Source organism: Leucoraja erinacea, chromosome 6, assembly GCF_028641065.1.
Source record: "Leucoraja erinacea ecotype New England chromosome 6, Leri_hhj_1, whole genome shotgun sequence".
Classification (NCBI taxonomy): domain Eukaryota; kingdom Metazoa; phylum Chordata; class Chondrichthyes; order Rajiformes; family Rajidae; genus Leucoraja; species Leucoraja erinaceus.
The window spans coordinates 6,899,686-6,970,887 of record NC_073382.1 but is presented as its reverse complement, the minus strand read 5'-3'; the positions used below and the strand labels follow the sequence as shown (position 1 = coordinate 6,970,887).

The 71,202-nt window shown below is 45.0% G+C and overlaps 1 protein-coding gene across 1 annotated transcript; it reads left to right on the top strand.

Annotated features, from left to right (window-relative positions):
- Window positions 1-28,022: 28,022 nt before the first annotated feature.
- cnga3a (cyclic nucleotide gated channel subunit alpha 3a) lies at window positions 28,023-62,940 on the top strand. Its single transcript, XM_055636519.1, has 6 exons — window positions 28,023-28,146; window positions 32,161-32,277; window positions 34,482-34,664; window positions 52,125-52,229; window positions 56,394-56,500; window positions 60,338-62,940. The coding sequence occupies exons 1-6, from the start codon at window positions 28,046-28,048 to the stop codon at window positions 61,741-61,743; spliced, it is 2,019 nt and encodes a 672-aa protein (XP_055492494.1). The 5' UTR covers window positions 28,023-28,045; the 3' UTR covers window positions 61,744-62,940.
- Window positions 62,941-71,202: the final 8,262 nt, after the last annotated feature.

The following is a 71,202-nucleotide window of genomic DNA, read 5'->3' as shown; positions in this document are numbered from 1 at the left end:
AGCCTGCACCACCATTCAAATGATCATGGCTGATCATCCAACTCGGTATCCTGTACCTGCCTTCTCTCCATACCCTCTGATCCCCTTAGCCACAAGGGCCACATTTAACTCCGTCTTAAATATAGCCAATGAACTGGCCTCGACTACCCTCTGTGGCAGAGAGTTCCAGAGATTCACCACTCTCTGTGTGAAAAAAGTTCTTCTCATCTCGGTTTTAAAGGATTTCCCCCTTATCCTTAAGCTGTGACCCCTTGTCCTGGACTTCCCCAACATTGGGAGCAATCTTCCTTCATCTAGCCTGTCCAACCCCTTAAGAATTGTGTAAGTTTCTATAAGATCCCCTCTCAATCTCCTAATGAGGTTGGATTTCAGTTCCATATGTGTGAGGCCAAATCTTGTGTTACCTAGAGTAGAGGAGATTAAGGAGTGACCTACTTGGCAGCTTAAATTGACTGAAGCAGTTGCCAGGGTAGATAGTGGCAAACTATTCTCTTCAGTGCTGTCCTGCGCAAAAGGCATCATCTTAAGTTTAGAGGCTAGACGCAGGCCGAGTAGATATCAAAAATGCATTATTTTTCACAAAGTCAATTACATATTTGGAATGGAAGACTTTAGACTGAAGAAGGGTCTCAACCCGACACATCACACGTTCCTTCTCTCCAGAGATGCTGTCTGAGTTACACCAGCATTTTGTGTATATCTTCGGTTTAAACTAGCGTCTGCAGTTCCTTCCTACATATTTGGAATCCTCTCTCACTCCCACACACACTCCTCCCCAAAACCTGTTTAGGCTGGAGGTCAATTAAATATTTTGCAACTACAATTTTGGGTTTTCGTTGGCATAGTATTACAAAATCATTGAAGGTAGTTGGATTTAAAATACAGATAGCTCGTGATCTGATTAATAAGCAGAACCAGTTTGATGAGTCGAATGGCTTCTTCCATCTCTGTCGCATTGAAGGAAATAAATTATCAATTAAAATCATTGCTAAATAAAATTAATAACAGATTTCAGAGTATGCATAGATTTATGAAAGGACAAATAAAGAAATTGGAATTACAAATTCACTTCACGTTTTGAAGTTAAATATACTACTTTGAAAGATGCAAATCTTTTTCTTTGCAATTGGAACGGAATGCCTGCTGAGGATAAGAGATATTCAGAATATGTGTTATTTTTTCACTGATTTGGGCACAACCTTTTCTCCGCTACATTATTGCTAAAAGGCAGTCCGACACGCAGATACGGGCTATTTTTACTTAATTCTGATAAAGTTGGATTCGCAACCTTTTCCTAACTGTTATTGTCCATTAGACATGTCCAATATGTTCAATTTTCCTCATCCATTCAGAACTGATGAGATTGATTTGCTGGTCTGGTTCTCATTCAGATGATAGGTCATCAATCCGAAATGATAACTGTTCCTCTCTCCACATATACTGTCTGACCTGCTGGCTATTTTCAGCATTCACTGTTTTCACCGGTCTGACGTATATTCTGTAATTGAAATAATTCCAACAATATGTGTTGCTTAGTTTTCCATATTTTCTTGTCATCAATTGATTTTATCCCTCTCTCTTAGCACTGAGGCAAAACATCTCTGTAATTCCCTTCCACCCTATTTGATCCCTTTGACTAACTAGTAATGTTACCATGGACTCCAAATAATAATAAATAAATACATAGTGGAGATAGTACAGAGGAGATTCACTAGAATGTTGCCTGGGTTTCAGCAACTAAGTTACAGAGAAAGGTTGAACAAGTTAGGTCTTTATTCTTTGGAGTGCAGAAGGTTAAGGGGGGACTTGATAGAGATCTTTAAAATGATGAGAGGGATAGACAGAGTTGACGTGGATAAGCTTTCCCACTGAGAGTAGGGAAGATTCAAACAAGGGGACATGACTTGAGAATTAAGGGACAGAAGTTTAGGGGTAACATGAGGGGGAACTTCTTTACTCAGAGAGTGGTAGCTGTGTGGAATGAGCTTCCAGTGGAAGTGGTGGCGGCAGGTTCGATTTTATCATTTAAAAATAAATTGGATAGTTATAGAGAACGGCCGGGAACATCGGGCCCCTTAACGGCGACTGTGGAGGCCTCAATATGCCCGACTCTGGGTGGACAAGAGGATGGGGACTGGACTTTGTGCCTTCCCCCACAGTGGGAACCACTGTGGGGGGATGTTTTTATGTTTTAATGTTAAACTTCTTGAATGCTATGTTGTATTTTTATTAGTGTGCTGCAAGGACATCTGAATTTCCCCTGAATAAGGGGATTAATAAAGTATTTATTATTATTGTTATTATTATTATTATTATTATTATTATATGGACGGGAAGGGAATGGAAGGTTATGGTCTGAGTGCAGGTAGATGGGACTAGGGGAGAATACATGTTTGGCACGGACTAGAAGGGCCGAGATGGCCTGTTTCCGTGCTGTAATTGTTATATGGTTATATTTATATGGTTATAACTTTAGGCTGTGCACGCCATACGCAAGAAGAAGAAGAAGTGGTGTGCCACAGTCATCATTGTTCCAGTCGCTAGTTGAATATTGTACAGGGATCTCAACAGATGCATTGTGATGAGCTCATCAGGTATCTGTGCATGTGAGCAACATTTATTTTTGCGTAATTCACACTTTTGAAAACACTGCATTGCAAGCAAAATAATAATTGGTGCTTTAACAAATTCACAAAGAGAAATTTCAGATCCTTATTATTTGCATGAACTTTTGAGATTGTTGCAGTGACCTACGTTTAGACAGGACACAGGACAGAAAAGCAGTCCATTTCTGCAACACACTGCTCTTTGAAACTACCTACAGGATTATTTTCCATTTTGCTGCTGGAAGAACATAACTAAATTGCAACATTTATTTTCACCAATTTTAATGCAAAATATAAATGAAGAATGGCTTAATGTCCATTTAAAGAAAAATGACATGAATAGATAGATGAAAATAAACGGTCCCATTTAAGCCAGCGGCACCTTGTGGTTGAATTGAATTAATAACGGAGTCAATTCTACATTGCTATTTCGGCCCCATGGCAGAAGTGTCCACGTCGTGGGGCTGGGAACTGGAAGTATCCTGAGCTAATTTTGCTACCTTCATCATCTAATGCAACAAGTGATGGCTCCCACTGATGGTCGCCGGAAACTTGCGTCCTTTTCAAGACGGACGATGACAGCGATGTCAACATTTGAAACATGGAAGATGGACACGAAAGGAGATTGCTATTTCAATCCATGCATTTTCAAATGCTGTGCATATTAAAATATGCATTCTGTTATTTGAACAGAAATTGATGTTCTAAGATATTTCTAAACAGCAGAATTCACATTGCAAAGCAGCAAAATAATATGTTACGTACTACTGGAGACAGCAGGCTTATGGCACTTTCTACCAAAACTCCAAAACAACAAATTCGGGGCATGGAATATTTTTAAGACATTTGGTTATCATCTTATATATTTATTGGAAACATTGAACAGATACTGTCACTATTGCGTGTTCATATCCAAAGTATATATTCATGATCTATAAATATGTGATTCAATTATACTTTATATCATTTATATATTTTATGTAAATATTCTTAAGGGTTGGACAGGCTAGATGCAGAAAGATTGTTCCCGATGTTGGGGAAGTCCAGGACAAGGGGTCACAGCTTAAGGATAAGGGGGAAATCCTTTAAAACCGAGATGAGAAGAACTTTTTTCACACAGAGAGTGGTGAATCTCTGGAACTCTCTGCCACAGAGGGTAGTTGAGGCCAGTTCATTGGCTATATTTAAGAGGGAGTTCGATGTGGCCCTTGTGGCTAAGGGGATCAGGGGGTATGGAGAGAAGGCAGGTACGGGATACTGAGTTGGATGATCAGCCATGTTCATATTGAATGGCGGTGCAGGCTCGAAGGGCCGAATGGCCTACTCCTGCACCTAATTTCTATGTTTCTATGTTTCTATGTCATATAAGAATAAGTAGGCCATTAAGGACTGAGATGAGGAAAAACATTTTCACCCAGAGAGTTGTGAATCTGTGGAATTTGCTGCCACAGAAGGCAGTGGAAGCCAATTAACTGGATGTTTTCAAGAGAGAGTTAGATATAGCTCTTAAGGCTAAAGGAATCAAGGGTTATGGGGAAAAAGCAGGAACGGGGTACTGATTTTAGATGATCAGCCATGATCATATTGAATGGTGGTGCTGGCTCAAAGGGCCGAATGGCCTACTCCTGCACATATTTTTCTATGTTTCTATTGTCACATGCACTTCTTTCACCATATAACAGAGATACACTGTATAAAGCTTAGAAAGACTGCACATTGGAATTTATGATAGGTTGGAATCTTCTGCCATAGACATGTCTGAATTGGCAAAGCTGAGGACATGCACTTATTCCAGTAGCAATGACAATAAACAACATGCTGGAATATTCAGCTACTCAGGCAGCATCTGTGGGGAAATAATTAGCTTTAATATATTCGTTCAAAAACTTCTGACCTTTCTTCAAAACTGATGACACGTTCTGATGAAAGCTTGTTGTTTACAAACAGTAACTTCTAGTTATTCTCTTCACAAGTGAGGCCTGACCTGCTGAATATATCCATCAGTTCCTTTTTATTTTAGATGTCCAAGAACTACAGTATTCTGTAATATCTGTAGCTTTTTTCGTAAAACAATTAGATTTTTCAATTTGGGAGGTTGAATGCAAGGGGAAAGAGTACAATTAATGGCAAGACCCATTATAGCGTTGAGTGCTGAAGGATTTTGGTGTCCAAGTCCATTGCTTCCTGAAAGTGGAAACACGTGGGGCATATCATATGATTGCCTTCATAGGTCAGGGCATTGAGTATAAGAGTCAAGAATTCATGTTGCAGCTTAATAGGACTTTGGTTAGGCTACATTTGGTGTACTATGCAGTTCAGGTTAGAGGAAAGATGTGGACTATCTACCTCATTGGTGACCCTAGGACTATCTTTTGATCGAACTTTACTGGCTTTACCTTGCACTAAACGTTATTCCCTTGTCATGTATCTATACACTGAAAATGACTCGATTGCACTCATGTATTGTCTTTCCGCTGACTGGTTTGCATGCAAGAAAAACTTTTCACTGTACCTCGGTACACGTGACAATTAACTAAACTGATAAACTGGAGACTTTGGAGAGGATGCAGACGAGGTTTACCAGAATGTTGCCAGGTTTAGAGGGTATTAGCTATAAGGAGAAATTGGATAAACCTGGATTGTTTTATCAAACATCAGAGACTGAGGGGGAGACTGATAGAAATATAAAATTATGAGAGGCATAGAGACCGTATCACAATCTTTGTCCCAGGGCACAAATGTCAAAGACTAGAAACATAGAAACATAGAAAATAGGAGCAGTAGTAGGCCATTCGGCCCTTCGAGCCATCACCACCAATGTGATCATGGCTGATCATCCACAATCAGCACCCCGTTCCTGTTTTCTCCCCATACCCCTTAATACCGCTAGCCCTAAGAGCTATATCTAACTCTCTTTTCCATCCTATCTTCTCCATTTCTCCTACCTTCTCCATCTCAAATTGCAGATTAAAACTTATCATATTATGGTCACTACCTCCTAATGGTTCCTTTATCCTGTTCCCTTATCAAATCCAGTCCATTACATAACACTAAATCCAGAATTGCCTCCTCCCTGGTAGGCTGCACTAAGAATCCATCTCAGAGGCACTCTACAAACTCTCTTTCTTGGGGTCCAGTACCAACCTGATTTTCCCAGTCCACCTGCATGTTGAGATCTCCCATAACCACTGTAGCATTACCTTTGTTAGGTGCTAATTTTAACTCCTGATGCAACTTGCACCCTATCTCCAGGCTACTGTTTGAGGGTCTGTAGATAACTCCCATTAGGATTAACTAGGATTTCTCAGTAAGAATATCCTTCCTCACATTAAGAGACTACACACAATACTCCAGGTATAGTCTCACTAGGGCCCTGTACAACTGCTTCCCCTCTTCTTCCCCTCCCCCTGCTCCCCCTTCCTCCAATAGAATAATCTTCTTCTCTCTCTAGAAGGTACAGCTTTAAGGTGAGAGGAGCAATGTTTAAGTGAGATGTGTGGGCCATTTCTTTACACAGAGAGAGGTGGGTGCCAGGAATGTGCTGCCAGGGATGGTAGCGGAGCCAGATATGATAGGGGCATTTAAGAGGCTTTATCAATCAATCAATCAATCAATCAATCAATCAATCAATCAATCAATCAATCAATCAACCTTTATTGTCATCTTGCAAGCAACAGTTGTACAGTGCAAAATGAAAAGACGTTTCCCAGGGAATAGCGGAGCATCGCACATGAAATTTAAAACGTTTCACACATAATAACACTAAAAACAATCCAGTCTCTGATGGAACAGTATAAATAAATAGTTAAAAGCAGGTAAAACACAACGTTAAAATACAATAAACCAATCATAAAAATGTCCGGGGCAGCTGATTTGAGTGGCCAGTGCCAGTTATTAAAGTGTCCGTGCCAGCCGCAGAATCAAGTGACTGTGAGTACAGAGTGACTGTTTAGCAGCCTCACAGCCTGTGGTAGGAAGCTGTTTAGCAGTCTTGTAGTCCGGGCTTTGATTCTTCGATATCTCTTGCCTGATGGCAGGAGATCCAGGTGTATGTGGAGGGGGTGCAGTTTGTACTTAGCAATTCTCTGAGCTTTTTTCAGACAGCGGCTCTGGAACAGTTCTTGTACCGAGGGTAGATAGGCACATGGATATACAAGGCATGGGGGGGGGTATGAATCATGAGCAGTTTCAGTTTAAAATTTCAGTTTAGTTTATTGTCATGTGTACTGAGGTACAGTGAAAAGGACAGGCAGAAGGAAAAACTTTAACGACATCATGTTTGGAACAGACTCTGTGGGCCAAAGGACCTGTTTCTGTGCTATATTCTATTTTCAATGTTAACAATTCAAAGGAGCACAAAAGCAGGTGCAGAAGACATCAAATATAAATTGATCTGAAACCTGTTCCAACACGTTTCCATTAATCATGTACTTGCAACATATGTATAGACATTTCAATGTTATTTTGTCTTTCTTCACTGAGGTAAATCGACACTTGCAAGACCATTTTTGAAGTTCTTCTGAAATACAGTGACATCTTTGAAACCAAAATGATCATTTGAAATCTCAGTCTGAAGGAAACCTTATTCTCAATGCCAGCCTCGCTGATTGTTTGGTTGATACATTGACAAGTTACTGAACATTCGCTTGATGTGTGATGCAATTCGCGGGCTGGTCTATTGCCATTCTTTCTTTTTATTCCAACATAATGATGGCATGTTGGTGATGGGAAACACTATCAAATTCACCAAGCAAATGGCTTTCCTTGGGAATTTGGTTGCCAGGAGGCCCTTCTGTGGGTGACTGTGTCATTGCTGAACTTAATCATCCCTATCTATGTATCTTCTAGGGTTCGACAAAATACTGGTGTATCTCAGTGGAAGATGCAGCATCTCCGGATAGAGGGAATGGGTGACGTTTTTGGTCCATACCCTTCTTCTGGGGTTTATCTATAGCTAGAGTGGGATATAGCTCATTGTGATTTAATGGGAACCTGAGGGGCAACTTTTCTACACAAACGGTGGTAGGTAAATGGAACGAGCTGCTGGAAGAGGTAGTTGAGGCAGGTACCATCTCAACGTTCAAAAATCATTTGGACAGGTACATGTATAGGATAGGTTTAGAGGGATTTGGACCAAATGCAGGCTGGTGGGACTACTGTGGAGACCCAGGATCGATCCTAACTGTGGGTGCTGTCTGTATGGAGCTTGTACATTCTCCCCGTTTTCACTGGGTGCTCCAGTTTTCTCCCTCAACCCAGAGACGTAGAGGTGTGTAGGTTAATTGGCCTCTGTAAATTGTCACTGATGTGTAGGATAGAACTAGTATATAGGTGATCGCTGGCCGGCATGAACTCGGTGAGCCGAAGGGCCCGTTTCCACGCTGTGCGTTTGTAGATATTAGGCCTGTGTCAGAACGGTCCTTCCATTAGGTTGGGTACAGTCCAATTCACCTCCACTCCATTGTGGTAATTGGACTTTGTCTATGGAACTGACACACCTCAATGCTGAGAGCTCTATTCCTCCCCTCTATTCTCTATTGTACTTGAGTTTACTCAAAGTACACTCCAAAGACGTACAGGTCTGTAGGTTATTTAGCATGGAATAAATATAAATTGTCCCCAGTGTGTGTATTGCGTGTAATCTGTCCCGGGTTAAATAAAGCAGCCATGTCGCCGTCGCGGGGCTGGCCGAGTCCGGAGCGGGTGGAGCGGTGGAGGAGTGCTGCTGCTGCTGCTGCTGCTGCTGCTACCGGAGAGTCGGAGGCTCCAACGGCGGGTCTGTGGACGGCGGCGCCGGGAGCCCGCGGCTCCCTGGAGGGAGACCGCTTTTCAGGCGACTTCCCCCGCCCGAGTTGCGGGGTTGAAGAGCTCCTGGAGCAGGGCCTTTACAGCGCCACCCCGCGAGGCTTGGAATGGCCTCGGGACTCTGCGAGCGCATGCCGGGGGCTCTAACAGCAAGACCCGGTGTGCGACCTCGCACCACCCGGCGTGGCTTTAATGGCCGCGGGACAATTGCCATTGCCAGCCGGGGGCTTTGACTTTGACTCTGACATCGTGGGGGGGGAGAGTGCAGTGGAGAGATAAGTGTTTTTGGCCTTCCATCACAATGATGTGATGGATGTTTATGTAAATTTTGTTGTGTTGTTGTGTCTTGGGTCTATTTGTTGTAATGTATGGCTACAGAAACGGCATTTCGTTTGGACCTCAAGGGGTCCAAATGACAATTAAATGTATCTTGTATCTTGTATCTTGTATCTTGTATCTTGTATGATCACATTGAATGGCGGTGCTGGCTCGAAGGGCCGAATGGCCCACTCCTGCACCTATTGTCTATTGTGTGATGGGAGACGATGGTTACAGAAACATAGAAACATAGAAAATAGGTGCAGGAGTAGGCCATTCGGCCCCTCGAGCCTGCACCACCATTCAATATGATCATGGCTGATCATCCAACTCAGTATCCTGTACCTGCCTTCTCTCCATACCCCCTGATCCCTTTAGCCACAAGGGCCACATCTAACTCCCTCTTAAATGTAGCCAATGAACTGGCCTCAACTACCTTCTGTGGCAGAGAGTTCGGTCAGTGCGGACCCGGTGGGCCGAAGGGCCTGTTTCTGTGCTGTCTCACTAAACTATACTAAACTAAACCTGACAATATGAGAACTAGACCTAAACATCCGACTTTGTTGCTGCAACTGTTGATCTACAATACCGAGAACTGTAACCTGCTCTTTGTATCTTTCCCTTTGCTCCAGCTAGTTTACTTTAAATCCGTTTGTATTTATGTGTATAGTTTTGCTTGAATTGATTGTTTAGCATGCAAAACAAAACTTCTCCCTTGTCCTCGTCACACGTGACAATAATAAATCTAAGCCTGTGAGGGAGGTTTAGCACCCGGGCATTGCCGGGGAGGGAATGTGGAAGAGACGAGAATGAGATTAGCACGGTGTCGGGGAACAAGGGATTTTGCAACGAGATGAGGATGTAATCTGTCCCGGGTTAATTAAGCATCAAGTGGCGCTGCACACACCCCAGCACTGGTTCTGTGTGTCCTCCTATGATCTCACGATGCCCCCCCTTTGCTAATGCATATTAAACACATAATCTACTTGATGCTCGGGGTTGCAGCGTGTGTGTGGCGGTCCAGAGATGGGCCGGCGGATTCTACCTTCACTCCCGTTACCTCCCTGAGTCTTGAACATGCTTCGGCTGTTCCAAACCCTCGACGACCCGACACCGCTCAGAAAGCAAGTGCCAATGAAGGTGTGTGATTGATACTGAGTGCATCCCGCCCCGGGACGATGCGCCTTTCACCAGAGACTGGGGGGGATGGATAAGGATTTACACTTGGGCAGAACGCGGTCGGTCAGGGAAAAGGTTCTCCCGGGATCGGAGTGAGAATCGCAGCAACAGCATCAACAACAACAAAGCAGACTGCGAGAATTACTACAACAACAACAACAACAACCCCGGCCGGTAAACGGGGACCAGACACAAAATGCTGGAGTAACTCAGCGGCTCGGGCAGCATCTCTGGAGAAAAGGAATAGGCAAGGCTTCGGGTCGAGACCCTTCTGCAAACTGTGTGAATCAGGGGCAAGGAGCGCTGGACACCAGGACTAAAGGCAACGGGGACCTGGGCTTAGGGGACCTCGGCTTGGCCAAGGTAAGTGTTGGGGAGTAAATGCCAAGGGTATGAGACCGGAGTAAAAAGTTTCCAACTCTGAACATGTTCATTAAATGTGTTTATTTGCAACAAGTGTACGCGTTCACCCTGGGTGAGAAGGGCTTTGTCCAGGAAGAATGGCAATGTATAATACAGTCGACATTCCCATCCACGACTTCCCCCGAAGGGATTCCACTCCAGGGGGTCACATGAGTGGCCGGGGTGGGGGGTAAAATGTGTTATTTGTGTAAACATTATTGAATATACTGAATATAGCCGCCGAGAATGTCGGATGGAGTTTTGTAAGGATATATTTCTCGAATAAAGTATATTTCGAAATAAAATATACTTTTTTTTTTTACTTTATACTTTATATATATATATTTTTTATTTAATTTAATTTTGAAATTTAAAAAATCAGTTGAGCGGGGAGGAGGGACCGCGACGATTTGCGCACAGCAAGATCCCATCAGCGGTTAGATGTTGACCCGGGACACGACCCTCTTGGCTGAGGGGAGTGAGGGGTGATCTTGCATTCACCTCCGACAATGCAGCTCTCTCCATCAGTGCTACACTGGCAATATTGTGCGGCATGGTGGCGCAGCGGTAGAGTTGCTGCCTTTTACAGCGCCAGAGACACGGGTTCGATCTTGACTATGGGTGCTGTCTGTATGGAGTTTGGGACCTGCGCGGGTTTTCTCCGGGATCTCCGGTTTCCCAAAGATATACGGGTTTGCAGGTTAATTGGCCTTGTATAAATGCAAATTGTCCCGAGTCTTCTTCTTTCGTTCCATCTTCTATGTTTCAAATGTTGACATCGCTGTCATTGTCAGTCCTGAAAAGGACGCAAGCTTCCAGCGACAATCAGTGGGAGCCATCACTTGTTGCAATAGATGATGGTGGTAGCAGAATTAGCTCAGGATACGTCCAGTTTGCAGCCCCGCGACGTGGACGCTTCTGCTGTGGGGCCACTATCCCCAGTGTGTGTAGGATAGTATTACTCTGCGTGGATCGGTGGGCCGAAGGGCCTGTTTCCGTGCTGAATCTCTAAACTAAACTATACTTAAATCCTCCTGCATTTTACGTTCAAGGCTGCAGAAGGAGCATCTGTACTTGCAACCTGCTATTCACCGTGTCACTGCTGACAGCAAAGAGCAAAAAAAATATTAAAAAGGCCAGAAATATATCATTTAAAATTGTCAGGATCACATGGGCCAGAGGGTCGGACATCCCTCCCTCCCGCTGGCTGCTGGAAACATTAAACCTCCAAGTTTTAGCGGGGCTTCGGAGATTCGTTGATCATCCTTGCTTTGAATTGAATTGAATTGAATTGATCCCTTAACTGGATAGCAGTGGATTTGAGGCGACTTTCCTTCAGGAGGGTTTTATACACTAATCCCCAATGCACGTGTAACGGCACAAACCTAATCCTGAGAGATGTGTGGGAAGGAACTGCAGATGCTGGTTTAAACCAAAGATAGACACAAAAAGCTGCAGTAACTCAGCGGGCCAGGCAGCATCTCCAGAGAAAAGTAATGGGCGAAGAAGGTTCTCGACCCAAAACGCCACCCATTCGTTCTCTCCGGTGATGCTGCCTGCCCCCGCTGAGTTACTCCAAATTGTTGTGTCTATCTTCAGTTTAAACTAGCATCTGCAGTTCCTGCATCTGTGGAATTCTCTGCCACAGAAGGCAGTTGTGGCTAGTTCATTGGCTATATTTAAGAGTTAGATGTGGCCCTTGTGGCTAAAGGGATGGGGGTATGGAGAGAAGGCAGGTATGGGATACTGAGTTGGATGATCAGCCGTGATCATATTGAATGGCGGTGCAGGCTCGAAGGGCCGAAGGGCCGAATGGCCTACTCCTGCACCTATTTTCTATGTTTCGATATATATACACTCTCACACATACACACACACACACACACACACACACACACACACACACACACACACACACACCACACACACACACACACACACACACACACACGTTTTTTTGTGTGTCTAATCCGAATAGATGTTCCCTTTGCATTCTCCTAGCCAGGTTGGTGGCGAAGCTGTATCATCAGGTGCTGTCCCCAGTATTAAGGCACTAGGTTGTATATTTTTTTGGTTAAGGAGTTATAGACCTTCAGAAATTGAATGTGTTCCCTAGCTGCCGGGGGCTTGGTGGCAAGGGGTTTAACTTTGGGACACACCATCCGATTATCTCTTTTCCCAAGCTGATTTCAATGTGCGGTTGTAATCGAGGTCAACATATTTTGTTATAATATATTCGCATAGTAGATCAGGCTGGGAATTATAGCCTCCATTTGTCTATTTGTATCGCCATGGTTACTGGTCGTTGTAACCATGGCGAGAGCTCTGCCTTATCGTGGATGGAAATGGTTTATAGGTTTTAGTACTTTTTTGTACCCGTTTAGTACAGTGATACAGTGCGGAACAGCGATCCCCGCACACTAGAACTATCCTATACGCACTGAGGGACAATTTACAATTTTAACAAAAGCCAACTAACCTACAAAGCGCGTGGGAGGAAACCGGAGCACCCGGAGCAAACCCACATGGTCACTGGGGAGACGTACAAACTCAGTACAGACAGCACCCGTGGTGAGGATCAAACTAAACGGCAGCAACACTACTGCTGAGCCACCGAGTCGCCATGGACTGGATCGCCTTGACTCCTGTATCTGTGTCCCCACTTCTACCAGCATTTCAACCTGTCAGTTGAGCAAACGCATGATCAAACACCAAGCACTGCTTTTCAGAAAGAAATTGCAATTAAATGTTTCCTTAACCCGTCAGTCGTTAGGTTTGTGGTGACGATGGACACAAAGACTTGGAGTAACTCAGCGGGACAGGCGGCATCTCTGGAGAGAAGGAATGGATGACGTTTCAGGAATTCCTTCTCTCCAGAGATGCTGCCTGTCCCGCTGAGTTACTCCAGCTTTTTGTGTCTATCTTTGGTTTAGGCCAGCATCTGCAGTTCCTTCCGACACAACAAGTTTGTGGCACTTGTACACTGTAAATGGATCGATTGTAATCATCTATTGTGTTTCTGCTGACTGGTTAGCACGCAACAAAAAGCTTTTCACTGTACCTCGGTACACGTGACAATAAACTAAACTGCACTTGTGATAATCCTATTTGCTTCCTGCCAAGTTCCTGGAGAAATTTCTCAAAGATCTTTATTTTCAAGGTGTGGGCATTACTGACAAGACCAGTAGTGAATGCCCACCCCCCCAATTGCCCCTGTGAAGGAGGTGGTAAGTTATCTCCAATAGCCAATAAACCTTCTGAACCTTCTGAATTTTGTAGTCGGCGGGGCAGTACCCTGCATATCGCCAACTCGGACAATTTAACTTTTTTTTTTTTTATCAAGCCAAATAACCTACAAACCTGTACGTCTTTGGAGTGTGGGAGGAAACCGAAGATCTCGGAGAAAACCCATGCAGGTCACGGGGAGAACGTACAAACTCCGTGCAGACAGCACCCGTAGTCGGGATCGAACCCGGGTCTCTGGCGCTGCATTTTGCTGTAAGGCAGCAACTCTACCGCTGTGACAATGCAATCCTTCTGGTGAAGGTATACTTACTGAGCTGCTATTATTTAGATTAAGAGATGAAGGCCTGCCAATGAATTTCCAAGGCTAAATGATGTGCGATTTAAGAGAGTAACCTGCAGGTGATGGTGTTACCTGCTGCCTTTGCCTTTCTTGATGGCAGAGGTTGCGGACTTGATTAGGTTGTCTAGGTAGCGGCAGTATACTTTATAAAAGTTACATTTTATACCCACAGCACACCATTGATAGAGTGAATGTCTAGGTCCAGTTAAATGGTTTGCTATGTCCTGGTGGTGTTATGCTTCATAACTCTTGATAGATTTGTTATAATGCAGGTAATGGGAGAATACTTCATCATACTCCTGGTTGAGCATTTGGAAGGGGGGGGTGGGGGGAATGCAGGGGATGTCAACAATTTTACCATTCTGCACCTCTGGCTGGTTCTTGTCATCACGGTATTTATATAGGTGGTCCCGTTGAGTTCCTTATCAACCTTGACTCCCAGGATGTTGTTGCTAGGGTCTCAGTAATGCTTACGCCTTTGCTATTGCATGTCAATGGTAGGGGGCTTGACAGTCTCTTGTTGGTGTTGATCATTGCCTGGGAATTGTGTGACATGAATGTTACTAGCTGCTCACAAGTTCATGTGTGAATGTTGTCTAGATCTTGATGCATTCAGGTTTAGGCTGTTTCAGTTGTTGAGGGGTTCAACATTGAACTGAACATTGGGAAATTGTCACTGAACATTGATGAAGCCACTGAAGATTACATTCTTTTTTGATCCCTATTGAGCAGTTTTACAATGGCACCTATACAGGTTGTCCATGGGGAATGAAAACTGATGGCTATGTGGATTTAGTCCTTTTAAGTCTGAATATACACAAAATTGTCACCACAGTAGTGTAACGAATGGCATCAAAAGGACACAAGACTAATAAGAACGAACAATTACTTCAGAGATACAGCGTGGAAACTTCGGCCTATCGAGTCCGCACTGACCAGCGATCCCCGCACATTATCACTATCTTACGTACAGTAGGGACAATTTACATTTATACCAAGCCAATTAACCTATAAACCTGTACGCCCTTAGATTGTGGGAGGAAACCAAAGATCTCTTCGGAGGGATATGGGGAGAAGGCAGGAACTGGGTACTGATTGCGGATGATCAGCCATGATCACATTGAATGGCGGTGCTGGCTCGAAGGGCCGAATGGCCTCCTCCTGCATCTATTGTCTATCTCGGATAAAACCCGCATAGTCACGGGGAAAACGTACAAACTCCATACAGAGAGTACTGGGTCTCTGGTGCTGCAAGAGTTATAAGGCAGCAACTCTAACGCTGCGCCACTGTGTTGCCCTAAATATATAAATATCTTAAATATATAGAGAGAGAGGAAATGTTCTACTGCTTGTAAGAGCATATGTGCATACATCACACTTCTGAAGTTAATAATATGATGAGAGTTGGATTGTATGTAGTTGTGTCCATAAGTTGGGAGTCTGTATCCAGGGTATGGTCTGGATGCCACACTTGGAGAATGCAAATCTCTCAATGTCAAAGGCTGCCACTGTCCATGTTTGTGCCAAGGTGTGATGAGAGCTGGAGTGAAGTGGTCCTTATGAGAACTAACCTGGGCATCAGCGAGCAGTTCTTGCGGAGTAAATGCTGTTTGACACCACTGTCGAAGGCATGTTCCACCAGTTTGTTGATGATTGAAAATAGACTGATAGGGTGCAGGTAAGGTGGAATGAATTTGTACTTTTCTTGTCAGACAGGACAAACCTGGGCAATATGTAACGTTCACCTTGACATTGTAACTGTATCCAAACTGCTTGGCTAGAGGCCCATTTATCTCTGAAACACATATGATGGCTATCACAGTGTGAGTGTTATCTGGTCTCAAGGTCTTAGTTGTGCTCTCAGCTTTTTTTTGACATCAAGCAGACTAAGTTGGCTGAGGCCTGTGATGGCCGGGAACTGCGGAGAAAGCTGAGAAGATCCTGATTCTCTGCAAAAATATAATTGCAAATGTTTCGGATTTGTTATTTGCACTCCTATCCTGCGACCTGCCATTGTTGAAAATACGGTTATTCTTGGTGCTTTCTGCTTCTTCCATTGACTGGCTAATCGCTCCCACTACTCATGCTAGGATGTGGTACGACTGCAGAGTTTTCATATGATCATTGATTGTGGAAGAGGATGACCATATTTCATTATGATAATGTATAGGAAGGAACTGCAGATGCTGGTTTGAACCGAAGATAGACGCAAAAAGCTGGAGTAACTCAGCGGGACAGGCAGCATCTCTGGAGAGAAGGAATAGATGACATCACCCATTCCATCTCTCCAGAGATGCTACCTGTCCTGCTGAGTTCTCCAGCTTTTTGTGTCTATCTTCATTATGATAATTGCACGAATAATTTTAAAGCATTTAAGTGGTACACACAAAAGGTATGCAAACAATGAATAGACTTTGTCTCCTTTGAGATAAAGACTGATGGGAGCCCTTACAGAGATCTCTAAAATGATCAAAGGTCTTGAATGAATGAATGCCGATAGAATATTTCTACTTGGGGGGAAAGGTGCTTCACTGGAGGTAATTATTACATCAGTTACCTATGCACACCTCTTAGAGTAATAGAGTCTTACAGCATGGAAACAGACCCTTCAGCCCAACATGCTCATGCTGACCAAGATGCCCCATCCACTTGAGTCCCACCTGCTACGTTTGACCACTAATCTCTCTAAACCATTCCTATCCACATTTATTTCCAATGTACACAGAGTGACGACTAAGTGGAATTTGTGAGCATAGGAAGTGGTTGACGTGCACAGTATAAATGTATTTAAAGGGAGGCTAGAGGAAGATTTGAGGGAGAAGAAAATAGAGGGCTTAGATGAGGAAAGATGGGGAGAGGCTCAAGTGGAACATTATTGTTGGCATAGGCAGTTGGTACAAATGGCCTATTTCGCTATTGTTCATACCATGTAAATCAAACAGTCAGACTTGGCGACATAAATACCTACGGTACACATAATCAACAATAAACTGCTCACAAGAGAGCTGTAGATCTTGCAGTGTTGGCTCAATTAACAGGGAACCTGATGAAGTGCAATGGTGCTTAATCCATGTTAATCAGTGAAATGGCACAAACTACTTCGATATTCCGATTGTCATTGGAACCGCTCATTTCCTTGAGATTGTTGGTGAGATTGACCTACTTTTCTTGATTTGTATTTGTGGAAAGACTTGGTGCAGCAAGCAAAACAACGTCACAGCAGAAGCTAATCGCTTTGCTTCCGATTGGCAATTGCAGTGCTTTTCTTTGATTCACCCAAGTATCAGCAACCAGACATTTGTTCATTGAATCTCGACTCAAACAAATAATACTCTATTCAAATATAACCATATAACAATGTTATGAATGTTATGAAAAATCAAACACCAGTACCACAAATTATGAGGTATTCCGACTACTGCTCTAGACCCACATAAGAATGGATGAATTTACAGGATTTAAAACAAAATGTTACTTTTAATTATTTATTTGTATTTTGATGTTTTTAGTCAATTTCATTTTTTAATGTTTTGGTAATTAAAGTCGAATCACAGCTATTTTGATCAAGTTTAAACGTTTCCCAATATGCGTACAAAGCGTCAACAATTTAAGAGGGAGCCAATTGAACGGATTGAGGAATGATTGAACCATTAGTGGCAAGATAGCCTTTTGGCTGGCTGTTACTGCAGCAATAACACAAAAGCCTCTACCAAGAATCTGAAGGTCAAATACCATCTGAGGAATATACATTTAACTAAATGCTAATAAAAGGTCAGTATAAATGATGGTGACAATGAATCTACTGAATCTAACAAAAAAAAAATCCATTACTTAAAAAAATATAATATTTAGTATTATAAACAATTTTTTTTAATGCTTTGTAACTGTTTTGAATTACAAACATTTTAGTAATATTTAAACATCTCCAAACATTGAAATCGTTTAAAATGGCCACGAAATCTCGACAATTTAAGGAGTATAGTCCTCATTTGGTCTGGTCTTTTGCACCATAGTAATTGATTGACTCCATTCAAAATTACCCTAAAAGGCACGCACGTTGAGGGTTGAAAGACAAAAAATGCTGGGATTATGAGTGAAATAATATTTTAAACATGTTTTGAACTCATTAGTAAGAACCAAGTTGATTTATTCCTGATCTAGCACAAACAGCCCTCTTTAAAAAAAAAAAACAAAACAAAAAAAAACAGGGCTGTGAAAATAGTTCCTTTACAAGGCTGGACTCAAGATTTCTTGAAACGATACGATACGATAGAACTTTATTTATCCCAGGAGGGAAATTCATCTGCCAACAGTCATAAAACACAAGATACATGAAATGTGAAATTAAAGTGACGAGTGGAAAGGATTGGAAATGTGCAAAGATTTGGGATGGGGAAGAGTTGGGAGAGGGGGTTGTCAGTCTACCCTATGATAGAAGGGGGAGGAGTTGTACAGTTTGATAGCCACAAGGAAGAAGGATCTCCTGTGGCGTTCTGCACTGCATCTTGGTGGAACCAGTCTGTTGCTGAAGGTACTCCTCAGGTTGACCAGTGTGTCATGGTGGGGGTGAGCTGTATTCTGTATTGTCCAAGATGCTCTGCAAGACCACCCCAGGACGGAGCCAGCCTTCCTGATGAGCTTGTTAATCCTGTTGGCATCCGTGGACTTCTCCTTGCTGCCCCAGCACACAACAGCGAAGAAGATGGCACTGGCTACCACCGATTGGTAGATCTTATTCTAGGACATTGAAGGAGCAGAGACTTCTCAAAAAGTACAGCCAACTCTGTTCCATCTTATACGGGGCCTCAGCGTTCCTGGACCAGTCCAGTTTACTGTCCAGGTACAATCCAAGGTATTTGTACTCCTTGGTAAACTGCACATCCACGCCATTGATGGAGACAGGGGACGATAGGAAACTCAAACAAAATTGGTTCATTCATTAAAGTAACACCAATGAATATTACGAAGAAGACACGAGGAACTGCAGATGCTGGGTTTAAAAAAAAAAAAGACACAAAGTGCTGGATTACCTTCGCAGGTCAGGCAGCATCTCTGGAGAACATGATTTATCAGGCATCTGAACGGTCCTCTCATCAGCTAGAGTGTGGTCCTGTCCTCCCATCTCCCTCAATGGAGAACTATCTTTCATCTGACTTTATTGCACCTCAATGTTAAATCTATATTACTAAAAGTCTGATCTTGACAACTTCCTGTTGTTCTGTTTATTGATTTTAGAAAAAACCCTGCCACTTACGGTTGTGTTTTTTGGTCATCTTCGTCAGTCCCCCTCCGCTGCGCAGGACGAGGATTTTTCCCATCGATGAAACATAAAAGAGTTAGTGTTTAAAAAATGTTGAGATTCTCTCTCCTGAAGGCCACGCCCCTTCCGGAGTGACTATAAAACCCGGAAATGTTGAGCGCCTCAGTCAGTCTCTGCAAGATGGGGGAAGCGAGAGGGTCACTCTCTCAGTCTGAGTTGTGAATAACACTGAACACATGTCTTCTAAACTGTGAGTGTGGTTTTACTGACCTTGAGTGCCCTTAATGTGGTTTGAAAATGAAAATGTGGTTGGTTTGAACCAAAGCACAGCAAATGGTTGTTGGTCGTTAGTTTGAACCAAAGCACAGCAAATGGTTGGTACTTGACAACTTGAAGTTAAAAGGCACTACTGCAAATGCACTTACTTCCTGTTTGCACAGTATATTGATTTCAGATAAAACGCTACCACTTACGGCTGTGATTTTTGGCCATCTTACTCAGTCCCCCTCCGCTCATTAGGTGCAGAGCATACTTCCCATCAATCTACTGAACTGTGAGTGTGGTGTTTATGTGGTGTTTTGTGTGGTTTTATGGTGGTTTCACCCTGCCTGAAATGGTATGAAACTGCATTTGAATGTGGTGGTCTCGCACTCTGCTTGGTGGCATGAAACTGCACTTGAATTTGGTAGTCTTGCACCCTGCTTGAAATGGTAGGAAACTGCACTTGAGTTTGGAGGCCCTGCACCTCGCTTGAAGTGGTAGGAAACTGCATTTGAGTTTGGTGGCCTTGCAGCCCCCCTTGAAGTGGTATGAAACTGCACATGAGTTTGGTGAACTTGGACCCTGCTTGAAGTGGTATGAAACGGCACTTGTGTTTGGTGGACTTGCACCCTGTTTGAAGTGGTAAGAAACTGCAGTTGAATTTGGTGACCTTGCACCCTGCTTCAAGTGGTTGGAAACTGCACTTAATTTTGGTGGTCTTGCACCCTGATTGAAATGGAATTTCAAGGAATAGCCGTGAGTCAACTGCCAGCCCACCAGCCGTTAGTGAGCTGCCAGCACATCAGGCTTGAGTGACTGAGCTGCCACCCCAAGAATCCATTTGCCCCCCCCCCCCCCCCCCCCCCCCACTGGCTACCAATATTGGAATTGGTGTAGAAGTGGAATATTGCGTTGGGGGACCAGCCCTCCCAGCCCTCCCAACGGGTCCCACTTAGTCTAGTATTTCACTAAATGCTGTACACTTTATCCTGCATCTGTGCACAGTTGATGACTTGATTGTATTCATGTATAGTCTTCTTTCACACAAACAATAGCTTTTCATTGTAACTTGGCACAGTGACATTGATAAACTAAACTAAACTAATCTAGGTGATATTTTGGGTTAGGATCCTTCTTCAGGCTGATACATTCAAATGAATATTATCATATCAACATCCTACATTTCTTCTTTACCAAAGCGACATTGCGAATGATGAATAGACGAAAAAACATCCAATCCCCGTCTAGTGATACTCTCCTCCGCATAGTGTAGTTGGTCCTTACAACCGTCCAATCCCCGTCTACTGATACTTTCCTCCGCCTAGCGGAGCTGGTTTTTACCCTTAACAACTTTTCGTTTGACTCCTCCCATTTCCTCCAAATACAAGGTGTAGCTCTAGGCCCAAGCTATGCCTGCCTCTTTGTAGGGTACGTCGAACAACCTTTGTTCGGGCCATACCATGGCCCTATCCCCGAACTCTACCTCTGCTACATCTACCACTGCATTGGTGCAACCACCTGCACCCACACACAACACACTGACTTCATCCATTTCAACACTAACTTCCATCCGGCGCTCAAATGCACCTGGACCCTTTTCCGACATTTCCCTACCATTTCGAGACCTCACTATCTCCATCGCAGGTGATAGATTTTGTCTACCTTGCGAATGTTGATCTATCTTTAGTCGCTCCAACCACACACCCATCGAAGGTTTTATGTTACAGGCATTCGTGTCCAAGTTACTGCGAGTTCTCTGCAAGAAATGTTTGACGTTTTCCAAGTACCAGGCAAGCACAACAGCAATCATTGTTATAACAAAGCCTGCCAGTTCTACATACGTAAGAGGGTGCCGCTAAAAATATAATTCATCGCAATGTACAGTAGGTGCTCCTCAACTTTACAAGTTGGAACATGTGGTATGGTGACACAGCAGGAGAGTTGCTGCCTTACAGCACCAGAGACCAAAGTTGATCTTGAGCAAGGATGCTGTCTGTACGGAGTTTATATGTTCTCCCTGCATGGGTTTTCTCTGAGTACTCCGGCTTCCTCCCACACTCCAAAGTCGTACAGGTTGTAGCTTAATTGGCTTCTTGTGTGTAGATGTGTGCTATTGTACGGGGTGATCACTGGTTGGTGCGGACTCAGTGGGACGAAGGACCTGTTTCTGCACTGTTTCCCTAAAGTAAACTAAATATGCAATTCTGATGACAGTTGACAAGGTCTTATTGAATCTTTCCTTTGAACTAACAGGACTGCTGGAGTAGCACCCTTCAAGCTCGCTAGACTCTATACACAATGGTTGCACCATATACAATACCATCTACAAAATACACTGCAGCCACTGACCCAGGCCCATTCCAACAATGCCTCCCAAACATGCAACCTGTGCCTTCCCAGAGAGGACAAAGACTACATACCAGGTGCTAACTATCCTGTCGTACTTCTCTGTCCAAATCCTGGAACTCTTTCCCCAATGCCTCTGGGAATATCTTCGTTAGAGAGACTGCAGCGGTTCAGGAAAACAGCTCAGCGTCACCTTCTGATGGACAATAAATACTGGCCTGGCCAGCAATGCGCAGATTCTGGAAATGAAGGAAAAATAGATCAAGAATCGCAAGGAAATAGCCCTCTGCACCAGCCCTATCATCAATAAGAGCATGGCTAATCTGCTTATTAGCCTCTGTTTCACATTCCTGCTTGATTCCTTCAACCTTTGATTTCCCCGATTGTCCAAAAATCGACTTCAATTTTAAATATATATATTTTTTAGATTATCATCCATTTTTCGCTGACCGGTTGAATTTCAGAGATTCAGGACCTTATGAGGGAAGAAATTACTCTATGTGAATCCTGTGAGAGATGAAATATCCATGTTACACAAACAACCCCCCACAGAGTGACTACCGTATCCCCACTAGTATTAAATTCCCTGCCACATGAATTCTCCTAGCATCTCCTCTCATTTTACATGGATGGGACAGGTTTGGAGGGATATGGACCAAGAGCAGGCAAGTGGGACTGATGTAGCTGGGACATTTTTAGCCGGTGTGGGCAAGTTGGGCCGAAGGGCCTGTTTCCATACTGTATCACTCTATGACTCTCTATTTGCCTTGCTTAATCGCTTCAGGATCTTACATGCTTCAGTAAGATCATCGCTCATTCTGCAAAGCATTCGGTGAAGCAAAGCAAGAATTTAATTGTCCTATCTGGGACACATGACAATAAACTCTCTTGAATCTTGAATCTACACTGCATGCTGTCTAGCCCATCATTTGGAATTATCATGTCTGGTATATCTCTGGCAAATGAATTTTCCAAAAATCATCAATCAATGTCTCATTCCTTTACAATCTACATTTCCCAGGCAATCTATTCCAAGTCCATCCTAGGATTTTTTTTAATGGTCAGTTCATATAATGGTTGTCCTGCCAATAGTAAAAATCTAGTGTTTGTTGTGTAATTGACAGACTGAATGTTCCCATTATTTCTTGCATCCACTTTTATCTTCTTGCAAGAAATGTATTTTCTTGCCTGAAAGTGAGAGGGGAAAGATTTAATAGGAACCTGAAGAGCAACTTTTTCTCTCAGAATGTAGTGGGTGTATGGAACGAGCTGCCAGATGAAGTAGTCAAGGCAGGTACAATAACATAATTTGAAAGACTCTTAGACGGGTAGATGAATAGGAAAGGTTTAGAGGGATATAGGTCAGACATTGGCAAATGGGTCTAGCGTAGATGGAGTTTCGTGGTCGGCGTGAGTGAGTGAGTTGGGCCAAAGGGCCTGTTTCCATTGGCACTATGTAAGAATCTAAAATGTTAATACAGAATAAAGTTTCATGTCAATATTAATGAAAAGTCTAATGGATGAATACATAGAATAACATATATTAGTACAGTCTATTCAATTTTCACAATTATTTATTATCCTAGAGTGACTGCTATTTTTCAGATGGTATATGCTGGTATGGCATACTGGCACCTCTACAAAGTAAATTGGTGTTCAGCAGCCGACAATGTCACCTGAACAGTTATATGCATAATATTTGTTTGCAAAAGAAAGCACTGCCAAGAATTTTAAAATGGCCTTCAAATTTTGATGCAAAGTATTTCACACAGAGGGTGTATGGAATGAGCTGCTGGAGGAGATAGTTGAGGCAGGTACTGTTGCAACGTTTAAGAAACATTTAGACAGGTACATGGAAAGGACAGGTTGAGAGGGATATGGGCCGAAAGCAGGCAGGTGGGATTGGCGTAGATGGGACATGTTGGTCGGCTTGGGCAAGTTGGGTCGAAGGACCTGTTTCCATGCTGTATCACTCTATACTTTGTTACGAGTGCAGGTGTCAGAGGTTATGGGAGAAGGCAAGAGAATGTGGTTAGGAGGGAGAGATAGATTAGCCATGATTGAATGGCGGAGTAGACACGATGGGCTGAATGCCCTGTTTCTTTGGATCTTATCACCTTATAACTCTATTTGTTTTGTCATTGACTTTTTTTTTAATGAGTGGAACCCAGTTATGTTAATTTCTGGGTTGAATTGGAATACACTAGAAATTTGACCAGCCTATTCCGTTTGCAAATCATGCTTACACTAATGATATATTTTACCTGCCCAAGGTGCACGCCTTATGAAGTCATTCCCAGAACAACGTTCACTAAGGTTACCTGATTCTCAGGTGTGTCTCCTATTGAGCACAGTCAAAGCAACCAGCTTTTAATCATCTGTCTTTGAGAACATGTCCAAGGTAAGTTCCTTTTCATCTTGATGTTAACTTGCATACAAGGGATCGAATTGTGATTCAACGGCTCACATCATCCAATGTGATCAACCTCTGAAGTTCTGCTCCTCAAGCCAACCCAGTCCACTTATTCCAAAGATAGACACAAAGTGCTGAAGTAACTCAGTGGGAGAGGCAGCAGCTCTGGAGAGAAGGACTGGGTGACATTTTGGGTCGAGACCCAGTTATTCCAACACCATTGATGTTCTGACCCCTGGCCCCTAATCTCTAACTCAGGCCTAAATGAGTTAATTGCTCCAAAGTACCAAACTCCTCTGGCCCCAATGCCTGACCCTGAGTCATGGTGCTGATCATACTCTATGTCCTGATCCATCAACCCAGTATCTGCCCATTGGGTATCTTCCTCCTCAGTGACCCCAGTACTAGTGGCTGCCGTTAGACCTGCTCTGCAATTGCAATCTACAAGGAAGGAAAGTGTGCAAGGGCCGTTGTAAAGCACCCAAACTCTTGGGCACTCAAACATTTTAAAGTGTGGACGAAATAGTCATTGCCATGCTACATACTTTGATGGGTTAACACCTATCCCATGATAGCCTGGTAGAATTTATGGGTCATGATGGTGTTGTCATTGAAAGTCACCAAGTGGAGGAATGTTATTTGTATCATTAATTCCACTCGTGAATTAAGTTTTGAATCTTTCCAGATTAATGAATTGTAAAATTAATTGTCTGTATATTAAGCAACAAGTACACTAACTTGGTAGAATATATGCATTTCGTTGTCTCTGTACTGTACACTGACAATGACAATTAAAAATTGAATCTGAATATCAGAGATCGTACACATTTAGCTTCTCCTTTGAAGAACTTGGTAGAGTGACAGCGGCCGGAAAGAAGCTGTTCCTCGACCTGCTGGTTCGGGCAACGGATGGTAGGAGGGTAAACATGCATTTCGTGGAGGGGTCTCTGTACGTTGGGCAATTTTCACACCCTCTGACAATGACAATTACCATAATGCATTGTAATCTGAATCACCAGGATCAGATGGAGTCTCCTCGAGAGATTGAGCCTTCTTGATCAGAGTAGAGGTAATAATAGAAATATGAATAAACTGGAATAATTATTCTGCCTCTAAAAGACATTATGAATTAGGACCAAAGGTCATAGCCTTAGAATTAAAGGGCCTTTTATTTTAGAAAGGTGAGGATGAACTTCTTTAGTCAGAGGGTAGTTAATCTGTGGAACTCATTACCTTAGAGGGCTGTGGAGGCCAAGTCAGTGGATATTCTTGATTAGAATGTCATGGTTACGGGGAGAAGGCAGGAAAACGGGATTAGGAGGCACAGATCAGCCATGATTGAATGGCGGAGTGGCCTCGATGGGCCAAATCTAGTAATTCTACTCCTATAACTTGTGACACTGACAGCTGGTGCACCCTTTCTCTCATGCACACCAGCTTCCAGACAGACAAGCCCTTGCTGATAGCAACCACTTAGAGTCATAGAGTGATGCAGTGTAGAAACAGGCCCTTCGGCCCAACTTGCCCATGCCGGCCAACATGCCCCAGCTACACTAGTCCCACCTGCGTGCGCTTGGTCCATATCCCTCCAACCTTGTCCTATCCGTGTACCTGTCTAACTGTATCTTAAACGTTGGGATAATTCCTGCCTCAACTATCTCCTCTGGCAGCTTGTTCCATACACCTGCCACCATTTGTGAGAAAAAGTTGCCCCTCAGATTCCTTTTAAATCTTTTCCCCTTCACCTTGAACCTATGTCCTCTGGTCCTCGATTCCCCTATTCTGGGTAAGAGACTCTGTGCATCTACCCGATCTATTCCTCTCATGATTTTATACACCTCTCTGCTAAGATAGAGACCCACCCCTCATCCTCCTGCGCTAGAAATAGAGACCCAGCCTGCTCAACCTCTCCCTATAGCTCACACCCTCTTGTCCTGGCAACATCCTCGTAAACCTTCTCTGAACCCTTTCAAACGTGAAAATATCTTTCCTATAACACGGTGCCCCCAGAAAGAACTGAACACAACCTTACTCTAAATGCGGTCATATCAGCGTCTTATACAACTGCAACATTACCTCCCAACTTCTATACTCAATACTCTGACTGATAAAGGCCAATCTGCCAAAAGCCTTTTAGACCACCTTATCCACCTGCAACTCGACCTTCAAGGAACCATGCACCTGTACTCCTAGATCCCTCTGCTCTACAACACTCCCCAGAAGCCTACCATTCACTGTGTCGGTCCTGCCCTTGTTAGACATCCAAAAATGCAACACCTCACACTTATCTGTATTAAATTTCATCAACAATTCCTCAGCCCACCTGGCCAATCGATCCAGATCCTGCTGCAATCTTTCTCAACCATCTTTACTATCTGCAAAACCACCAAACTTGCTAATCTTGCCCTGCATGTTCTCAACCAAATAGTTGATGTAGATGACAAATAGTAAGGGGCCCAGCACAGAACCCTGAGGCACACCATTAGTCACAGAGCTCCAGTCTGAGAAGAAACCTTCCACCATCACCCTCTGCTTCCTTCCATGAAGTCAATTTGCCATCCATTCAGCATTTTAGTTTAGTTTGGTTTAGTTTAGATTGTTCCTCAGCAACAAAGCGCTCATTTGACAATTGAGGACAAGTTATTAGTGGCTAAAGTGAAGAGAAGTTACCAATGTATTGTTTTTAAAGTTTAGAGATAGAGCATGGAAAGACCACTTTCTCATCAACTCCTTGCACACTAGGGGAAATTTGCAGAGTCCATTATTGCCAATGTGACGTATTGAATGGTTGTAAGTATAGACTACGCTGCGCTGATGCTCATTGGTCCCCTGGCTCATTGGAATCCGGGTCTCTGGTGCTGTAATAGCCCTGTCCCACTGTACGAGTTCATTCCAAGAGCTCTCCCGAGTTTGCCCTGATTCGAACTCGGAGATTTACGGTAATGGCCGCTCGTCAGTACTCGGGGCTCTCATGGACATTTTTCAACATGTTGAATAATCTTCACGAGTCTTCCCGAGCTTACCGCGTTCTCTGAGTACCTGCCGTTAGCGTTACGAGCCGCTAAGAGACGTCCCCGAGCTCCGACGTACCTGGTACATTAATTCTACGTGCTTATCACGAGTTTGATTTTTTTTTTTAAACTCGGGAGAGCACTTGAATGAACTCGTACAGTGGGGCAGGGCTTTAAGGCAGCAACTCTACTGCTGCCCCACTGTGATGCCACTGCATGGTTACATTGGGATGTTGAGCTTTACGGAGAGAGAAATAACAAATGGCCAATTGAAAAATGGGCAAATAGTACCAGATCAGTTTGCTTAGCTTCAAGTAAGAAAAGCTCACAGGAGCCACTGTTGATGAACAATTGGAAGACATGCCTCAATATCCTCATAATGTTTCTGTTGGACCATTACATGTAATTGATACTAAACGCATCACATGAAACCTACATTGATTACAAATCCAATTTTGTGACTTCAAACTAAATGTCAAAAAAAATGGATAGCTCCTGTTAAGAGGTTTCACCAGAGAAATTGAAATGATATCTTAAATGGTATGCTTTTATGTTATTAGATATTATTTTTATGGAACTTTGAAGACATTTGAACACTGAAGAAGGCCTTTTGGTTCATTGGGAGCATGTCAATTCCTGCTCAGAAATAATCCCCTTCTTCTGCTTTAGACTATAGTCCCTCAGTTCCTACCCTGGTACCTTTCCGAAATCACTGCTGGTCTCTGATTCCACTGCCCTCTAGACAGAGGGTCCATTTAATAACTTGAAATTGCTTGCATTAAGGTTTTTTTGTTTGTAATTAATTTATCTTCTCTTTAGCAGGTACAGATTGAGCCTGTGCAATAGGGTGGACAAGACATGGCTGCAGTCAGCACCCAGCAGTCATATCCATCTCTTCAACGACTCTCAGTCAGAAATAATGATGAAGAACTGGAAAGGATAGAAAATGGCAGCAGCAGGTATGGAAATCCTTTAAACGTTAAACTTTAGCGATGCAGCGCTGAAACAGTGCCCTTGAGCCACCGGAGTCCATGCCGACCAGCAATCACCCCAAACACTAGCACTATCCTATACACTGGGGACAATTTACAATGTTTACCAAAGCCAATTAACCTACCAACCGGTACGTCTTTGGAGCTTGGGAGGAAACCGGAGCACCTGGTGAAGACCCACGCGGTCATAGGGAGAACGTGCAAACTCCATACAGACAGCACCTGTAGTCAGGATCGTATCCTGGTCTCTGGTGCTGTAAGGCAGCAACTCTACCGCTGCACCACTGTTCCCTTTGGATCTCTATCATTCACTTTATTCCTGCCACGATTAGAGGGGAAACATTTGCTAACAGTTTATCCTGTCAAGGTGTTTCCATTCTCTTGACAATCAATGACCAGTATTTAGTCGATATCATGACCTGAGACAACATTCAGTAACGTTTGTTTGAAATGTCTTTAACCAAAGCTGTACGTCCTGCTGAGTTTCACTGTCTGTACTACTCGTTATCACTTTCCCCACAGCCAACAACAGACCATTATGGGCTCCACATTTCCTTGATCATTGTTGCTGGCTTTGATCTGTCTTTTTGCATACCTTTCATTAATTGTTCTATGTACCTTTTCATATCTCTCGGTTCCCTCTCCCCTGACGGTCAGTCTGAAGGGTTTCGACCCGAAACGCCACCTATTCCTTTTCTCCAGAGATGCTGCCTGACCAGAATTTTGAGTCTATCTTGGGTGTAAACCAGCAACTGCACCACTTTCCTACACAAATTATTGCCCCATTCCTAAATATGAAATGAAAATAAATTCAGAAGCCATAGGAATGTTTAGAGTTGGTTTAGGAAACATACGGTAGCTATTTTCAGCTCTTCTAGGAAAGACACATGATGTTTTCTACTATCATGTGACTATAAATGTAGCTCTGTGCGTTCGTACTGACTCTGACTGAATTTAATCTGCCATTATTGTGATCATTTCATTTTGGATTTCAACCAGGTTTCAGACTAGGAAAATTCCCTCAAACACACAGTCAACTAAGATTTCCTATTCTGCCCAGCTGTAGTTTAGTTTAGTTTAGTCCAGCAATACAGCGAGGAAACAAGCCCTTCGGCCCACCGAGTCCATGCCGAACAGCGATCCCCGCGCACTAACACTATCCTACACACACTAGGGACAATTTTACATTTACACCAAGCCAATCAACCTAGAAACCCGTACGACTTTGGAGAGTGGGAGGAAACCGGAAATCCCGGAGAAAACCCACACAGGTCACGGGGAGAACGTGCAAACTCCGGATCGAACTCGGTTCTCTGGCGCTGTGAAGCAGCAATTCTACCGCTGCGTGTTTCTTGAAAATCTATGGGAGCAGAATTATTGTCGCCTGACATGGTGACCGCGTGCATGGGTTTTCCCACGGTTCTCCGGTCTCCTCCCGCATCCCAAAGACGTGCAGGTTTTAACTTATTCAGCTTCTGTAAATTGTCCCTAGTGTGTAAGATAGAACTAGTATACAATTGATCACTGGTCGGCATGGACTAGGTGGGCAGAAGGGCCTGTTTCCACACTATCTCCCCAACATGACTCCATTTGTGCCAGCACTTTCAGTAGTTCTAACTGTTACTTCATTAATATATAAATATGTGGGCGTTAAAATAAACAGTTTGACTTGCCGTGTTTGTACCTTAAGTTCTTTGCTATTTACATTGTAAATGGTAGGGAATTGAAGAATACAGTTGAACAGAGGGATCTGGGAATAACCGTGCATAGTTCATTGAAGGTGGAATCTCATATAGATAGGGTGGTAAAGAAAGCTTATGGTATGCTAGCCTTTATAAATCAGAGCATTGAGTATAGAAGCTGGGATGTAATGTTAAATTTGTACAAGGCATTGGTGAGACTAACTCTGGAGTATGGTGTACAATTTTGGTCGCCCCATTATAGGAAGGATGTCAACAAAATAGAGAGAGTACAGAGGAGATTTACTAGAATGTTGCCTGGGTTTCAACAACTAAGTTACAGAGATAGGTTGAATAAGTTAGGTCTTTATTCTCTGGAGCGCAGAAGGTTAGGGGGGACTTGATAGAGGTCTTTAAAATGATGAGAGGGATAGACAGAGTTGATGTGGACAAGCTTTTCCCTTTGAGAATAGGGAAGATTCAAACAAGAGGACATGACTTCAGAATTAAGGGACAGAAGTTTAGGGGTAATATGAGGGGGAACTTCTTTACTCAGAGAGTGGTAGCGGTGTGGAATGAGCTTCCAGTGGAAGTGGTGGAGGCAGGATTGTTGGTATCATTTAAAAATAAATTGGATAGGCATATGGATGAGAAGGGAATGGAGGGTTAGGGTATGAGTGCAGGCAGGTGGGACTAAGGGAAAAAAAGTTGTGTCGGCACGGACTTGTAGGGCCGAGATGGCCTGTTTCCGTGCTGTAATTGTTATATGGTTATATGGTTATTTGAGCTCTGTCACAACGAACAATTTTACTAGATCAATGTCTCCGGGGCAGAAATGAAAGTACCTGCAGCCCACTCAATTTTTCCTTCCATAAAACGGAAAAAAATAATCACAATGTATTCTTCCATTGTGAATTTTCCTAGTACAACTTTTCCAAATCTTTTCCACTTTCCATAGAATGTAAATTCCAAGGAGTTATCTAACCCCACTTCTATCTTTGCATAATCTTTCTCCATATGTACAATAAAATGTAAGTCAATAAGAGAGAAGTGTTATTCCCTCCTGTTTTTTCATGGTGACAGTTCCTGACAAAAGTATGTGAGGCTGCCATTGATCTGTTTTCACTTCACTGACTGTTATAACCTGTCACGAGGCTTATAATGTCATAAGGTCATAAGATAATTTTCCACCTCATTCACACTCTGATTCTCTCTGTCCACAGTCTTTTATATTGCTCCGATTGTGCCCATCTTTTATCTAGAAACATAGAAAATAGGTGCAGGAGAAGGCCATTCGGCCCTTCGAGCCTGCACTTCCATTCAATATGATCATGGCTGAACATCCAACTCGGTATCCTGTACCTGCCTTCTCTCCATACCCCCTGATCCCTTTAGCCGCAAGGGCCACATCTAACTCCCTCTTAAATATATACAATGGACTGGCCTCAACTACCTTCTGCGGCAGAGAATTCCACAGATTCACCACTCTCTGTGTGAAAAATGTTTTTCTCACCTCGGTCCTAAAAGAAACTTCCCCCTTATCCTTAAACTGTGACCCCTTGTTCTGGACTTCCCCAACATCGGGAACAATCTTCCTGCATCTAGCCTGTCCAACCCTTTAAGAATTTTGTAAGTTTCTATAAGATCCCCCCTCAATCTTCTAAATTCTAGCGAGTACCAATCGAGTCAATCCAGTCTAGCCTTAAGTTCATTAGTGATAGGAGCAGAATAGGCCATTCGCCCCCATCAAGTCTACTCCGCCATTCAATCATGGCTGATCTATCTCTCCCTCCTAACCCCATTCTCCTGCCCACTCCCCACAACCCGTGACACCCACACTAACCAAGCCTCAATCAATCACGTGATCATATTGAATGGCGGTGCTGGCTCGTAGGGCTGAATGGCCTACTCCTGCACATATTTTCTATGTTTCTGTGTAACTCCGCCTTAAAACACATCCATTGACTTGGTCTCCACAACCTTCTGTGGCAAAGAATTCCACAGATTCACCACCCTCTGACAAAAGAAATTCCTCCTCATCTCCTTCCTAAAGGAATGTCCTTTAATTCTGAGGCTCTGACCTCTAGTCCTAGACTCCCGTGCTGGTGGAAACATCCTCTCCACATCCACTCTATCCAAGCCTTTCACTATTCGGTAAGTTTCAATGACACTATACAATTAAAAAAAATATATATATATATTTACTTGAAGTATGGTGATGTGGCCTTTAATAGAATATGGCATCGGTATGTCAATTTTGATGGCCTTCCATGACCTTTATTTCTCATTGTTTTTTGGTCAGGACTCACTCATTGTGCGAGGACACGTCTTCTGAGCTTCAAAGAGTGATCTCTGTGGAACCTAAAGGCCCGCAAGAATCCCGCCGGAATTCCTTCACTGGCAGAGGAGCCTTAGCCAGGTATTGTTAATATCTCTACACATGCCTCCATGGGTTCATTAAAATAAGTGTCTGAGCTATAGTCATCTAAAACTATTTGGTATTTTGAGCACTGTCGACAGACCTTGCCACGGACGATTAGGAAAAGCATCAGAATATATACTTAACGTCCAATGTTCTCCATCTTAAGATCATAAGAGATAGGAGCAGAATTAGGCCATTCAGCCCATCAATTCTTCTCCGCCATTCAATCATGGCTGATCTATCTCTCCTTCCTAACCCTGTTCTCCTGCCCTCGCCTCTGACAGCTGTACTAATCAAGATTCTATCTGTGTAGGAAGGAACTGCAGATGTTGGTTTAAACCGAAGATAGACACAAAAAGCTGGAGTAACTCAGCAGGACAGGCAGCATCTCTGGCGAGAAGGAATGGGGACGTTTTGGGTCGAGACCCCGTCTATCTCTGCCTTAAACATATCCACTGACGGCCTCCGCAGCCTTCTGTGGCAACGAATTCCACAGACTCACCACCCTGTGACTAAAGAAATTCCTCCACATCTCCTTCCTAAAAGAACGTCCTTTAATTCTGAGGCTATGACCTCTAGTCCTAGATTCCCTATTTTATTCTCGGCATTTAATCTCCTATTTTCTGTTGAAGTGACCAAAGATTGAGAGGGGATTGGAATGAAACATAAGATCCTGGGGGTTTCTATGAATGAGGATGTGGATATGGGGGGGATTGTCATATGGAATAGGAGTAGAATAAGGCCATTCGGCACATCATGGCTACTCTGCCATTCAATCATGGCAGATCTATCTCATACTCCTAACCCCATTCTCCTGTCTTTCCCCCATAACCTCTGATACCCATACTAATCAAGAATCTAATAAGATCACAAGTGATATGAGTAAAATTAGGATTGCTGTTGCCACAAGTTTAGGTTGCAATCAGCTCAGCCATGTGCTTATTAACTGACAGAGCATGTTCAAGGAGCCACATTCCTTGCTTCTGCTGCTAATTTGTAGGATCATATTAATCAAAGTAAAGTCCAGATCACACTTGGTATGAGAGAATGCATTGAAGTGAAGGGTCAGTGCTGAGCTGGGTGGTGTACACTGCCGACCAAGAATGCACTTGCAACCTCTTGGAATCATAGAGTGATACAGCATGGAAACAGGCCCTTCGGCCCAACTTGCCCACACCAGCCAACATGTCCCAGCCTCACTAGTCCCACCTGCCAGCGTTTGGTCCATATCCTTCCAAACCCGTCTTAGCCATGTACCTGTCTAACTGATTCTTAAATGTGGGATAGTCCCTTGCCTCAACTACCTCCTCTACAATGTTACAAAATTTTGTAGGTTCTAAACATCAAGTCTGCAATTTATCCCATCAGATAAAGCATAACAATAAGTTTAATTTGACACCAAATTCACTTTCATATCTCAAGTATTAAAAAAAGTTATGACCATTTTCATACTCGGAAATTAGCATCTTGTTCCCTATTGATTTTCAATGGACATTACAAAAAAGCTGTGATCTTGGATAGTCAAACGCCCATTTCTTAAGGAAAGATTAACATTTTTTAAATAGCCTAAGTGTGCCAAAGAGTATTCACAATAATTCACAATATAACATGATTTTTTATATCTAATTTACATTAATTTATAGGCCAAATGGAAGGAATTTAGTGTCCATTGCTGTAAAACAAGCCCATTTAAATCGCTTTCTAGTGGTTCCCAAACGCGCTGGTTTAGAACCATAGTGCTGGATTAGTGCCCTCAAATGCCGAGAAAAATACTGCGGGATATAAAAAGCCCAAAATGAACCACTCGCTATAGATAACTTGATAATCAGGGTTATATATATGCCCCATTTAATGTAAAAATAAGGTACATACCTTTAATTGTTTGCTTTATAATACCCTGGGGCTGCGAGAGGTTGCGAAATCAGAGAGTAATTTTAAAACTATTATAACTATATTATCGAGGCCTATAAAACTAATAATACCTTTTGCGACCGGGTCTTGCAGCGATTTTTCGTTAATGATTTACTAGGCTGAACATCTGCGATTAGTACAGCCTAGTAAAAATCGCGTTTTAAACCCGCTCCCTCCAAACAGCGCCAAAATCGCGGACATGGCTGAGGGCAGATTCCCAATGACGATTCAGGTAGGTTTTGTAACATACCTACCTCTAGCAGCTTGTTCTGTACAACCTCTTTTTCCAGGTTAACTAATTTCATCGTCGTATTGAGGAACTGGGCGACTCAACAAATCCACACCGAAGATGAGAGGCCAGATTCTTTCTTGGAGCGCTTTCGGGGACCAGATATAAAGGACGTATCAAGCCGGGAGAGTAACACGCAGTCAGTCGCGGGCAACCCAGAGCAGCAAGGCAAGAGGAGCAAGAAGTAAGTTGCAGTCCACTGCACGAGAGCTGAGATGACTCCAGTTGTTCCCAAGAACCTAGTGTGGCTTTCAAACTAAATCAAGCATTTCAAAGTCTGATCCCCATAGCTGGCCTTTATTTTACTCAAGCATCGACAGTCTCTAGAGAGAGCTGGCTGATGGATTTTGATGCCAATATATTAGCAACGTAATTACATGGGTTCATGTTGGCACCAATAAGGAGTGTATAACCTGATGTGGACATAAGCCATTTGCCATCCTTGCAACCATAGTGTTTATTGGTGGTTCCTTCACAACTTCTGGAGTCATTCCAACATTTTCTACTTATTTCATTCTGGTTGCGTTTTTCATGTCTCTTTTTGTGCTATATATCACAGAAACATATCCCTCGATGCCAGCCCTTGTTTATAAGAAATAAGCGTTAAATTAAAATCTTGGATGTTGAATGCTGGAACAGAAGATTTTTTTTTTACTGTCGGGTTAGGTGACTGAAACCAAGACTGGAACCAAGAAGTGCCAGTGGTAAAAGTGGGCTCATTTGCCACTTACGATTCCAAGCAGTAAGATCAAAGTGGAGAGCTAGTTTGGCATTCAGGGCTAAAGGCTTATTGCATTTGTGGAAAGCAACTTGTCATCCACAAGTCCTGGTGTTCATCTCGTAACCCTACTGACACTTATTTACAGGCACAGATCACAGTATTAGAATCAAGGAATATAGAACCTAAGAGCTGCCAAAACAAAGGTGTGCTGTAAAGGGACTGTCCCACCAGCATGCGACTCCATGTGGCAAGTGTGATCTAACGTGGTCGCTTGAACCGTACGGCCTCGCGGGGCCGGTCCCACTTTGATCGCCGGAGCCGTATGGAGTTGTGCGGAGCTGGTCCCGACATCGCGCGGGGCTCCGAAAAACTGACCGTGTTCAAAAATTCCGCGCGGCAAAGGCCTGCCGGCCCGCAGTCGCCCCGACGCCGTACGCACTGCCTCGACGGGCGTTCGCAAAGTCTTGACGCTGTACGTCACGCGCAAACTTCCTGCGGACTTCGCTCGAACTTCACATCACTCACCTCGCCTCTCCGAGCGGCTTCCCCGGTCCGGGATTGGTCGCGCTTGCCGCATGCTCCGCCGCATGCTTTGTGGCTCCCCGAGGGCCCCTGTACGTGGGGATCACTCGCCCCATCCGTGTGACCCCGTCTTCCGGTTTGAATGGTCGCGCGTCTGCCGATGCAGGCGCATGCTGGTGGGACACCGCCTCCTAAGGAGAATGGGTCGATCTAGGAAATTATAGAGTTTTAACAACCCCCACCGTTTGTACAATCTATGACAACCTCACAGGGGCTTCTCAAGGATTGATTAGAATTGATTGTCCATGAAATAAAGCAAATCAATAAATATAAAAAACTGGCATGGGAAACAATCCCCGGGTCCATCTCCTCTAAGAGCCTCATAGTGTTATATAGCGTGTAAACAGGCCCTTCCGCCCCAATTTGCCCCACTTCTCCGCCCAACAATTCCCAACCCTAACTAGTTCTCCCACCCCCTTTCCTCTCCATTCCCTAACTTGTAATCTCCCCCTAACCTTTCCCTCCCCCGGCCCTAGCAGGTCTCAAAAACTGATTCTTCCAAGCACCCCTAACTCAGGGTCCCCCCCTCTCCTCCCACCTGTTCTCAACCCCCCCTCTCCCCCCTTCTCCTCTCGTCCCTCACCCCACCCTGTGGTGTCCTCTCCCCCCTGGAGCTCCCCCCCACTTTCTTCCTCTCCCCCTTTCCTCCCTCTCCCCCCCCTTTCCTCTCCCCCACCCCCCTGAACTCGGCACGTTCCCCTGTCTCTCTCCCCTCCCCCTTTCCGCTCTCCTCCCCCCTTCTCTCTCTCCTAGTTCTCTCTCCACCTACAGCGAGCTCGGAAGAGAGGGGGAGACCCTCCCTCTCTCCCCCCCTCTCTCCCCGAGACGGGTCTCATCCCCCCCGCTCCTCGCTCCCCCCCTTTCTAACAGAACTCCCCCCGTGATCTCTCCTCCCCCCTCTCTCTCCCCTCCCCCCCTCTCCTTCCCTTTCCCTCTCCCTTCTTCCCTCCCCCCCCTTCTCTCTCTCCCTCTCCCCCCCTCGTCTCTCCCCTCTCTCTGTCTCTCTCCCCTCCCTCTGTCTCTCTCTCTCCCACCTCTCTCCCTCCCCCCCACTCCTTCTCTCCCTCTCCCTCCCCTCTCCCTTCCTCCTCCCCTCTTCCCCTCTCCTCCCCCTCTCCCCCCCCCCTCTCCTCCATCCCTCTCCCCTCCTCTCCTCTCCCCCCTCTCCTCTCCTCTCCTCCTCTCCCCCTCTCCTCCCCCTCCCCTCTCCCCCCCCTCTCTCTCTCCCCTCTCTCTCCTCCCCCTCCCCTCTTCTCCCCCTCCTCTCCCCTCCCCTCCCATCCTCTCGTCCCCCCCTCTTCTCCTCCCCCCCCTCCTCCTCTCCTCTCCTCCCCCCTCTCCTCTCCCCCCTTCTCTTCCCCCCCTCTCTCTCTCCTCCCCCCCCACCTCCTCTGCCTCCCCCCCGCTCCTCTCTCCCCCCCTCTCTCCCTCTCTCCCTCTCTCCATCCCTCTCTCCATCTCTCTATCCCTCTCCCTCCCCCTCTCCATCTCTCCCCTCTCCTCTCAATCCCTCTCCCCCTCTCCCTCCCTCTTTCTCTGTCTCTCTCTGTCTCCCCTCTCTCCCTCTCCCTCTCTCTCTCCTCTCTCTCTCTCTCTCTCTCTCTCTCTCTCTCTCTCTCTCTCTCTCTCCCTCACCCTCTCTCTCTCTCTCCCTCCCCCTCCTCTCTCTCTCTCTCTCTCCCTCTCTCTCTCTCTCTCTCTCTCTCCCTCTCCCAACCCTCTTTTTCTCCACCCTCTCTTTCTCTCTCTTCTCTCCCCTCCCCCATCTCCTTCTCTCTCTCTCTCCCCCCTCTCCCTCTCTCTCCTCCTCTCTCTCTCTCCCCCTCTCTCCTCTCTCCCCTCCCTCTCTCTCCTCCCTCTCTCCTCTTCTCTCTCCCCTTCTCTCTCTCCCCCTCTCTCTCTCTCTCTCCCCTCCTCTCTCTCCTCTCTCTCTCTCTCTCTCTCTCTCTCCCCTCCTCTAACTCTCTTTCTCCCTCCCTCTCCTCCCTCTCCACCTCTCTCTCTCTCTCTCTCCCCCTCCCTCCCCCTCTTATCTCTCTCTCCCCTCTCTCTCTGTCTCCTTCTCCCTCTCCCCTCTCTCCCCCTCTCCCTCTCCCTCTCCCCCTCTCCCTATTCCTTTGTCTCTCCCTCCCTCTCCCTTCCCTCTCCCTCCCCTCTTCTTCTCCTCTCCTCTCTCTCTCCCTCCTCCCCATCTCTCCTCCCTCCTCCTCTCCCTCTCTCCCCCCCCCCTCTCTCCCCCTCTTCTCTCTTCCTCTCTCCTCCCTCTCCCCCCCCTCTCTCTCCTCCTCTCTCGCTCCGTCTTCTCCCCTCTCTCCCTCCCTCTCCTTTCTGTTCTCTCTCCCCCCCTCTCTTCTCCTCCTCCTGTCTCTCTCTCCGTCTCTCTCTCTCCTCCTCTCTCTCTCTCTCCCCTCCCTCTCCTCTCTCTCTCTGTCTCGCCTCTTCCTCTCTCTCTCCCTCACCTCCTCCCCGCCTCTCCCGCTTCTTTCCTCTCTGCCTTCCCCTCTCTCTCCCCCCTTGTCCCCCTCTCCTCCCCCCCTTTCTCCTCCCCCCCTCTCTCTCTCTCTCCCTTCTCTCCTCCCTCTCTCGCTCCCCGCTCTCTCTCTCCCCTTTCCTCCTCTCTCCCCCCTTTCTCTCCCCGCTCTCTCTCCCCCCCCTTTCTCATCCCCTCTCCTTTCTCTTTCCCCCCCTTTCTCCTCCTCCCCCCCTTCTCTCTCCCCCCCTCTCGCTCTCTCCATCTCCCCCCCCCCCTCTCTCTCCCTCTCTCTCTCCCTCTCTCTCTCTCTCTCTCCCCCTCTCTCCCCCCCCCCCCCCCTCTCTCCCCCCCCCCCTCTCTCTCCCTCTCCTCTCCCCCTCTTTCTCTCCCCTCCTCTCCTCCCCTCTCCTCTCCCCCCTTTCTCTCCCCCCCCTTTCTCTCTCGCCCCCCCTGCCCCCCTTTCTCTCCCCCCCTCTCCCCCCTTTCTCTCCCCCCCCCGTTCCTCTCCTCCCCTCCCCCCCCTTCTCTCTCCTCCCCCTCTCTCTCTCCCTCTTTCCCTCCTCCTCCCCTCTTTCTCCCCTTCTCTCCTCCTCTCTCCCCCCCTCTTCTCCCCCCCCTCTTCCTCCTCCCCTCTCCTCTCCTCCTCATCCGCCCTTTCGCCCCCTCTCCTCTCCCCCCCCCTTGCCTCCTCTCCTCTCCTCCCCCTCTGCCTATCCCTCCTCCCCCCCTCCTCCCCTCTTTCTCTCTCCCCCCCCCCCTCTCCTCCCCCTCTCTCCTCTCCCCCCCTTCCTCTCTCCTCACCCCTCCTCTCCTCCCCCCTCTCCTCCCCTCTTCCTTCTCTCCTCTCCCCCCCCTTCTCTCCTCTCCCCCCCCCTCCTCCTCCCCCCCCTCTCCTCTCCCCCCCTCTTCTCTCCCCCCCCTTTCTCCCTCCCCTTCCCCCTCCCCTCTCCTCCCCTCTTCTCTTCTCCCCCCCCCTTTCTCCCTCTCCCCTTCCCTCTCCCCCCTTCTCTCTCTCTCCCCCCTTTCTCTCTCCCCCCCTTCTCTCCACCTCCTTTCCTCTCCCCCCCTCTCTCTTCGCTCCCCCTTTCTCCCCTTTCTCTCTCCCCCTTTCTCTCTCCCCCCCTCTTCTCTCCCCCCCCCCCCCCCCCCCCCCCCCCCCCCCCCCCCCCCCCCCCCCCCCCCCCCCCCCCCCCCCCCCCCCCCCCCCCCCCCCCCCCCCCCCCCCCCCCCCCCCCCCCCCCCCCCCCTCCCCCCCTCCCCCCCCCCCCCCCCCCCCCTTTCCCCCCCCCCCCCCCTCCCCCCCATTCTCTCCCCCCCCTTCTTGCCCCCTGCTCTCCCCCCCCCTTTCTCTCCCCCCCCTTTCTCTCCCCCCCCCTTTTCTCTCCTCTCGCCCCCCCCCTTTCTCCCCCCCCCTTATCTCTCCCCCCCCTTCTCTCTCCCCCCCCTTCTCTCTCTCCCCCCTTCCCTCCCCGCCCTCTCTCATCTCCCCCCTTCTCTCTCTCCTTCTCCCCTCATCTCCCCCCCCCCCCTTCTCCTCCCCCCCCCCCCCCCCCACCCCCAAAGAGCAGGGAAATTGTATTAGATGATAGCAGATCATCCTCTGTGCCCAGTGGACTAAGAATCGCTGCACTCATAATAGTTTAAAAAGTAGATGTGAACTTTTCTTGCTGTTTGTCTCCAGCACTGTGGTGCAAAATCAACGACCACCTACCCTAAACTCCGAACACTCACCATTTTAGCCGCAGTTTTCACCGGGTGCATTTTACTTGTGTCCTTAATATTCTAAAATGCTGCAATTCCTGGATTCTGGCAAACTTCAATGTCAACAATTGCAACGACAGGAAGATAAGTGAGTAACCTTCAGTTTCATCACATCAGCACTCATCATTCCCAATCACTCTTGCGTTCCCAGTAGAGTTGGTAACCGATCCTCGCTAGCTCTTGATTAATGTGGCTCAGTCCTTGTCCGAACCCCCCCCCCAAAAAAAGCATTGCTAAATTGCCAAGTTACAGTGATTTTTGGAGCAAGATTGCTTTTGCATCAGGAGGTCTATTCAGCAGAAGTGAATGAAAAACATTTATGTCGCACTCTGGTGCTCTGATGAGAATTGCGTTTGGATCAGGTGCGTGCTTGTGAGGTTCAGACGTGATGTCTTGGATGGCAATCTCTGACGGCATCCAGGCTTGAATGGGCAGCTTCATGCTTCCAATGGAAACTGGGATCATCTCCAAAATAAAGAAAGAGGAAAAATAATAAGGGATTGAGTGAAAGAGACTGAGATTCATTTTGGGAAGTAACACCCCTGCTCTTGCCTTCCTCTGAAAGGACTTGAGCACCCCCTGCTGATGACTCTGAGACGCACATGCTTCAGGCACAGACTGCCCGAGGAATCTCAAGGGTCCGAGTGTTTCATTGTAATAGGTGCAAAATTCTTGCTGTCAGTAGTCAAAAGTGTTTTATTGTTAAAGAGGGAACTGCAGATGCTGGAGAATCGAAGGTTACACAGAAAAGCTGGAGAAACTCAGCGGGGTTTCGGCCCGAAACGTTGCCTATTTCGGCCCGAAACGTTGCCTATTTCCTTCGCTCCATAGATGCTGCTGCACCCGCTGAGTTTCTCCAGCTTTTCTGTAACCAGTGTTTTATTGTTATGTGTCCCAGTTAGAACAATGAAATTCTTACTTGCAGCAGCACAACAGAATATGTAAACATAGTACACTGTAAACAATTTAACAAATGAGAAAAAAAAGTTCAGCGTGTGTACATACACACACACACACGCACACACATAAAAACAAGCAATAATAGTGCAATAATAACTATGTAGTTCAAAGTTTATTTGAGGTTGTATATTTTAATAAGCTAATGGCCGTAGGGAAGAAGCTGTTCGTGAACCTGGATGATACAATGTTCAGGTTCCTGTATCTGTTTCCCGATGGTAGGGGTGAAATAAATGTGTGGCCAGGGTGGTGTGGGTCTCTGATGATGTTGGCTGCTTGCCTTTTTGAGTTAGCGATCCTGGTAAATCCTTGCAATGGTGGGGAGGCTAGAACCTGTGATGGACTGGTCAGTGTTCACAACTTTTTGCAGTCTTCTTCGCTCCTGGGCATTCAATACACTCTCTGCTGTACACCTGTAGAAGTAGCAACACTGTTTAGTAAACACAGTACTCAATAGGTAAATTCAAAAAAAAAACCTAATATAGTGAAAACCAAAACCCAAACAAAAGCCCAAAGTCTCTAATGCAACCACGACAGTTCGTAGTACGAGGTTTAGTTGGCATGGCTTGTGTTGTGCTATTGTTAATGTCAAGGACCATATGGGGAGGTACTCAGTGCACATTGACCAAAGCATTGCTGGTGCTTAGTAACGAGGGTAGGTTTTCAGAAGGTTTGTGGTGATCTAAAAGGCCTGTCCCACGAGCATGCGACTCCATGCGGCAAGTGCGACCTAAAGGGCCGGTCCCACCAGCATGCGCCTGCATGCGGCAAGCGCGACCTAACGTGGTCGCTTGAGCCGTACGGCCTCGCGGAGCCGGTCCCACTTCGATCGCCGGAGCCGTATGGAGTTGTGCGGAGCTGGTCCCGACATCGTTTTTTTTAATTCAATTTCAATTTTATTTTTAATATGTTTTATTATTTATTTATTATTTATTTATTTTTTTATGATTTTTTTTAATGATACTGTCTGTAAAGGGAAATTCATTTCGTTGTCTCAAATTGAGACAATGACAATAAATTTGAATACAATACAATACATCGCGCGGGGTTCCGAAATACTGACCGGGTTCAAAAATTCCCCGCGGCAACAGCCTGCCGGCCCGCAGCCGTCTCAACGCCGTACGCCCGTCGGACTTCGCTCTAACTTCACGTCACTCACTCGACCTCTGTGCGTACGGCGTCGAGGCGGCTGCGGGCTATAGGTCGCGCTTGCCGCATGGAGTCGCATGCTCGTGCGACAGGCCCTTAGTGGAGGTGCTTGAGATTAAAGGAATTTGTACATGGAGAAAAAATTATCTCTGATCGACTTGTCGGTAAGAAGAGTTTAACTTCATAAATTGTGTCGGGCTGCCTGTGAGTAATACCAGGTAGCGCTTCTTCACGTGAAAGGTAGGTGGGTTATAGATCTCTGTCCCTCAAAGCTAATGCAAGGGCACTTTGAAAAATTCTAAACTTTGTTAGGATTTTGACAGGTTAGGAAGACTGGGAAAAAGAATTAATGATAAAAATTTCAAAAGAAACGTGGGAAAAGTATTTGATATATATACATAAATGTTCGATTAATGCTAGACACAATTTAATTCAATTTAATATATTACATAGATTATATTATTCAAAAACTAGGTTGAATAAATTTTATCCAAATATCTCTCCCATCTGTGATAAATGTCTTTCTCAAAATGCCAATATCACACACTCTTTTGTTTCTTGCTCAAAACTTCATAAATTTTGGTGTGACATATTTGATATATCCACAAACCTATTTAAGATAAAAATGGAACCTAATACTGAAATGATTATATTTGGAGTAATGGGAGACGGGAACAAATTAAACATACCCCAAAATTCATTTTTTAATTATGGGTTAATAACAGCAAAAAAACTTAAATTTTGGAAAAATGCTACTATACCAACATTTAAAATGTGGATCTGTAATATGTTGGGCACAGCCCACTTGGAAGAAATGAGACTCCTCCTAATAGACAAAGAAGACCAATTTCTTAATGAGTTGGTCTCCATTTATTGATTTCTTGGATTCATGTGGTGCAACAGTATCGTGAAAATTAAAAGTTTCAGGTATGGGTGAAAGATGATCAAGAATATAAAAAATCATCTCCTTGTGGCGATTGGATAACCTCCCTCCTGCTTCTCTTTCTTACTTATTTATTTTCTTTACAATCTCTTTTTCCCTCTTTTTTTTCCACACACACTAGACTTTCCTCTATTCTTTACTATCTCTTTCTTTCTTACTTTTCTCTTTTAAAAAAAAAAGGAAGTTGTACAGAGAATGTAATATGTTAACATAATTTTGGGGACCTTGTAAAAAGGTACCACTGTATTGTACTTACTTCTAATAAATAAAATAATAAAAAATAAAAAGTTAGGAAGCTGGAGTCACGATACAGGTATCATAACTGAATTACTGAAAAAAGAACTGATTGGACTATTCCTGTGCCTATCTGTCTAGTTAAGTTTAGTTTATTGTCACGTGTGCCGAGGTACAATGAAAAGCTTTTTGTTGTGTGCTATTCATTCAGTGGAAAGACAATACATGATTACAATCGAGCTGTCCACAGTGTACAGATACAGGATGAAGGGAATAACGTTTAGTGCAAGATAAAGTCAAGTAAAGATAGTCTGAGGTTCTCCAATGAGGTAGATGGTAGCTCAAGATCACTCTCTAGTTTTTGATAGGATGGTTTCAGTTGTCCTAGTTGTCTTGTTTACCATCATATCCTTTGTACAATAATCTAATGTTGACACGCTTTGATTTTACTTTTTCAATGTGTTACCAAATTGAGATTAGATTTCAGGAAATGTGTACTGTTATTGTGCAGTGATTATTTCAAAGATAGCTACTATCATTTTTAGTATTCCCTCTGTTGCTTTTGCAAAGGTTTTTTTTAGATTAAATGTCACTATTGGTGTAAATGACTTTCTATCCCTTTGCATTACATTGACTGCAAATCTGTTCATACCTCCCCTGTTCCGAGCTAAAGAGTGGAATGTAAACTTTGGCTATTTAAATCAAATATCTGTTACAGCATCAGTGGCATTTTATGGGTGTCAAGGCAATTTTCATGCTTTGTGACACAATTGTGTTTTGCAATGTGACAACGTTTGCTACTTGGCAATGTAAACAACAGTAACAAGAAGGATGAAGGGTAAGGGCCTGTCCCACCAGCATGCGACTGCACCAAATGTGGTCGCTTGAGGCGTATGGCCTCGCGGGGCCGGTCCCACTTCGATCGGCTGAGGCGTATGGAGTTGTGCGGGGCTGGTCCCGGGAGCTCCAAAAATCTTGCACTGTCCAAAAATCCCGCGTGACAACGGCTTGTCAGCCCGCAGCCGCATTGAGGCCGTACGCAGCGCCTCGACGGGCGTGGTGTTGCGTGATGACGTCACCGCCCGGCGTGCCGTTGCGTGATGACGTCACCGCCCGACACCGTGCAACGTCCAAATTCAGTCGGCCCGCCTCCTGCCCAGCTGATTGGTGAGTATGATGTCCAGCCCCGCACAACTCTATACGCCTCCACGGTTGGAAGTGGGACCGGCCCCGCGAGGCCGTACGCCTCAAGCGACCACGTTTGGTGGCGCTAGACGCATGCAATCGCATGCTGGTGGGACGGGCCCTTACGCAGCCAACCTCCATTTCATTCTCCTCCCATTAGGGGGCTCCGAGCTCTCCTAGTGATATGTAATAGCTTGTAGCAGTAGAGCCGACCTTGGCAAATGCACAATGAATATGCCAAGGTCCTGAGTAATATATACGGAGTGAAGCAATGAATGCTCCTGTCAAATGATACATTTGGATTCCAAATGTACATTAGCAAAGCTAGATAGTGCCCTCTAGTATTGAAATTGCAGGAAATAAGATGAATAGATTGTTTGATAAGCTGATTCGTATGAATGTGTGAAGCAAATAAGTTATTATATTTTTGATGGTGTTGATGTGGATATTTTGAAAATCAAACAGAATGGCTTTCACTACAATGTAAATATATAATTTGTTACACCATTGTGAGTGGAAGCTAACTGAGTTTAAACGTAAATGAGTAGAAAGGAACTGCTAAAGCTGGTTTATACTGGAGATAGACACAAAGTGCTGGGGTAATTCAACGGGTCGGCAACATCTCTGGGGAAAGAGAATGGGTGACGCATTGGGTCGGGACCCTTCTTCAGACTGCTGAAGATGTCTGGTGGAGGGTCCAGGCCCGAAGTGCACCCATCCTTTATCTCCAGAGATGCTGCCTGACCCGCTCAGTTACCCCAGCACTTTGTGTTTATCTTAAACGTAAATGAACTGGTATTGGTTGAATCTCCATTCATCCAGAAGCCAAAGAGACAAAAAGCTTGGTGTAATTGACAATGCAGTAAGCAATGAACAAGGATGAGGTACTCAAATCCCTGTCAAACTATACAATACTTATTTTCTAGTGCAAGGACCCCTCGATTGTATTAATTAACAGACGGTATTGAAGATTAATGGTGTCGTGAACATAATTTGCCATGTACCATACCACCATGGACTGAAAGAATATCCTCTTGACAAGATTGAGGGGGTTTAATCAGCTAGAAAATGTCTCCATTGGGGAGGGTGGTTTGCAAGATAGAAGACACCACAAAAAAAAACCCCTAAGGATGACCAGAAAGCAAAACCATCCAAAATTAAAATGAACTTTTGTATCTTTCTGATTTCTTGTTAGAAATCAATGGAATATATCAAAATAATTTAAGTGTGTCATTCATAATAAGATAGAATGACTAAAAAGGCTGTCCTGCTAACCGCATTTAAAATGGCTTTTAAAACATGGGGAGGGGGGCACAATGAGGCCTAACATCTAGGACAGGTGTCGGCAACCTAAGGCCCATAACACAAAATCATCAGGCCCGCAGGCGTTTTTTTTTCAATTTGCTTTCGCGACCTGGGTGCTACAGCCAGACCCGGGGCAGGCGAGCTGACATGGGAACTGCAGCTGGTCCAGGGCTGCTAGATTCTAGGAGCTGGCGGCCTCCAACTGGAATCGATCTTGTGGCCTCCGGTTGCAGAGCCTGTGGAACTACCATCATCCATCATGGAGCTGGCTGACTTTCGAGGCTTTGGTGGCGGTTTTACAGCAACATGTTTCACAAAACATGGGGGGGATTGTTCCCCACCTCTCAAAACATCCCCCCCCCCCCCCCCCCCCCCCCCCCCCCCCCCCCCCTGTCCCCTCCCCAGGATTTCCGCCCATACCTGCAGCTGCTTTTAAGTTCCATATTATTTTGTTGTAGACTAGTTCTGTGCAGCAATAAGCTTGGCTTTTGTAGAATGCTGTTTGTGGCAAATGCACTGTAGAAATCCAGAAAGAATCAACCTGGTGAGTTACATCTGTACTCTGCGAGGAGAAAATAAGATTTTCTTGCAATCTCTGCCCTATGTTTCCATATGCAATCTCTCAGTCCTATCATTGATAAGGTCTGTGATACAAATGTGAGTTGGTGATTTTACAAGTGGCCATACAATTAGGTGCAATTTCAGGTTTTCTTATCAGCACCATCATCAACCAAACAGCACTATGAAATACTTCACCAATTAAAATGATCTCCGCACAGGCTATCTGATGGGAAATATTACTCCATAGCCAACTTTATACTATTTGTCCAAATGCCTGCAGACAGTGTAATTGTAATTGTAAATTGGTTATTTTGGACAATTAAAATATCAGAAGATTCCTCTTGATCCTTTGACTTTGGTTAGCATTGGGCAATTTTTCAATGGCCACTGAGATCTAGTTGGGTCACATAAATGCAATCTAACACTATGGGCAAGACTGAAATGCCTCAACTCTGCATAGTGCTGCTTGTGCACGGCCCAATGCATTGAAGAAAGGTCTATCTTCACAACTGTCAAGTGACTTTAGGCAATGGGTGGCTCTGGAATTCAGTTCCAGAAACCACTGCTGAGGCAGCCGCCATTTTGTTGTTAGGATATGTCCTGAATCTCCTTTTCAAGAGAATATATAATTTCAGGTATTATTCTCCATTCTTGTGCATTCTTTGTCTTTCATAGAAACATAGAAAATAGGTGCAGGAGTAGGCCATTCGGCCCTTCGAGCCTGCACCAGCATTCAATATGATCATGGCTAATCATCAACTCGGTATCCTGTACCTGCCTTCTCTCCATACCCCCTGATCCCTTTAGCCACAAGGACCACATCTAACTCCCTCTTAAATATAGCCAATGAACTGGCCTCAACTACCTTCTGCGGCAGAGAATTCCGGAGATTCACCACTCTCTGTGGGGAAAAAGGTTTTCCACATCTCGGTCCTAAAAGATTTCCCCCTTAAGCTTAAACTATGACCCCTTGTTCTGGACTTCCCCAACATCGGGAACAATCTTCCTGCATCTAGCCTGTCCAACCCCTTAAGAATTTTGTAAGTTTCTAAAAGATCCCCCCTCAATCTTCTAAATTCTAGCGAGTACAAACCGAGTCTATCCAGTCTTTCTTCATATGAAAGTCCTGACATCCCAGGAATCAGTCTGGTGAACCTTCTCTCTCCCTCTATGGCAAGAATGGCTTTCCTCGGATTAGGAGACCAAAACCGTATGCAATACTCCAGGTGTGGTCTCACCAAGACCCTGTACAACTGCAGTAGAACCTCCCTGCTCCTATACTCAAATCCTTTTGCTATGAATGCTAACATACCATTCGCCTTCTTCACTGCCTGCTGCACCTGCATGCCTACTTTTAATGACTGGTGTACCATGACACCCAGGTCTCGTTGCATCTCCCCCTTTCCTAATTGGCCACCATTCAGATAATAATCTACTTTCCTGTTTTTGCCACCAAAGTGGATAACCTCACATTTATCCACATTGTACTTTCAAGACTTTGAGTATCACTGTGTGGTGCAGCGGTAGAGTTGTACCTTACAAGTGAAGAGAACTGGGTTCGATCCTGACCACGCTATCTGGTGCTCTCTATGTGGAATTTGTGCATTCTCCCCGTGACCTGCATGGATTTTTACTGGGTGCGCCAGTTTCCTCCCACACTCTGAAGACGTACAAGTTTGCAGGCTAATTGGCTTGGCAAAATTGTAAATTGTCCCTCGTGTTTGCATGATAGTGCCAGTGTATGGGGTGATCACTGGTCGGCCAATAGGCCTATTTCCACGTTGTATCTCTGGAGTCTAAAGTCTAAATCTCCCCACTAAGGAAGGCTGGCATCCTCTGAGCCAGCAGGTGGCGGAAGCTGAATTATTGAAAATATTTAAAGTGGATGTGGATAACTATTTGATAGTGAAGAATAGAGGGTATGGAGAAATTGATCAGTAGTGGAGCTAATGCCATCAGAGATCAGTCATGATCATGTTGAACGATGGAGCAGGCGTGGAAGGCCTGACCGTCCATTACTACTCTTATTTTCCCACGTTCCTGTGGTTAACTCTTCACTGCCCTCAGTTGTGGCCAAATAAACCCATTCAGTTGTATTGTTAACCTTCTCAGGATAAAAAGGACTGGTCATGGTGGCAACACTAATTTTCAGAAAGGAGGTGAAAACATAAGGAAATGAAACTTTGACACAATTACCATGTGTGTTTCATATCTTTTGTGGCGGGGAATTTGCAGAGAGTAATCACAGCAAACCATGCATATGACCAATTTTGAATTTATATGGACACAGATATGTGATTGATTAACCAACGAGAGAGCAGGTTTGTTGTGCGTGGCCCCTTGGGCAAGAGTGACCATAATATGGTTGAGTTCTTCATTAGGATGGAGAGTGACATAATTAATTTAGAAACAGTGTTGCTGAACTTAAAAAAAGGTGTCCTTTGAGGGCATGAGACGTGTAATTGGCCAAGATACTGACTGGCAATTGATTCAGCAAGGTTGGAAGATAAGATGTGCTCATGGAAAGCATTTAAAACTACAACAATTGTTCATCCAGTTTGGCAAAAGAATAAGCAATCAGGAAAGGTAGTGCATCTGACATAACAAGGGAAATCATGGATAGTATCAAAACAAAAGATGAAGCATACAAATTAGCCAGAAAAAGTAGCCTACCAGAGGACTGGGATACATGTCCTCTGTATATTTAGTGCAAGCAACTAAACACGCCTATGCCTTATCTTAAAACCGTACTGGGGAATTTGCAGAGAGTAATCGCAGCAAACCATGCATATGACCATTTTGAATTTATATGGACACAGATATGTGATTGATTATTCAATTAACCCCCATGCAAGTGAAAAGTAATAAACTATCAGCCAGGAGCCAGTCTCCCAAAGTGGACCTTATCTGTGGTTGGACTATTTCCCCAGGCAGTGTTGCTCTTTCTACCCTTCATCCTCCATAGTAGCTTCTTTAACATGGTAGGCTGTTAAATACTGCTGTTCATCCTGCAGCAAGGTGGAAGATAAGAAAGACTCAAAAAAGTAGGTAAAGATAGACAAGGGAATAAAGGGAAGAGTAAGCAATCAAAATGAAAGTGCAGGACATAAAATCCACCAAATGTCTTTGTGTTCAGAACTATTGGAAGCTGGCCCTCCAGTAGTTCAATAGATCTAATGATCAATGTGTGTGGACACCAAATAGTTATTCTATAGATTGCAGACAGAGATTCATATATAAATAATAGTCAACATTATTAAACAAGACCGGGTCCTAGTGGGACCACACCTGGTGTATTGTGTGCAGTTTTGGTCTCCTACTTTGAGGAAGGACATTCTTGCTATTGAGGGAGTGCAGCGTAGGTTCACATGGTTTTATTCCGGGGTGGCGGGACTGTAACGTAATGAATGGAGCGACTGGGCTTGTGTTCGCTGGAGTTTAGAAAGATGAGAGGGGATCTTATGGAAACTATATAAAATTATTAAGGGATTAAGGGATGGACATGCTAGATGCAGGAAACATGTTCCCGATGTTGGGGGAGTCCAGAACCAGGGGGCCACAGTTTAAGAATAAGGGGTAGGTCATTTAGAACTGAGATGAGGAAAAACCTTTTCACCTCGAGAGTTATGAATTTGTGGAATTCTCTGCTTCAGGAGGCCGATTCACTGGATGCATTCAAAAGAGATAGAGCTCTTAGGGCTAGTGGAATCAGGGGATATGGGGAGAACTAGGTACTGATTGTGGATGATCACATTGGCCGAACAGCCTACTCCTGCACCTCTTGTCTACAGAATGTCTGTCTGAGACAAATATTACCCTTCTGCTACTGGGCAGAGAAGCGGGCAATGGCTGCCTTATTTACCATTGATTTTGCTTCAACCAATTCTTTCCTCACCTGGTCCCCCTCCCCCCCCCTCTGTATGTCTAAGTCCCTGCACTGAGATTTCCTCACCTATCTTGGTCTGTTTTCCTTCATAGCAAATAGGTGCAGGAGGAGGCCATTCGGCCCTTCGAGCCAGCACCAAACCTGGTGCCCCGGCACGCCCTATTCCCAGTGACCCCCCTGTACCCCATTCTCTCCCCTCAGGCCCCCCGTCCCTCTCTCTCTCTCTCTACCCCCAGTGCCTCCCACCTCCAACCTCACTCCGCCATCTTACTCCGGCCTCCTGCTGCTTCTCGAGACAAGAGACCTCGGGCTCCGCACCATTTATTTTCTTTGGCATTTTTGGTCACCCTGAAAATGAACGGCATTTAAAGAACAAATGTGAGGGTCACCCAACAGTGTTGTTGGGGTTTCCTGGCGTAATCCTAAGCTGAAACAGTCGCTGTTGGTTTTGGTGAGGTGTTCTCTATCGATGGTTGTAATGTAGCACACCAAATATTTCTTAAATATACTCTTCACGGGCTTACCGCTCACTGTACAGATAACAGTCTGAGAGTTATACGGGACTGTTGGCAATGCATGAATGGAAGGGACTTGGCTGGGAGTTGCTGATTGCGTGTGGTACACCAGCTGCACAGCGGCTCAGAGGAAAGCGCTCCAGAGGGCCATTGACAACGCCCAGAGGATTGTCGGCTGCCCTCTCCTTACCTTGGAGGACTTACACAGTTCCCGCTGCACCAAAAAATCCCAGAGTATTATAAAGGACATTTCCCACCCCGGACACTCCCCGTTTGAACTGTTGCCGTCAGGCAGACGGTACAGATCTACAAGGACAAGGACGAACAGACTTAAAAACAGTTTTTACCCCACTGCTATAAAAGCACTAAATGTAGCCGCCAAGGAACGCAGGGGCGATACATACTAAGGGACTGTGGTACACTGTGAAACCGACAGAAGGATGGAGGGTTGGGTGTTTATGTGTGCTATTTTCGTGATATTTATTTTAGTTGTTTATCTTTTAATATTTTACCTTGTATGTATCGTTAGCTTTTAGAAATATTTGAATGGTGCACTGACTGGCTGACATTTTTTAATTTTGTTGTACATGGTTCATGTTACAATGACAATAAAGAAACTATTCTATTCTGATCCAGGCTCAGTGGAGATCTCTGTTAGTGCTTAATTACTTAAAAAAAAATAATATTAAATGCGCTTCATATTGATCAGAATTGTGAATGCAATGTGTTACCTGGTTTCCAATTGGGTCTGAATTGGTTTGGTATATCTATCGCAGACATGGTAACATATCTCAACATTTCTAATTTACTGTTTACTGTTGGTGATTCATTATTTGTTTAGTAGAATGTCATTTTTTAATAGATGTTTTTACATTTGCAGATGGTATGCACATATTTGTATACAGTCAGTTCATCTATTGTTGAATTGTTTGACATTCCTTGGTTTAAAGCTGGTTCCTCCCGTTTCAGTTTTGAATGGGATATGATGCATAGAGTTTAGAGTTGATGAATTATCAGGAGACAGCTGCTTGAAATGGTGGTGACTAATAACTTCTGTGCTCATAGACCATAGCCAATTGAGTGTATCTGAAATAAACAGAGTATTGTAATTAACCGAGCAAATAGTTTGTTGTCAGTTTAATTTTATGTTTATGCCAGAAAATATTTTTCTCCCAATTTTGGCATTGAATATAAAAATGAAGAATATTAGTTGTGGTACATACAACCCATTAAAGTTTCTCACTTTTGAAATGGACAGAGGAATTTGTGTAAGGCCACAGAAATGAAAAACATGTTTTATTGTGTAGAATCTCTTCACTGCAGCCTTTTCACTGGAAGTATCTTTTGTGACAATCTCTGTTTGCAATCCTAGGAAGAAAGATTTGCTCATTATTGATCCTGCAGAACATCTTTACTACCGCTGGCTATCCATTATCACAATGCCTGTATTGTACAACTGGTGTATGCTCGTGTGTAGGTAAGTGTCAGATTAACCAGTAAGTAATAATTGTTGGTTGTGTATTTATTCATCTTATAAGTAATTGAGTCCTAGAGAGTCATAGAGCTACATTGCCTGGAAACGGGCCCTTCGGCCCAACTTGTCCATGCCAACCAAGGTGTCATTCTGGGCTAGTCCAATTTGGCTCATAGCTCTCTCTCTCAATGGTTCTTTATTGTCACCTACGTACAGCATAGTGAAGTACGTTTGCACAACCACAAATGCACAGTCACCGTATTTTGGCACCATTTACAAAACAAAACAGTCCGAAGACCAAATACATGTTGGAAGTAGCATCCCCCGATCCAGGTAAACCCTTCCTTATCCATATGTAATGTTCAAATGCTCCATGAAAGTTGTAATCATGTCCTATTCTATAGCGTCCTCTGGAAGTGAAAAAGTTGCTCTGAAGTAATTCTTATTCTATTCCCTCTCACCAAGCCAATACATGATAGAGTGGTATCTATAATGAGAATAACAAGGAGTCTAAGAGGAGGTGCTTCTAAGAGGAGACTTGGCACCAACTTCTGCAATTTGCAGATATGGAGTAAACACAAAATCCAGTCATAGTCATACAGCACAGAAGCATGTGTGGTCCATCTCATCCATGTTGACCAAGATGCCCCATCTAAGCTAGTGCTATTTGCTGCATTTGGCCTATATCCCTCAAAGCCTCTCCTGTCCACATACCTGTCTTATATGTTGTTATAGAGCTGTCGGTGATCCTTTGATTTTCCACAAGGTTCTTTCCCGAATTATTTGCAAATACTGATTGATAATAAATTCAATTACTTGCACACCATTCTTCTCAAAATCCATAAGAAACGTTGTTGATGAAAACTCCACAAGTTTTTAATGGTGTAATTGTTACAAGATGTAATTGCTGTTGTCCCTGAAAATGTAATTTAACTTGTGTGGAGTTTAATTTTCTCAGCATAATTATTTCAAAATGCATTTCAAGTTTGTTTGTGAAATTTTATCTTTCGGTGTACATTGCCATCTGTAGCTTGCTATCATAAAATGGTGAAAACACTAGTTGAAATTGAAGTATTTTACTTCCTGATTTGTTTTCAGTGTGGGTTATTTGGTGCAAACAGATATTCAGCTAAATTGCTGCTATCTACATATGCTGGAGATTTCCTTTATCAAAAACATAGAAAATAGGTGCAGGAGTAGGCCATTCGGCCCTTCAAGCCTGCACCGCCATTCAATATGATCATGGCTGATCATCCAACTCCGTATCCTGTACCTGCCTTCTCTCCATACCCCCTGATCCCTTTAGCCGTAAGGGCCACATCTAACTCCCCCTTAAATATAGCCAATGAATTGGCCTCAACTACCTTCTGTGGCAGACAGTTCCAGAGATTCACCACTCTCTGTGTGAAAAAAGTTTTTCTCATCTCGGTCCTAAAGGATTTCCCCTATACCCTTAAACTGTGACCCCTTGTCCTGGACTTCCCCAACATCGGGAATAATATTCCTGCATCTAGCCTGTCCAACCCCTTAAGAATTTTGTAAGTTTCTATAAGATCCCCCCTCAATCTTCTAAATTCTAGCGAGTACAAGCCGAGTCTATCCAGTCTTTCTTCATATGAAAGTCCTGCCTTCCCAGGAATCAGTCCGGTGAACCCTCTCTGTACTCCCTCTATGGCAAGAATGTCCTTCCTCAGATTTGGAGACCAAAATTGTACGCGATACTCCAGGTGTGATCTCACCAAGACCCTGTACAACTGCAGTAGAACCTCCCTGCTCCTATACTCAAATCCTTTTGCTATGAAACGGAGCATATCCTTGGGATAAGAGAAAATGTGCCTTAGTGATCGCAGGACCCAGCTTTCTTTCGGGCTAATGGCAAACATGGTCGACCTGTCACGGGCTATAACATCTGGATTATTATGTTGAAGTGAAGGTTTAGGTTTAAATTTATTATTGTCCATGTATTGAGCTATGGTGAAAAGCTTTGTTTTGCCTGCTACCCAAAGAGATCAGATATACCGTGCATAAGTACACTCCAGTCAAACTCAAGTACAATAGATCGAGCAAGGGGATAGAACTCTCAGCATTCTAGTGCATCGGTTCCATAGATGGGAATTCCCTAGAAAGCGCAGGGACACTGCTGCCTGAAATGCATCATAGGACATTAAAAAAAAAGACACAAAGTGCTGGAGTAACTCAGTGGGCCAGGCAGTATCTTAGGAAAGCATGGATAGATGATGTTTCTGGCAGGGACCCTATTTTTGGTTTAGTTTAGTTTATAGATACAGCGCGGAAACAGGCCCTTTGTCCCGCCAAGTCCATGCCAACCAACAATCCCTGCACACGCACACTATCCTACACACACACACACAAGGAACAATTTACATTTATGCCAAGCCAATCAACCTACAAACCTGTACGGCTTTGGAGTGTTGAGAGAAAACTGAAGATCTTGGAGAAAACTCATGTGGCCACTGGGAGAATGTACAAACTCCGTACAGACAGCACCCGTAGTCGGGATCGAACATGATACTCTGCCGCTGTCAGCGCTGTAAGGCAGCACAGCAACTCTACTGCTGTGCCACCTATCTTCAGATTATCCATGTTCTCCAAAGATACTGCTCTTGACCCACTGAGTTACTCCAGCACTTTATGACTTTTTTGTTGTTGTAATCCAGCACCTGCAGTTCCTTGTGTGTACAAATGACATCTACTCGGGTTTAACTACCCAGTTACATAATTGTTAATATGAGAATATTAATCAGGAACAAATGTACAGCACCATACTAACCTTTGTTAAGAGCAGCTCTTGGGGACCTGAGCAACTTGTCTCTTGACTTCTAATTCAGATTATATACATTTTCTTCTCCTCTTACAAAATTATTTTCATGGATTTTCCGTTGTTCTCTGTATTCACGTCAACTGAGAACTGCCAAGAATAGCCAAAAGACCATCCATCATTAGCAGAGAGAGAAAGATAGCGATTACTGGTTCAGGAATGGTCCTGATGAATTCAATGATACTTTATAGTCACATGTACCTAGTGAAATGGTGGAGGCAGGTTTTATTTTACATTCGACTCCGTAAAATCATGTAGGAAACCTCGTCTAGACAGTACACAAGAGTCACCACATTTAGGCACCTACAAAGTTACAAATGTTCACCGAACAGTCCTATCTGCTGCCTGCCGCCATCCATGGCCACAGCCCCCCCCCCCCCCCCCCCCCCCCCCCCCCCCCCCCCCTCTCTGCCGAGTCCCCCTTCCTTCTCAGCGGCCTGCGTTGCTAAATCTATCCATTGCATCCCATTCACTGCCAACCTGCCATGTATTTCCAGTATTTTCTATTTACATTTCAGATTTCCAACATCTGTGATATTTTCCTCTGAACATAGACAAACTCTTTATCACCTTAGCAGCAGCCGAAATCACCTTCCTGACCGCCACTCTATAGTGAAAGTGGGTCAAAGACTTGGGACTTAATGAGATGTGCACTTACCCTAATAGCTTTTGGATACATAGATTAAAAGCACATGTAATGGATATGTTCACAGTCATAGAGTGTGCAAACAGGCCCTTCGGCCCAACTTGCCCACACCGACCAACATGTCTCATGTACATTAGTCCCAGCTGCCTGTGTTTGTCCCATATCCCACTAAACCTGTCCTCTCCATGTACCTGTCCAAATGTTTTCTTAACTATTGGGATACTACCCTACTCAACTACCTCCGCCGGAAGCTCATTCCAAACACCCACCACCCTGTTTGAAAATTTTACTTCTCGTGTTTCTTTTAAAGTCTCCCCGCCCCCCTCACCTTGAACCTATCTGCTCTGGTTCTTGATTCCCCTACTCTGCGCAAGAGTTTCTCTACCCGATCTATTCCTCTCATGATGTTGTACACCTCTATAAGATCCTCCTGCCCTCCAAGCAATAGAGTCCTAGCCTACTTAACCTTGCCCTATAGCTGAAGCCCTTGAGTCCTTCATGTCTTGTCTCAGGGTATTACTTTAGCAGATGCTTTCTTGTTCTCCATATTCACTTTGTATCCATAACATACATAAAACATCCTGGTTCTGGCTGATACCTTACTACCATGTATCGCAGTCACTATTAGAGCGTACATAACGAGTCGTCATTGCCATTTTGAACTTTACATCCTGTATTCTAGATCATGTTTTGAAGAACTTCAGATTAAACATCTTACGCTTTGGTTGACACTGGATTATGTATCAGATACAATCTACATTATGGATTCATTGGTGAGGTTTCGAACAGGTAAAGACGCCTATTTTTGTTTTATTAAACCGCTTCTGTCTTGGAGAAAATGATCATAGCAAAAGGATTTGAGTATAGGAGCAGGGAGGTTCTACTGCAGTTGTACAGGGTCTTGGTGAGACCACACCTGGAGTATTGCGTACAGTTTTGGTCTCCTAATCTGAGGAAGGACATTCTTGCCCTAGAGGGAGTGCAGAGAAGGTTCACCAGACTGATTCCTGGGATGGCAGAACTTTCATATGAAGAAAGACAGGATCTTATAGAAACTTACAAAATTCTTAAGGGGTTGGACAGGCTAGATGCAGGAAGATTGTTCCCGATGTTGGGGAAGTCCAGAACAAGGGGTCACAGTTTAAGGATAAGGGGGAAGTCTTTTAGGACCGAGATGAAAAAAACATTTTTCACACAGAGGGTGGTGAATCTGTAGAATTCTCTGCCACAGAAAGTAGTTGAGGCCAGTTCAGTGGCTATATTTAAGAGGGAGTTAGATGTGGCCCTTGTGGCTAAAGGGATCAGGTGGTATGGAGAGAAGGCAGGTACAGGATACTGAGTTGGATGATTAGCCATGATCATATTGAATGGCGGTGCAGGCTCGAAGGGCCGAATGGCCTACTCCTGCACCTATGTTTCTATGTCTATGTTTCTATCTCCATCTTCTCCCAATGCAACGGTTCTGTTGAAGATAGAAGGCTAGTTTGTAGCTTTGGTCAACACACCATGCAACTGATAGAAACACTGCCTTGCAGCTGAAGCAATCATGGCTCAAACCTAATCACTGGTGATATCTGTGTTCTCCTGCAGGCACAATGATTTCCTCCCACATCCTTAAGATGTGTATGTTTAGAGGTGAAATACATAGAGAACATAGAGCACTGCTGCCAACATGTGGAGGAAGGAACTGCAGATGCTGGTTTACACTGAATGAATGAATGAATTAATAGGTTTATTGGCAGTGACAGTTAGGAAAGATACATAAAATATGAAACATTACCAAAAACACATTATTGATTAAACACGTGAATTAAATAAAATACCAGAGCAAAAGGAGGCTACAGATATTTGGTTGTTGAGTAGAGCAACTACTCGTGGGGAAAAAAGCTGTTTTTATGTCTGGCTGTGGCAGCTTTGACAATCCGGAGTCGCCTTCCAGAGGGAAGTGATTCAAAGAGTTTGTGGCCAGGGTGAGAGGGGTCAGAGATGATCTTGCCCGCTCGCTTCCTGGCCCTTGCAGTGTACAATTCATCAATGGGGGGAAGGTTGCAGCCAATAACCTTCTCTGCTGATCGGACGATTCGCTGCAGCCTCCGGATGTCGTGCTTGGTGGCTGAGCCAAACCAGACCACAATAGAGAAGACTCTACGATGGCCGTATAGAATTAGACCATCATTGCCTGTGGCAGATTGTGCTTCCTCAGCTGCCGCAGGAAGTACATCCTCTGTGGTGCCTTTTTGACTGTGGAGTTGATGGTAGCCCCCCATTTTAGATCCTTGGAGAGGATGGTTCCCAGGAACTTAAAAGACTCCACAGATATGACTGTGGTGTTGTTGATGGTGAGTGGGGTGAGGGGAAGGGGAGCTCGCCGTAAGTCTACAATCAATTCCACTTTCTTGAGAGCATTGAGCTCCAGGTTGTTGCGATGGCACCAGGGACCAGCTGTGTCACTTCCTGTCTGTAGGCAGATTCCTCCCCATCCTGGATCAGTCCAATCAGGGTTGTGTCGTCCGCAAACTTGAGAAGCTTAACAGAGGAGTCTGTGGGAGTCTGTGGTCATTGGTGTAGAGAGAGTAGAGGAGAGGAGAGAGTACACAGCCTTGCAGTGCTCCTATGCTGAGCATTTGCGGGTCTGAGATGTGCTTTCCAAAGTTTGGACTCCAAATTTGAGGAAGGACATTCTTGCTATTTAGAGAGTGCAGCGTAGGTTCACAAGGTTAATTCCCGGGACTGTCATATGCTGAGAGACTGGAGCAGCTGGGCTTGTACACTCTGGAATTTAGGATGAGAGGGAATCTTTTGAAACATATAAGGTCATTAAGGGTTTAGACACGCTAGAGGCAGGAAACATGTTCCCGATGTTGGGAGAGTCCAGGACCAGGGGCCAAAGTTTAAGAATAAGGGATAAGCCATTTAGAACGGAGATGCGGAAACACTTTTTCACACAGAGAGTTGTGAATCTGGGGAATTCTCTGCCTCAGAGGGTGGTGGAGGCCGGTTCTCTGGATACTTTCAAGAGAGAGCTAGGTATGGCTCTTGAAGATAGCGGAGTCAGGGGATATGGGGTGAAGGCAGGAACGGGGTACTGATTGTGGATGATCAGCCATGATCATATTGAATGGCTCGAAGGGCCGAATGACCCACTCCTGCGCCTATTGTCTATTGTCAATTGTCTAAGCCCACGGCAACTGTGCCAAACATAATGCCAATTTAAACTAATCCCAATGTCCCTCCAACCTCTGCCTGATCATGTGCCTATTTAAATGACTCTCAAATATATCTGCTTTCACCATTTTCCTTCGTAGCATGTTCTAGGCATTGACCACTCTGTATAACAAAGTTGCTTTCAAATCTCCTGTAACCTTTTCTCCCTCACATTAAATCTATGTCTCTCGCATCTAACATTTCCACCCTCTTGATGATCTATCCTGTTGATGCTGATCATAATTTCCCTCCCGTCTATGGGGGTAGTAGAATCTTTGGGGAGATGATAAGAAAATGGGGAAAATAAAGTGGTATTTGTGCAGGAATAGTGTGAATGTTTGATGGTGTGCATGACTCGATGGGCTGAAGGGCCTCTTTCTCTGCTCTATGAATCCATGACCTGTCCTCTGTCCATTCTACTCTTAGCCTTTACCGAGGCGTCTGGTTAATTGACTATTTCTTCCAGTGCTAAATATCTTGAAGGGTCTCGATCTGAAACGTCACTCATTCCTTCTCACCAGAGATGCTGCCTCTCCCGCTGAGTTACTCCAGCATTTTGATCCTGACAACGGGTGCAGTCTGTTCGGAGTTTGGAAGTTCTCGCGTGGGTTTTCTCTGAGCTTGTTGTTGTATTGTTGTTGTTGTGTATCTTTATTGTCATTTCCTGAGTATTCGCATACCCAGAGGAAACAAAAAACGTTGCTCAACCAGTGTCCATTCAGTGTGCATGAAAAAAGAAATAGAAATAAAAAATACATGTATCATGATCAAATTTAACACTCTACTAAACATTCAACAGGCGTTCCGACCAGCAGCGGCACAACAGTGGCTCTGCTGCAGTGTATCCAGGTTGGGGGTTTGTGCGCGATACTTGGCAGGGGGCAAAGTCCATTTAGCAGTCTTATAGCCTGTGGGAAGAAGCTGAGGAGCATCCTGCTGGTTTTGCAGCTAATGCTCCTGTACCTCTTCCCAGATGGCAGGATGGAGAAAATGTCATGCGATGGGTGGTAAGGGTCTTTGATGATGGAGATGGCTCTGCTGATACATCTCTTCCTGTATATGTCCAGCAGGAAGGGGAGTGGAGCACCAATAATCCTGCTGGCGGTCTTATTCGGTTTCGGATATTCGGTTTCGGATATTCGGTTTCGGATATTCGGTTTCCTCCCACACTCCAAAGACGTACAGGTTTGTAGGCTAATTGGCTCTGTATAAATATAAATTGTCCCTAGTGTGTGTAGGATCGTGTTAGTGTGGGGAAAATTGCTGGTTGCCGCACACTTGGTGGGCCGAAGAGCCCGTGTCCGCTCTGTATCTCTAAACTAAACTTTATAGAGATTCAAGACCAAAACTAAATTGAGCTACTAGTTTAGGTTAATGCTTTGAATTACGTACAGCTCAGTAACATTATATTTCTTCACTTAGGTTTTCTTGAACAAGGATTGCTGGTCAAAGATGGGAAGAAATTACGGGATAATTACACAAGGATGCCTCAGTTTAAATTGGATGTACTGTCCATTCTACCGACAGACTTGGCATACCTTAGCTTTGGATTTAAATACCCGGAGGTGCGATTTAATCGTCTCCTCCGCTTTAGTCGGATGTTTGAGTTCTTTGATCGTACGGAAACCAGAACAAACTACCCCAACATATTTCGAATTGGGAATCTCGTCCTGTACATCCTCATCATTATCCACTGGAATGGCTGCATTTATTACGCAATCTCGAAATCAATTGGTTTTGGCACTGACACTTGGGTCTATCCAAACATATCCCACCCTGAATACGGACGGCTCAGCAGAAAATATATCTATTGCCTTTACTGGTCCACCTTGACTTTGACCACCATTGGAGAAACCCCTCCTCCGGTAAGGGACGAGGAATTTCTGTTTGTGGTCATTGACTTCCTGGTGGGAGTCCTTATCTTCGCGACCATTGTTGGTAACGTGGGCTCCATGATCTCAAACATGAATGCCTCCAGGGCTGAGTTCCAGTCCAAAATTGACGCCATCAAACAGTACATGCAGTTCCGCAAAGTGAGCAAAGACCTGGAGGCCAGAATCATCAAATGGTTTGACTACCTGTGGATCAACAAGAAGAGCATAAACGAGAAGGAAGTCCTCAAGAACCTACCCGACAAACTCAAGGCCGAGATCGCTATCAACGTCCACCTGGACACACTAAAGAAAGTCCGGATCTTCTCCGACTGCGAGGCCGGCCTCTTAATTGAGTTGGTGCTAAAGCTGCAGCCTCAGGTCTACAGCCCTGGGGACTACATCTGCCGCAAGGGAGACATCGGCAGGGAAATGTACATCATCAAAGAGGGCAAGCTGGCAGTCGTGGCCAATGACGGAGTGACACAGTTTGTGGTCCTGAGCGATGGCAGCTACTTTGGGGAGATCAGCATCCTGAACATCAAGGGCAGCAAAGCCGGAAACAGGAGGACGGCCAACATTCGGAGCATCGGCTACTCCGATCTCTTCTGCCTCTCCAAAGTCGACCTGATGGAAGCCCTGACTGAATACCCAGACGCCAAAAAGATTCTGGAGGAGAAGGGGCGTCAGATTCTGATGAAGGACAACCTGATCGATGTGGAGGCAGCAAATGATGGAGCGGACCCAAAGGACCTGGAAGAGAAAGTGGAGAGGATGGAGTCCTCGCTGGACAGCATGCAGACCAAGTTCGCCAGGCTGATGGCCGAGTACAAAGCCACGCAACTCAAGCTGAAGCAAAGGCTCACAAAGGTGGAAAACAGAGTGAAGAACTATGGCAGCGGATATCTATCCGATAGCTTTGACAGTACCACTGACACGGAAATGGGGAAACCATGATGGTGACGGTCAGGTCACGACGGCAAATTTTGCTTCTTTTCTTACCATTTTGATACCAGGGTTCATTGTTGAGAAAATAAATTATTTTTGTATGGGACTGCTTAGAGATAGTGTGTACTACAAATCTCAGTTAGGATTTAATACCGATCCATAATTAAACTATTACGGATCAAAATATGGCACGATTTTCATGTTAGCACCAATCTGAATTAGGTTTAACTGTTTGTTAGGTGGTTATATCAGAAAGATTGAGAGGGTGAGTGGGGAGAGTAGGAATGGAGTTATGATATTGTCACATTACAAACTATCAATAGTCTCAGACAGAAACAGAACCAAGGTATACACAATTTTTTACATCTGTGCTGTTGGGTTTTGTGTGTTGGAGTTGCCTAATTATTATGTATTAATTTAATATTGCGTCACTCAATCTCAGCACAAAATAGGCCTGTCCAAACAAATTACAAATTTCTCTACCTTTGAGAGTATGAGAATGCCTCCCTTTCAATTTTAAATTGGTGAGACTAAACGACCATATGGGTAGCTTCAGTACTTGAGTGTTAAGCACTGCAAGCCAGCATTTAACAAACACAATTGTTTATTCATTGTTATGATATAATTTCTCTGAATACAGTCACCACCACTCGTGGCTATCGTTCACGGTGGTGCAGTGGTAGAGTTGTTGCCTTACAGTGCTCGCAGCGGCAGAGACCCAGGTTCAATCCTGACTACGGGTGCTTGTCCGTACGGCGTTTGTACGTTCTCCCCGTGACCGCGAGGGATTTCTCTGAGATCTTCAGTTTCCTCCCACACTCCAAACGTTGGAGTCCAAAGACGTACAGGTATGTAGGTAAATTGGCTTGGTATACGTGTAAATTGTCCCTACTGTGTGTAGGATAGTGTTAATGTGCGGGGATCGCTGGTCTATGTGGATTCGATGGGCCGAAGGGCCTGTTTCTGCGCTGTATCTCTAAAACTAAAATACTAAAAATGATACAACAACGTCACGGCGATGTGGACTTGTTGGTCATAAAGTTGTAAAGTCGTACAGCAAGGAAACATGCCCTTTGGTCCATATTGTCCATGGCGACCAACATGCCCCATCTTAGCTTGTCCATTTGCCTGAGTTTGGCCCATATGCCTCTATATTTTTCATGTCCATGTATCTGTCCAACAGTGTTTTAAATGCTATTATAATATCACCTCTGGCAGCTCGTTAAATATAGCCACCACCCCCCTGAGTGAAAAGGTTGCCTCTCAGGTTCCTATTAAACCTTGCCCCTCTCACCTTTCATCCATATCTTCTGGTTCTGGATTCCTTTACCCTGGCAAAAAGACTGTGGGTTAATCCTATTTATTCCTCTCATATGGAAATTGATACACCTCTATAAAATCACCCTTTAGCCTCCTGCACTCCAAGGAATAAAGCTCTAGACCGCACAAGATTTCCCTATAACTCGGGTCCTCAAGTCCTGGCAACACCCTCGTAAATCTCCTCTACACTCTTTACAGCTTAATGGCATCTTTCCTATAGCAGGGGAACCAAACCTGCATTCAATGCTCCAAATGCAGCCTCACCAACATCTTGTACAATTGTAATATAGTTTTTGCTGAAATATACCCTTTAGCAATAACAAAGTAAATATGTCAATAAAATATGGCTGAAAAGGCATCTTAATTACTACCTCAGCAATGGGCCAGATCTTCCAGGAAAGGTGTCCAGAGCATTGAAGATATTCAAGGAGGTAGCTGAAGGAACAACTATCTTGAGAAATGGTTCACCAAACAATTATTTAACCACAACTTTAGCATTGGTAAACTAAAATGCTTTCTCTCACCCTTTATATATATATATATTTGTAAAATTAAATAATTGTAATTTATTTATCATCCAAAGACTGTTGATATTTTTTTGTGGTTTAAGATGTGATTTTAGGTTTTCTTTTTTAAATTATACATCTTGTTTATGCCTATGGTAAACATAACATTAAAATAAGTCTTACAACCTGCTGTCAATTTTTGTATCGATTGAAATATGTCGTCAGGCATTTTTTGTTTGCACTGATTTAATATTGAAAACGTAGCTCATGTCAAAATGTGCCATATTAATGTCATTTCAGCATCTTGACTGCTTCTTTGCTTCAGATGGGAAGGAAGTTCAGTTTCTAGCACTATTGCTGTAGATACCTGAGTTTTATTGAAAAAAAAACATGAGATACGAGCAACTTGGATATCCTGTATCTTTTCAGTTTGCTCCTTCAGATGCTACCTGATATCAAAACAAAGATAGGTTAAAGTTTGCAGTGAGGCCCATTGCTGCAAATATGTTTAACCAATTGAATAATATTAACTTGGATCAATACCAAATGACATATTTGATTAATTTGCAGATTAATGTGAATGCTTCCTTTAGGCTCAGTACACATTTCCCTTTGAGTTGATTGTTAATTTGTGTATGTATAACAGGTACCGAGTACTTGCGTGATAAATTAAATAGCGTGCTATATGTTTTGATAAAGGCTGGCCATCAACAAAGGAATAATATACTTGATTGAGCTGAGTCACAGAGCTGGGGTGGCATAGCATTAGAGTTGCTGCAATACAGCGCCAGAGACCCGGGTTCGAACCTGACTACAGGTGCTTGTCTGTGCAGAGTTTGTATCTTCACCCTGTGACCATATGGGTTTTCTCTGTGTGTCCTGGGATGTCAGGACTTTCATATGAAGAAAGGCTGGATAGACTCGGCTTGTACTCGCTAGAATTTAGAAGATTGAGGGGGGATCTTATAGAAACTTACAAAATTCTTAAGGGGTTGGACAGGCTAGATGCAGGAAGATTATTCCCGATGTTTGGGAAGTCCAGAACTAGGGGTCACAGTTTAAGGATAAGAGGGAAGTCTTTTAGGACCGAGATGAGAAAATCATTTTTTACACAGAGAGTGGTGAATCTGTGGAATTCTCTGCCACAGAAGGTAATTGAGGCCAGTTAATTGGCTATATTTAAGAGGGAGTTAGATATGGCCCTTGTGGCTAAAGGGATCCGGGGGTATGGAGAGAAGGCAGGGATGGGATACTGAGTTGGATGATCAGCCATGATCATATCAAATGGCGGTGCAGGCTCGAAGGGCCGAATGGCCTACTCCTGCACCTATTTTCTATGTTTCTATGTGCTCTGGTTTCCTCCCACTCTCAATTTTTTCTCAGGGCAGGGTAGACTGTAACTAAAGGACACAGGTTTAAGGTGAGACAAGAGAGGTTTAAAGGAGATCTAACATGTACGTCAGACAGACAGACAGTGCTGCTTATTAGGAACAGGCTACCAGAGGAAGTGGTAGAGGCAGATAGCATGGCAATGTTTAAAAGGCTTTTCTGCACGTACTTGGCTTGGAAAGGAGTAGAGGGATACAAGCCTAATGCGGGCAAATGGGACACTGGTCACTGGAATCGACGCACCATAATGCTGAGAACTATATTTTGCACTCTGTATCTTCCCCTTTGGTCTATCTATTGTACCCAAGCCTGACTTGTATCTGATCTGTTTCAACTGCATGCAAAGCAATATTTTTCACTCGGTACATGTGATACTAATAAACCTAAACCGAACCCCCTTGAAGGTCTGAAGAAGGGTCTAGACGTGAAACGTCACCCATACCATCTCTCCATAGATGATGCCTCACCTGCTGAGTTTCACCAGCATTTTTGTCTACCTTCTGATTTTGGATGATCAGCCATGATCATATTGAATAGCGGTGATGGATCGAAGGGCCGAATGGCCTGCTCCTGCAGCTATTTCCTATGTGCGGGGCAGGTTTGTTACACAGAGGGTGGGGCGGATTTACTGATTTACTTTCTGATTTATAAACTCAACACAGTATAAATCAACAAGCCAGGCAGTATCTCCGGAGATGCTCCAACACTATGTGTCCATTGGTGCATTAACCAGCATCTGCAATTCTTTGTTTCTATAGGGTGATTTCACCAAAGGTCAAATGAGCGTAGATCCCCCCTCACGTGACCGAAAAATTTAACTGGAGGACATATGTCACTTCCCGTACATGTTAGTGAATGGGGAAACACGCACTTTCACACCCGTTAAAAACATGGAAAATGGCCGATATTTGAGCTGAAATTCTCTGTGCTAGTCGGGGTGACCGTGACGCACAGCGACCTAAATTTTCAGGCAAAAAAAAGATAGAAAGTAAGGTAATTACAAGAGGGAACTGAAGGTGGAAAAACAGCGGAAGTGCTTAGCAGACGTTTGCCGTGGAGATTTAAAGATCCAAAATATCGGGAATTATCGCGTTTGCTCGCTGCATTTCATCAAACGTAAGGCATTATTGACTTACTTTTGATGAAATTCAGCGAGCAAACGCGATAATTCCCGATATTTTGGACCTTTAAATCTCCACGGCAAATGTCCGCTGTTCACTTCCGCTGGATTGGCACCTGCAGCTCCCTCTTTAATTTACCTTAGTTTCTATCTTTTTTTTGGACTGTAAATCTAGGTAGCTGTGCCTCACGGGCAGCTGGCCGTTTTCGGTTTTCGATGATTTTAACGGGTGGGAAAGTGCGTGTTTTCCCATTCACTAACATGTACCGGATGTATAACATGTACTCCAGTTGAGATTTTCGGTCACGTGGGTGCGGATCTACGCTCCAGTGACCTTTCGTGAAATCACCCTATACTAAGTTTAGATTAGGCCACTGACCAGCGATCCCAGCGATCCCCAACTAATACTATTCCACACACACTCGGGACAGTTTACATTTATACCAAGTCAATTAACCTACAAACCAGTACGTCTTTGGAGTGTACTAAACGATTGTGCAAACTCCGTACAGACATCACCCGCAGCCAGGATCGAACCCGGGTCTCTGGCGCTGTTAAGGCAACAACTCGACAGCTGAGCCACCGTGAAGAAATAAGAAACAAACCAACGTGTTTTGTTTTTTGTTTGCTTTAAGGATAATTTCACTCGTTTAGTTTTCTGGGTAAGTTAGGCCGGTGAGTAAGAGAATATTGTCAAGGTGTTTGTGTAAGAGGTGGCGGCGGGGAACGACTCACTCCCTTTCACATGTCTGTTTTTAAACTTGGAACCACATGTGGAGCTCACGGCCCAGAATCAAACCATTCGGCCCATCGATGGCGTCATGCCCCCACTCCCTCCAGCTGACCCCATCACCTCCTTCCTCCATTCTATCCTCCCTCTAAGTACGTACACAGGCTTTTCACTCGAGTGCATCCGAGCCTGGGGTTGTCCATTGATATTTAAATACAGATTTAATGAATGGGATCGTGTTTCACTGGGCTGCTTGGTGACAGCATTTTTTAGCTACACTTCTAAATCCGTGGAAGGGTTATGAGCAAGTTGGAACTGACCAGCTCGAAAGATTTTGGCCCGGTTTGATTCAATCTCCGGGCTCCAGCGGGAGACTGCATCCAATCGTACGCCTTTTGTGCAGGTTTCACGAATCCAAGTGTTTATATGCTCAGATTCTACCTCCCTAACAACGGGACGAAGCGCAGGTAGCCGGAACCTCTGCACGGTTATCAACCCGTAATCATCTTAATGAAGGCATGCTTTCACTTGCCGGGAGAGAACATCACACCTAAGGGCCGAAGAGTCTGAAGGAGGGTCTCGACCCCAAACGTCGCCCATTCCTTCTCTCCAGAGATGTTGCCTGACCCGCTGAGTTACTCCACCGTTTTGAGTCTATCTTCGGTTTAAACCAGCATCTGCAGTTCCTTCCTACTCACACTTCTGGTTCGGGCTGAGAATATCTAAGTGGAGGGTTGCAACAGAGTCTCCCCAGTTGAGATGGCCGGGAAAAGACTGCCGCCGAGAGAGGTAGAGACATCCAAGTCGGTTCTGTCGGTCAATTGGAAGGAGGCACTGTTGCTGCACCAGCGCCTTGCCGCCTTGGACACCCTGAAGAGGCAGGTTGCGGATTCCTGCACTCTAGACCAGAGAACCTTGTACAACAGATTCCGGACCAAGCTCCGGCACTCCGAGCTCACCCACGCCCGGTTGATGGAGAGGCGAGACGTGGTGGAGCAGCTGAAGTCCAAAACGTCTTGCAACTTCAACACCACGGTGACGGACGGCAGCAAGGCCGCTGTCAGGGAGATCTTACAAAGGGCTTCGACTCGCGGCGGTGCGGGGCGCCACAGCATAAGGAGGCAGAGTGCCCCGGGGCGTTCAAACCCCGGTGAAACGGCACCACAGAGGGGATTGAGGGCCGGGACCGCTGGGGCGAGGAGGGCTGACCGGGGAATCGGGAAGAGCGGGGAGAATGAGTTGCCGGGGTTGACCCCAGTCTCCAGCCCGGTGCCAGTGTCCCAGGAGGGGCTATTGACCCAGCGGCCGTACACGGTGACCGGGGGCTGCATGGGAGCCGGTCGGCAGCAGACGCGGCGGGGCGGGCGGAGAACCGCCGGCGTGAAGTTTGTCGGCTTCAGAGCGGAGGGAGAGCAGGGCGAGTCGGGCGGCGGAGGGGAGTGGCCGCGGCGGCCGGGGAGCACCTTGCTCCGAACCGGCAGCAGCGGCAGCAGCAGCCGCCAGTCCGCACTCACCCTCTTCCTCAACCTCGGACAACGCGAAGAAACGCCTGCGCTTCTGGACATTCACGCCCGCCTCGTCGGACAGGCGAGGCTGGGGGCCAGGGTGCGGGGATTCATTGACCAAGCGCAGACTGGGCTAGAAGAGGGTGCTGCCAGAGCGGCCGACTACTACTGGGAGAGACTGCTTGCCGGGCTCACAGCTTCGGGGACGGGGACTGGGACGAGGCCGGCGCTAGACACGGACATGTCGGGGTGGGATTTCGTGGGCAAGGAGATTAATTACCGGAGCATTACTTATAAACAACTTGACGTGCATTATTTCTCGGGTCCGTGTGCCGCTGCTGAATTGGTTCTGGAAAAGTTGCAGTGAGACAGAGTCGTACAGCGTGGAAACAGGCCAACTTCAGCCCAGCTTGCCCACGCCGACCAACATGCCCCGTCTACACCAGTCCCACATGCCTACCTTTGGCCCATATCCCTCCAAACCTGTCTTAATTGTTTCTTAACGGTTGCAATAGTCCGTACCTCCCCTGGCAACACGTTCCATATTTTTTCCCAAGGGGCGGTGGGTGTATGTAACGAAAGCTGTCCAATTTGCTCTTGAATAGTCCCTATGATAGGACCTGCCTCAACCACCTCCTCCGGCAGCTGAAATACACACCACCATTTGTGTAAAAAAGTTACCCCTCGGGTTCCTATTTTAAACCTAAGTCCTCTGGTTCTCGATTCCCATACTCTGGGCAAAAGACTCTGTTCATTTGAACGAACTATTCCTCTCATAATTATGTACATTTCTTTAAGATCACCCTCTCATCCTCCTGTGCTCCAAGGAATAAAGTCCTAACCTGTTCACCCTCTCTAGAGTTCAGGCCCTGGAGTCCTGGCAACATCTTTGTAAATCTTCTCTGCACCCCTTCCAGCTTGACAACATATTTACTATAACATAGTGACCAACACAAAAGAAAGGCCAACTTAGTCATCAGTGGTTTATCCGGGGTATCGATTTCACCTGCAACTTGTCCGAGAACAAAGAGTTTTCAGTGAGATAAAGTCTAGTTCGCAGTGTGTTTGATTCGATTCAAATGTCTACACATCATCGTATGATGACCCATGGTATATAGGGCTATGCTTAGAGTTTAGAGGTACAGCGTCAAACCAGGCCCTTCGGCCCACTGAGTCCATGCCGACCATCGGGCAATTGGACAAGTACATTAGTTCTATGCTAGACCATCCTGCACACTTGGGACAATTTACAGAGTCTTTGTAAATCTGCACGTCTTTGGAATGTGGGAGGAAACCGGAACACCCGGGGAAAACCCCACACGGTCACAGGGAGAACGTGCGAACTCCACGCAGACTGCGCCCGTAGTCAGAATCGAACACTTTGGCTCATCTCTGGTCCTCTGAGACAGTGCTGCGCCCCTTCTTGGCGGATGGGCTGATATGTGTGGTTTCTTGGGCTCGGAGGTGGTTGATTAAGCCAGAGTGAAAAGGGAGTTTCTATGTAATAGACGGAGAAGAAGTAGTTGATGGGGCGGCGGGGAGTTTGGGAGAATGTCTAATGTTTCCATCGCTTGGACACGCTGCCTGTCGGCGTTCCCAATACAACACCAAATCCACCTCTAATTTAATCCGTCATGGGTCAAAGGTTCACATGAGTCAGTGGGGATATTGTATCTCTTCAATGAAGCTTTCAGTACATCTTTGAATCCTTTCCGCTTGTATTCACTTCCCATAACGACGCATTTGTTCCAGGATGTAGAAACAAGGAACTGCATATGCTGGTTGACACAAGAAAGAACACAAAGTGCTGGAGTAATATCAGGCAGTGTCTGCGGAGAACATGGACAGGTGATGTTTCGGGACGGAACCTTCTTCAGACAGATTCAGGTCCCACCTGAAAATGTCGCCAACAGATTCGACCACCGTCGCCACACCCCAACACCCAAAGCGCAGTTTACAGTGCAAACATGCAAACACCGCATCGACAGCACCAGAGGTCAGCACTGAACTCAGGGCACTGGAGTTGAGACATAGCACCATCCAACAACAGCTGTATCCAAGACCGTAAGAAATTGCAGCGAAGTGTTGATGCAGCCCAGACCATCACAAAAATGCTGGAGAAACTCAGCGGGTGCAGCAGCATCTGTAGAGCGAAGGAAATAGGCAACGTTTCGGGCCGAAACCCTTCTTCAAAGTTTCTCCAGCATTTTTGTGTGCCTTCTGAACTACTATCTACCTCGTTGGTGACCCTGGACTAACTTTGATCGGACTTCACTGGCTTATCTTTGCACTAAACGTTATTCCCATATCACGTATCTATACACGGCAAATGGCTCGATTGCAATAACGTATTGTCTTTCCGCTGATTGTATAGCACACAACAAAAGCTATACACTGTACCTCGGTACACGTGACAATAAACTAAACTGAATAACAGCCCCCCAGCGGCACCCTTTGTAAACTGCTCTAGTGTTTTTAAACCGGTCATTAACTCAGTGAGTTAACAATTCCATTCTTGGAGGCACGTTATATTAAAAAAAGGAATGTACGTTTCCTTCATACACTGTGTACAGTGTGGTTGGTGGAATGCGTTCACAGGTACAGAAAGGAATCCTAGAACCATTGCAGAGTGTGACTGGAGTCAGCGACGTTCATGGTTTGTTATCAATGCCTTGAATAGCCAACTGTTATTTTTTACAAGACAGTTTATGTCAGCAATTATCTTACACATAATGCGGCCCTCATGTAAATTCCAGCCTTTGCCTGGATTGCTTGTCTTTCTGCACTGCAGCTGTGACTAAACCTCAAACTATTTAATTGACAGTAAACGTTCTTTGTGATGTTCTACCAGGGTTGTGAAAGACACTTTTGTAAATGCAAATGTGTTTTTGACCTGGA

Coding starts and splice junctions, on each gene's coding strand:
- cnga3a (XM_055636519.1), top strand. CDS start 28,046: ATGGCTGCAGTCAGCACCCAGCAGTCATATCCATCTCTTCAACGACTC. Junction 28,147..32,160: donor ATAGAAAATGGCAGCAGCAG/GTATGGAAATCC, acceptor TTTTTTGGTCAG/GACTCACTCATTGTGCGAGG. Junction 56,501..60,337: donor ATTGGTGAGGTTTCGAACAG/GTAAAGACGCCT, acceptor TTCTTCACTTAG/GTTTTCTTGAACAAGGATTG.